Below are 72089 nucleotides of genomic sequence, written 5' to 3'. Positions count from 1 at the left end.
ACCATCTCCATCCGGATCGCCCTGCACCTCATCCTCTGGGTCGTCCCCGAGGCCGGCGTCGGCGCGCTGCTGGAGCCGCGCGTCAAGGGGGGGGGGTACTGTCACGACTTCAGCCGAAGTCGGTTCCTCTCTTTGTTCGGGCGACGCTCGGCGGTGGGCGTCCCCGGTCTACTAGCCATCGCCGATCCACATTTCACTTTCCATTTGTTGTCTTTGTTTCTACACACCTGTTTTTCATTCCCCTAATTATTGTTCATGTATTTAACCCTCTGTTTCCCGCATGGTGTTGTGCGGGATTGTTTTATGTCATGTACGGTATGTTGGTGACTGGTTATTTCGATGGGTGCTGTTTTTTGACCGTGCGTAAAAGTTGATATTTGTGTGTTTGTGTTTGGGCAAGTGTAGTGTTTTACCTTGCACCATTCATTATTCTGAGTAAAGTTACGTTGCTCCCAATTCTCTGCTCTCCTGTGCCTGACTGCATACACCAGCTACACCCACCATTATGACAATACATGTCTCTGATAAGGAATCACATCACCTCTCGTCATTGCATTTCTGTCTCTATCATTCCTAATTTGTTTCCGAAACACGGTCCAGGTGTTAGTGTTGCTTCTGATAAAAACATACCTAAGAACATTTTTGCTATATTCTCAGAATATCAGAAATATATACAGTATATTTATGCCTGTACTTTCTCACTTTTGCCAATTTAAGTAAAGAATCAAGAGCTTAGGACTATAAGGTTCTATATTTTTGTAAAAATTTGCCTTGTTCTGATCAATGTTCTCTCTATATACAGTTGAAGTCAAAAGTTTACATTCCCCTTAGCCAAATACATTTAAACTCAGTTTTCACAATTCCTGACATTTAATCCTAGTAAAAATTCCCTGTCTTAGGTCAGTTAGGATCACCAATTTATTTTAAAAATGTGAAATGTCAGAATAATAGTAGAGAGAATTATTTATTTCAGGTTTTATTTCTTTCATCACATTCCCAGTGGGTCAGAAGTTTACATACACTCAATTAGTATTTGGTAGCATTGCCTTTAAATTGTTTAACTTGGGTCAAACGTTTCGGGTAGCCTTCCACAAGCTTCCCACAATAAGTTGGGTGAATTTTGGCCCATTCCTCCTGACAGAGCTGGTGTAACTGAGTCAGGTTTGTAGGGCTCATTGCTCGCACATGCTTTTTGAGTTCTGCCCACAAATGCTCTATTGGATTGAGGTCAGGGCTTTGTGATGGCCACTCCAATACTTTGACTTGGTTGTCCTTAAGCCATTTTGCTACAACTTTGGAAGTATGCTTGGGGTCATTGTCCATTTGGAAGACCCATTTGCGACCAAGCTTTAACTTCCTGACTGATGTCTTGAGATGTTGCTTCAATATATCCACATAATTTTCCTACCTGATGATGCCATCTATTTTGTGAAGTGCACCAGTTCCTCCTGCAGCAAAGCACCCCCACAACATGATGCTGCCACCCTCGTGCTTCACGGTTGGGATGGTGTTCTTCAGCTTGCGAGCGTCCCCCTTTTTCCTCCAAACATAACGATGGTCATCATGGCCAAACAGTTATATTTTGATTTCATCAGACCAGAGAACATTTCTCCAAAAAGTACGATCTTTGTCTTCATGTGCAGTTGCAAACCGTAGTCTGGCTTTTTTTATGGCGGTTTTGGAGCAGTTGCAACTTCCTTGCTGAGCGGCCTTTCAGGTTATGTCGATATAGGACTCGTTTTACTGTGGATATAGATACTTTTGTACCTTTTTCCTCCAGCATCTTCACAAGGTCCTTTGCTGTTGTTCTGGGATTGATTTGCACTTTTCGCACAAAAGTACGTTCATCTCTAGGAGACAGAATGTGTCTTCTTCCTGAGCGGTATGACGGCTGTGTGGTCCCATGGTGTTTGTACTTGCGTACTATTGTTTGTACAGATGAACGTGGTACCTTCAGGCATTTGAAAATTGCTCCCAAGGATGAACCAGACTTGTGGAGGTCTCCAATTTTTTCTGAGGTCTTGGCTGATTTCTTTTGATTTTCACATGATGTCAAGCAAAGAGGCACTGAGTTTGAAGGTTTGAAATACATCCACAAGTACACCTGAAATTGACTCAAATGATGTCAATTAGTCTATCAGAAGCTTCTAAAGCCATGACATAATTTTCGGGAATTTTCCAAGCTGTTTAAAGGCACAGTGAACTTAGTGTATGTCAACTTCTGACCCACTGGAATTATGTTATTTTTTCGAGGTTCTCCTCACTCTTTTGTTTTGGGTTTCTACCCTGTGTTTTGTTACATGTTTGTTTGGTCTTCATCCTGTGCCTTTACATGACACGCCATAATTTTTGCTTAATAAAAAAAACGATTACACATTCCTGTGTCTGTCTCCCGAATCATATATACCAGCATGACAGAATAATCAACCATTAAGGGAGACAGTGGGAATGGCATGTCCGACGACACTGCTACTGGTCCGTCCAATGCCGCCGCAACTTCGGCAGCTACATCGGGTCCTGATCGACCCGCATTGCGTTCCTGTGATCGTCCTCGAGGCCGGTGTCGTTGCACGTGGGGGGGGGGGTACTGTCACAGATCCCTCCGGAACTTTCATTACTCACACCTGGCCCTTATTCCCACTGATTGTATTTGTATATATGTGCCCTTTGGTTTCCATTGGGCGGTCGATTATTGTTACTCTGTCCGTAGGGTGCGTGTGAGTACCTGTGCTGTGTGTTTTGGCTTTCGTGCCATTGTGGATTGCGCAGATGCTTACGGGTCTCGTCCCGTGGGTTAATCATTGTGCGCGTGTTATTTATTCGAGGTACTCCTCACTCTTTTGTTTTGGGTTTCTACCCTGTGTTTTGTATAGTGTTTGTTTGGTCTTCGTCCCCGTGCCTCTACACGGCACGCCGTAATTTGTGCTTAATAAAAACCCTATTACGCATTCCTCCGTCTGTCTCCCGAATCATATATAACAGCGTGACAGGGATGCTATGTTAGCTAGCTGGCTATGACTTTCCAACACAACACTGGAACTCTTCCAAGTCAAGGTAAGCTTTTGGTATTACTCATTTATTGCCACCGGAGCCTGCTGGCGTAACTGCTTACTGGCTGTCCACTGTAATGTTACTGCATGATTGTAGCAGGTTTACTAACACGTTAGGTCTATTAGCTATGCTGACTATGATGTTACTTTAGCTAATATGGTGACAACAATGTAGGCTGTGTGTAGTGGTTTGGCAAGGAAAGGTTTTTTTGCCAGGTCACATACAGCTGATGTGTTGTGCATTGAAGTTCACAAGCGAAGGGAAGAGGAGGAGAGCACATAGATGCGAGAAGGAATACAACCTGGCTGAAACTGAACTGTGTTTACGTGTGATCAGGGGAGTATTCATTCTGCTGATTCTGTTGAAAAAAAATTCTTAAATGGAAACTAACGGAACAAAACCGGGATAAACATACCTGCATTTGTCCAATAGAAACTCTTGTTTGCAACTGTTGGACTAATGATTACAACCTATATCAGCTAGATGCAGGCAAGAGTGTGCAAGGCGGTATTGAATGTCACTCTCTGTCCATCTGTCACTGTCTGTCACCTCAAATTTGTCTCTTGACCTGTGTGCGCCTACGTTGTAAACTTTCATTCATAGGCTAGGTTGTAGCATCCTCATGATTGGGATAAGGAACATTTGAGTATCCTGTAGTAGCCTAAACCTATCACTGTTACATTTAACTGGGTGAATGGAATATGAATGACAGTCATCCAATATGCTGTAATATAAATAAGGCCATGCTCATGAAAAAAAAAGTCCTCCCTCATCTTAAACGGCACTGACCGCAACTGGTGTGTGTGTATCCCTATCCTTGCCAACAGAAAAAGAGCTATGAATGCATCAGTGGTTCACCAATCAGGGCCTAGATTGGCTCGGCAACAGTAACAAGTCATGATGTGTAATGACCTTTTTGGGGATGCATAAGTGTTCTTGCATCATTCCCATGAAACGTGTCTAGAACATTAATATCTTCAGTTCTGAGAACATGGTAACCACTTTCTTGGGAACATTCATATGAAATCACTAGTTAATGACCTAATGAGACTCTTAAGGGAACGTTCTTTAAAGTTGTGGTAACTTTTGTTGTTAGCTGGGTGCTGCCATAACAAAAGAGGGCTTATTCAAACCTGTTTTCACACTGGGAAGGCTGGCATGTTAACGCACATGTTGGCACATTTGGGCATAAGGGCTTCAGTCTGGCAGGTGCATTAGGTGAAGAGACATGGTTGGCACCTGGAGCCCAAGGGAACTAAGGGTGAGAAGTCAATTCAAAACTCTATGGGGTTTGCAATTACAACTTCCCATATTTCTAAAAAAAAGTTGTGTTTAGTGTGCTGTTAGTGAGTAGTACATGAACCTATTCAAAGATGTTTATGTGGAACTTCCTCTGGAAACCCTTGTGTATGCCAAGCTTGAATAACAGAGGCAACCAGTCCTCCAAATCAGCACTACTGAATTTGGTTTTGACTGGGCATTAGTACAGTAATCACCCATAGATCAATGTGGATCAGGAGACTATCTGCTGATTACAGCTCCATGGATTTCTTCCGTAATCAACTAGCAGAGATCATGTTCTGTGGTTAGGGGCGGGGGAATGGAACCCTGTTTAAACCCAGGAGAACTTTAGAGTCATTACAGTGGGGCCAGATGCAATCCATCACAGATTTGAACAAAACAACGTTATTCTGGGCTTGTAACAACTCATACAGCTCAGCTAATTTGATTTGCATTTGCTGTGAGGCTGCCTGTGTGTGGTTGGCTTTGGAAACTCCTCCGAGCTCCAATACTGAGGATGTTATCCTCCCACCTGAGAGACAGGGCTTCAGCTGTGGTAGAGAGAGAGGAGGACACAGGGAATAATTAGAGAGGAACTCCCACACACCACTTCTTCCTCCTCAGTGATCAGGCTAATGTTTCAGCCACACTGTCCCTCATCAAAGTGAATTGTGTAAAACAAAGCACTGTAGTTTCACCAACCTGTGATTTTACAGCTGGTGTAGAAGTATTGTTTGCGGCCAGACATAGTCTCAGGGCTGGTGGTGGGGGCAGACCGCAAGCGTCAGATAAAGGCTAGCACCAGCTTGAGAAAATAAATAGTCAGCCATTTTCCTCAGGCTTGCACACCTCTGCAAATGGTGATGGGATATCCTTGGACGTTTATTGCAGTGATAAGAATACCCTATCCGTCTGCGTTAATTAATGTTTTCTTAACGAGCAGATCACACTGTCAAAGCATCTCCTATATGTGCTCAATCTGTTCTGTTGACATCACTGTAGCCTGTAGTATGCATTCATCTTGCATTCAGTGCATTCATCTTAAAATAGCCAGGAGGGACAACCACATATCACAGTCATAGTAAATACATTAGCTATCAGCAAAGTCAGAGCAATTAAAAGGAAAAAGTGTAAAGTGTAGGTGTTAATTCACCAAGGGGGGGGGGGGGAGAGATGTGGTGCTGTGGGATTATTTAAGATACTCTTTGAAGAAGTAGGATTTCAGATGTTTTCTGAAGATGGGCAGTTATAGCCTCAGGGGAAAGCTGGGGTGACATAGGAGAATTTGGGAAGGTTGAACACCAGGCAGCGTTCGGAATAAGTTGCAGGCGAGTTGCAGTAGTCCAGACGGGAGATGACAAGTGCCTGGATTAGTACCTGCACTGCTTCCTGTGTGATGTAGGGTCGTACTCTACGGATGTTGTAAAGTATGAACCTGCTTTGATGTTTGCAGAGAACGACAGGGTGTTGTCCGGGGTCACACTAAGGTTCTTTGCACTCTGGGATGAGGACACTGTGGAGTTGTCAAGTGTGATGGAGAGGTCTTGGAGCGGGCAAGCTTTCCCCGTGAGGAAGAGCATCTCCGTCTTGTCGAGGTTGAGCTTGAGATGGTGAGCTGACATCCAAGCTGAGATATCTGCCAGGCATGCAGAGATGCGTGTCACCACCTGGGTGTCAGAACAGGGAAGGAGAAAAGTAGTTGAGTGTCATCCGCATAGCAATGATAGGAGAGACCATGTGAGGATATGATGGAGCTGAGTGACTTGGTGTATAGTAGGAAGAGGAGAGTGTCTAGAACCGAGCCCTGGGGGACACCAGTAGTGAAAGTATGTGGTGCAGACACAGATCCTCTCCATGTCAACTGGTAGGAGCGTCCTGCCAGGTAGGTGGCAACCCAAGAGTGTGCAGTCTGAGACACCCAGCCTTGAGACGGTGGAGAGGAGGATCTGATGGTTCACGGTGTCAAAGGCAGCGGATAGATCTAGGAGGATAAGAACAGAGGAGAGAGTCAGCCTCCGTAACACAGAGAAGTGCAATCTCAGTTGAGTGACCCGTCTTGAAGCCTGACTGGTTAGGGTCAAAAAGGTCGTTCTGAGATAGATAACGAGAAATTTAGTCAGACAGCACGCTCAAGTGTTTTGGAGAGAAAAGAAAGAAGGGATACCTGTGTGTAGTTTTTGACATCAGAGGGGACAAACTCGGGTCATTTTGAAGTCAGAGGGGAGGTAACCAGGGGTCAGGGATGAGTTGATGAGGGAAGTGAGGAATAGGAGAAGGTCTCCAGAGATGGTCTGGAGAATCAAATCAAATCAAATTCTATTTGTCACATGCACCGAACACAACAGGTGAGAGGACCTTACCGTGAAATGCCTAATTCAAATCAAATCAAATTGTATTGGTCTCATACACATGGTTAGCAGATGTTAATGCGAGTGTAGCGAAATGCTTGTGCTTCTAGTTCCGATAGTGCAGTAATATCTGACAAGTAATCTTACAATTCCACAACAACTACCTTATACACACAATGTAAAGGGAGGAAATAAGAATATGTACATATAACTATATGGACGAGCCCTCTTAGAAGCCCTGAACCAACAATGCAGTTTTCAGAAAATAGAGTGAAGAAAATATTTACTAAATAAAGTAAAAAGGGGGCGGTGTTGCAATCTACTGCAGAGATAGCCTGCAGAGTTCTGGCTTACTATCCAGGTCTGTCCCAAACAATTCAAGCTTCTACTTTTAAAAATCCACCTTTCCAGAAACAAGTCTCTCACCGTTGACACTTGCTATAGACCACCCTTTGCCCCCAGCTGTGCCCTGGACACCATATGTGAACTGATTGCCCCCCATCTATCTTCAGAGCTCGTGCTGCTAGGTGACCTAATCTGGGACATGCTTAACACCCCGGCCATCCTACAATCTAAGCTTGATGCCCTCAATCTCAAACAAATGTAAAAAAAATGTAGAACCAGGAACAGAGATAGTCCTTGGTTCTCCCCAGACCTGACTGCCCTTGACCAGCACAAAAACATCCTGTGGCGTACTGCATTAGCATCGAATAGCCCCCGTGATATGCAACTTTTCAGGGAAGTTAGGAACCAATACACACAGGTGGTTAGGAAAGCGAAGGCTAGCTTTTTCAAGCAGAAATTTGCATCCTGTAGCACAAACTCAAAAAAGTTCTGGGACACTGTAAAGTCCAAGGAGAATAAGAGCACCTCCTCCAAGCTGCCCACTGCACTGAGGAAACACTGTCACCACCGATAAATCCACAATAATTGAGAATTTCAATAAGCATTTTTCTACGGCTGGCCATGCTTTCCACCTGGCTACCCCTGCCCCGGTCAACAGCCCTGCACCCCCACAGCAACTTGCCCAAGCCTCCCCAATTTCTCCTTCACCTAAATCCATATAGCTGATGTTCTGAAAGAGCTGCAAAATCTGGACCCCTACAAATCAGCAGGGCTCGACAATCTGGTCCATGTCTTTCTAAAATAATCTGCTGAAATTGTTGCAACCCTTATTACTAGCCTGTTCAACCTCTCTTTCGTATCGTCTGAGATCCCCAAAGATTGGAAAGCTGCCGTGTTCATCCCCCTCTTCAAGGGGGGAGACACTCTAGACCCAAACTGCTACAGACCTATATGTGTCCTACCCTGCCTTTCTAATGTCTTCGAAAGCCAAGTGAACAAACAGATCACCGACCATTTCGAAACCCACCGTACCTTTTCCACTATGCAATCTGCTTTCCGAGCTGGTCATGGGTGCACCTCAGCCATGCTCAAGGTCCTAAACGATATCATAACCTCCATCGATAAGAGACAATACTGTACAGCTGTCTTCATCGACCTGGCCAAGGCTTTCGACTCTGTCAATCACCAAATTCTTATTGGCAGAGTCAACAGCCTTGGTTTCTCAAATGATTGCCTTGCCTGGTTCACCAACTACTTCTCTGATAGAGTTCAGTGTGTCAAATCGGAGGGCCTGTTGTCTGGACCTCTGGCAGTCTCTATGGGGGTGCCACAGGGTTCAATTCTCGGGCTGACTCTTTTCTCTGTATACATCAATGATGTCACTCTTGCTGCTGGTGATTCTCTGATACACCTCTACGCAGACGACACCATTCTGTATACTTCTGGCCCTTCTTTGGACACTGTGTTAACTAACCTCCAGACGAGCTTAAATGCCATACAACTCTCCTTCCATGACCTCCAACTGCTCTTAAATGCAAGTAAAACTAAATGCATGCTCTTCAACCGATCACTGCCTGCACCTGCCCGCCCATCCAGCATCACTACTCTGGACGGCTCCGACTTAGAATATGTGGATAACTACAAATACCTAGGTGTCTGGTTAGACAGTAAACTCTCCTTCCAGACTCACATTAAGCATCTCCAATCCAAAATTAAATCTAGAATCGGCTTCCTATTTCGCAACAAAGCCTACTTCACTCATGCTGCCAAACACACCCTCGTAAACTGACTATCCTACCAATCCTCGACTTCGGCGATGTCATTTATAAAATAGCCTCCAACACTCTACTCAACAAATTGGATGCAGTCTATCACAGTGCCATCCGTTTTGTCACCAAAGCCCCATATACTACCCACCACTGCGACCTGTACGCTCTCGTTGGCTGGCCCTCGCTTCATACTCGTCACCAAACCCACTGGCTCCAGGTCATCTACAAGTCTCTGCTAGGTAAAGCCCCGCCTTCTCTCAACTCACTGGTCACCATAGCAGAACCCACTCGTAGCACGCGCTCCAGCAGGTATATCTCACTGGTCACCCCCAAAGCCTATTCCTCCTTTGGCCGCCTTTCCTTCCTGTTCTCTGCTGCCAATGACTGGAACGAACTGCAAAAATCACTGAAGACTCATATCTCCCTCACAAGCTTTAAGCACCAGCTGTCAGAGCAGCTCACAGATCACTGCACCTGTACATAGCCCATCTGTAAACAGCCCATCCAACTACCTCATCCCCATACTGTATTTATTTATTTATTTTGCTCCTTTGCACCCCAGTATCTCTACTTGCACATTAATCTTCTGCACATCTACCATTCCAGTGTTTAATTGCTATTTATTTTATTATTTATTTACTGTTATTTTACCAGGTAAGTTGACTGCGAACACATTCTCATTTACAGCAACAACCTGGGGAATAGTTACAGGGGAGAGGATGGGGATGAATGAGCCAATCATAAGCTGGGGATGATATGAGGGACAGCTTGGGAATTTAGCCAGGACACCAGGGTTAACACCCCTACTCTTACAATAAGTGCCATGGGATCTTTAATGACCTCAGAGAGTCAGGACACCCGTTTAACATCCCATCTGAAAGACAGCACCCTACACAGGGCAGTGGGTTATTTTCTTTAGACCAGAGGAAAGAGTGCCTCCTACTGGCCCTCCAGCACCACTTCCAGCAGAATCTGGTCTCCCATCCAGGGACTGACCAGGACCAACCTTGCTTAGCTTCAGAAGCAAACCAGCAGTGGGATGCTATATTGTAATTACTTTACCACCATGGCCTATTTATTGCCTTAACTCCCTTATCTTATGTCATTTGCACTCACTGTAATATAGACTTTTCGTTTACCTTTTTTATATACTGTATTATTGACTGTATGATTTGTTTATTCCATGTGTAACTCTGTGTTGTTGTATGTAAGGGCTATTTTTTTAAATTTTATTTCACCTTTATTTAACCAGGTAGGCCAGTTGAGAACAAGTTCTCATTTACAACTGCGACCTGGCCAAGATAAAGATAAAGCAAAGCAGTTCCACAAAAACAACAACACAGAGTTACACATAAACAAACGTACAGTCAATAACACAATAGAAAAATCTATGTACAGTGTGTGCAAATGTAGAAGAGTAGGGAGGTAAGGCAATAAATAGGCCACAGAGGCGAAATAATTAGAATTTAGCATTAACACTGGAGTGATAGATGTGCAGATGATGATGTGCAAGTAGAGATACTGGGGTGCAAAAGAGCAAGAGGATAAAAACATTTTTTTTTCACCTTTCACCAGGTAGGCAAGTTGAGAAGAAGTTCTCATTTACAATTGTGACCTGGCCAAGATAAAGCAAAGCAGTTTGACACATACAACAACCCAGAGTTAGACATGGAGTAAAACAAACATACAGTCAATAATACAGTAGAAAAATAAGTCTATATGCAATGTGAGCAAATGAGGTGAGATAAGGGAGGTAAAGGCAAAAAAAGGCCATGGTGGCGAAGTACATACAATATAGCAAGTAAAACACTGGAATGGTAGATTTGCAGTGGAAGAAAGTGCAGTAGAAATAGAAATAATGGGGTGCAAAGGAGCAAAATAAATAAATAAATAAATACAGTAGGAGAAGAGGTAGTTGGGCTAAATTATAGATGGGCTATGTACAGGTGCAGTAATCTGTGAGCTGCTCTGACGGCTGGTGCTTAAAGCTAGTGAGGGAGATAAGTGTTTCCAGTTTCCAGAATAAGAATACGGGGATGAGGTATTTCGGTGTGCTATTTACAGATTGGCTGTGTACAGGTACAGTGATCGGTAAGCTGCTCTGACAGCTGATGCTTAAAGTTAGAGAGGGAGATATAAGACTCCAGCTTCACTGATTTTTGCAATTCGTCCCAGTCATTGGCAGTAGAGAACTGGAAGGAAAGGCGGCCAAAGGAGATGTTGGTTTTGGCGATGACCAGTGACATATACCTGCTGGAGCGTGTGCTACAGGTGGGTGTTGCTATGGTGATGAGTGAGCTGAGATAAGGCGGGGCTTTACCTAGCAAAGACTTATAGATGACCTGGAGCCAGTGGGTTTGGCAACAAATATGTAGTGAGAGCCAGCCAACGAGAGCATACAGGTCGCAGTGGTGGGTAGTATATGAGGCTTGGGTGACAAAACAGATGGCACTGTGATAGACTACATCCAGTTTGCTGAGTAGAGTGTTGGAGGCTATTTTGTAAATTACATCGCCTAAGTCAAGGATCGGTAGGATAGTCAGTATTGCGAGGGTATGCTTGGCAGCATGAGTGAAGGAGGCTTTGTTGCAAAATAGGAAGCCGATTCTAGATTTAATTTTGGATTGGAGATGCTTAATGTGAGTCTGGAAGGAGAGTTTACAGTCTAACCAGGCACCTAGGTATTTGTAGTTCACATATTCTAAGTCAGAACCGTCCAAAGTAGTGATGCTAGTCGGGTGGGCGGGTGCGGGCCACAATCAGTTGAAGAGCATGCATTTAGTTTTACTAGCATTTAAAAGCAGTTGGAGGCCACGGAAGGAGTGTTGTATGGCATTGAAGCTCGTTTGGAGGTTAGTTAACACAGTGTCCAAAGAAAGGCCAGATGTATACAGAATGGTGTCGTCTGCGTAGAGGTGTATCAGAGAATCACCAGCAGCAAGAGCGACATCTTTGATATATACAGAGAAAAGGAGTCGGCCCGAGAATTGAACCCTTTGACAACCCCATAGAGACTGCCAGAGGTCCGGACAACAGGCCCTCAGATTCGACACACTGAAATCTATTAGAGAAGTAGTTGGTTAACCAGGCGATGCAGTCATTTGAGAAACCAAGGCTGTTGAGTCTGCCGATAAGAATGCGGCGATTGACAGAGTCGAAAGTCTTGGCCAGGTCGATGAATACGGCTGCACAGTACTGTCTTTTATCAATGGCGGTTATGATATTGTTTAGGACCTAGAGCGTGGCTGAGGTGCACCCATGACCAGCTCGGAAACCAGATTGCATAGTGGAGAAGGTACAGTGGGATTCAAAATGGTCTGTGATCTGTTTGTTAACTTGGCTTTCGAAGATTTTAGAAAGGCAGGGCAGGATGGATATAAGTCTGTAACAGTTTGGGTCTAGAGTGTCTCCCCCTTTGCAAATATTTGTGTCAAAACATTTGACTGGTACTGTATGGGGTGGCAGGGTAGCCTAGTGGTTAGAGCGTTGGACTAGTTAGCACATTGTGCTAGAAAGGATGATGTGGAGCCACTTCCATCAACATTTCGACCTAAAAGGCAGCCAGGACCTGAGCTGGACATGACTGGAAAGTATAGCCCCCTTCATCTTTGTGAGTAAACTTTAATATTTTATTATGATAGCATTTTGGATGTTTTCTATAGTTATATACTTGAAAATTGATCAATTGACCAATTCGGCCACTTGGGTACATATGGGCAAACTAGTGAGGGACACTTGGGAGACTTCATATTAAATATTATGTAGCTCTCTCATTCTTGAATGTATCAGTCTGAAACTTTGCACACACACATACACTGTTGCCCTGTTGTGGACAGCTTCCTATCTCAATGTATGGCCATTCTTTGCATTTCAAAGATAATAAAAATAGTTTTTTGTTTGTTTTATCTTTTACCAGATCTATTGTGTTATATTCTCCTACATTAATTTCACATCTCCACACATTTCAAAGTGTTTCCTTTCAAATACTATCAAGAAAATGTATATCCTTGCTTCATGTCCTGAGCTACAGGCATGTCATTTTAGGCAGAAACTGAGATGAAGGGTCCTATCCAGAAGTGGTTTTAACAAGCAGCATGGACTGTATGTTGTCGACTGCAGATGCAGTTGGGCCCTCGCGACATCAGATGGTTGCAATAATTAGCCTGGCCACTTCATCCTCATTATACTAGCAGTACCAAAACACCTTGCTCTCACTATCCTCAGCCATTGTGTCCCCAAGCAGTTAGAAGCCATTTTGCCATCCCCATGGAAAAACAAAAAGAGGGTAGGTAAAACAGTTTACCCACAAATCTGCCTTGGTGTGCTCGCTAGTTCATTCAACTTGTTGAGGCAGGAAAATAAAGACCATCTGCTCTTTTCAGACAAAAACCCCACCTCAAAATCCTCCCTAGCCCAAGTCACATTCACCACATTCATAACCATTGGCAAGTAGATTGCTTTTCCAAATACCCCCTCTCTCCCTCCATCACAGGAGCTCTTTATCCGAATGGGAGCCAAGGTTGGTAAAGCGACTTCTAGGGGGGATTGTATGTGTAACTGTAAGAGCCAGGGAATCTCTCAAGGGCTCATCTACTACTCACACAGATTGAATGGCATCAGCAGAGAGAGTTGGACAGCACATGGTCACAGCCATCAGTGTCACTGGACCAGTCATGACAGGCAAAAGGATGGACAGCTGCTCTTCTCCCCCATCGCCAGGCCTGGAGTGGGCAGTAACATTTACGCAGCTAATGGGAAGCCCGGGCTTGGAATGTATTGTTCAGCTTCAGAAATGGCCTTCAGTGGAATACACACTTTTAGTTGATGAACTGGGCTGATATGGGGTACTGTACATACAGTTGAAGTCAGAAGTTTACATACACCTTAGCCAAATACACTTAAATTCAGTTTTCCACAATTCCTGACATTTAATCCTAGTAAAAATTCCGTGTCTTGGGTCAGTTAGGATCACCACTTTATTTTAAGAACGTGAAATGTCAGAATAATAGTAGAGAGAATGATTTATTTCAGGTTTTATTTCTTTCATCACATTCCCAGTGGGTCAGAAGTTTACATACACTCAATTAGTATTTGGTAGCATTGCCTTTAAATTGTTTAACTTGGGTCAAACGTTTCGGGTAGCCTTCCACAAGCTTCCCACAATAAGTTGGGTGAATTTTGGCCCATTCCTCCTGACAGAGCTGGTGTAACTGAGTCAGGTTTGTAGGCCTCCTTGCTCGCACATACTTTTTCAGTTCTGCCCACAAATTTTCTATGGGATTGAGGTCAGGGTTTGTGATGGCCACTCCAATACCTTGACTTTGTTGTCCTTAAGCCATTTTGCCACAACTTTGGAATTATGCTTGGGGTCATTGTCCATTTTGGAAGACCCATTTGTGACCAAGCTTTAACTTCCTGACTGATGTCTTGAGATGTTGCTTCAATATATCCACGTAATTTTCCTACCTCATGATGCCATCTATTTTGTGAAGTGCACCAGTCCCTCCTGCAGCAAATCACCCCCACAACATGATGCTGCCACCCCCGTGCTTCACAGTTGGGATGGTGTTCTTCGGCTTGCAAGCGTCCCCCTTTTTCCTCCAAACATAACGATGGTCATTATGGCCAAACTGTTCTATTTTTGTTTCATCAGACCAGAGGACATTTCTCCAAAAAGTACAATCTTTGTCCCCATTTGCAGATGCAAACCGTAGTCTGGCTTTTTTTATGCGGTTTTGGAGCAGTGGCTTCTACTTTGCTGAGCGGCCTTTCAGGTTATGTCGATATAGGACTCGTTTTACTGTGGATATAGATACTTTTGTACCCGTTTCCTCCAGCATCTTCACAAGGACCTTTGCTGTTCTGGGATTGATTTGCACTTTTTGCACCAAAGTACATTCATCTCTAGGAGACAGAAGGCGTCTCCTTCCTGAGCGGTATGATGGCTGTGTGGTCCCATGGTGTTTATACTTGCGTACTATTACTTGTACATATGAACGCAGTACCTTCAGGCATTTGGAAATTGCTCTCAAGGATGAACCAGACTTGTGGAGGTCTACAATTTTTTTTTCTGAGGTCTTGGCTGATTTCTTTTGATTTTCTCATGATGCCATGACATCATTTAATGGAATTTTCCAAGCTGTTTAAAGGCATAGTCAACTTAATGTATGTAAACTTCTGACCCACTGGAATTGTGATACAGTGAATTATAAGTGAAATAATCTGTCTGTAAACAATTGTTGGAAAAATGACTTGTGTCATGCACAAAGTAGATGTCCTAACTGACTTGCCAAAACTATAGTTTGTTAACAAGAAATTTGTGGAGTGGTTGAAAAACAAGTTTTAATAACTCCAACCTAAGTGTATGTAAACTTCCGACTTCAACTGTAGCTTTCAGCTGATGAACTACCACTCTAACTGTGCCAGTGCTTGTTATGGACAGTTGGACACTGATACTTGTTTGTTTGAGGTTTCATCCTGGTTCTTCCGACACCACAGTAGCTGTCCCTCTGTCTTACTGGTGTTATGGGTGGATCTGAAGACATCCACGGGTGCGGTGCCCGTGCAGTATGTGGTGTACTATGAATGTCTGCTCTGGTACTGGGCAGCCACATACAGCGTCCGCAGGCCTGTTTGAAGGCACACCAGGTGGGGCCAAACAAACACACATTAATCTGTGCTTTTTATGAATATTCAGACACAGCTGTCTGTGACGGGGAGATAGCAGCTGGTGCGTTTATACCCTGCTGATATCTCAGTGCCATCCCTGGACAGGAGCTCCTGCATCTGGGCCAACAGTATAGCGAGCCAGCCTGCCTGTCTGCCAGGCCCACCCAAACCCCACGGCTGACACCTTTGACACGCAGAGGGTCAAAGACTCAATCAGACACCTCTAGGGGCCAGTCAGCGGACACAGGAAGACACTTGTGTCACTACTGTACACAGTAACTTTGTTGCGTGTTTGTGCATCCCAATGACGAGGAAAACATTATTTTACAGCAACTACAGAAGCGCAACAAACTATCCCTAATCAATTACATTTGTTAAGTGTCAACTAACACCAATAAGGCTCTATCAAAATGATTGATTAGTGTTTTCCGCTGAACCATTAGACCATATTAGGCTACTCTGTACAAATACTTTCATCCTGCCAATCTTTAATCCTAAAAGGATCATCTTCCATTCTTTCATTTCTCTCTAATGAAACAGTAGGTACAGAGGTTGTAATGCTAGTGTTAAAACAGATGGCATTTCTTTCTGTATCAGACTTGATTTCCCATTTAGCGCTTTTGTTAAGAATTCCTAACAAACGAGAGCCTCTAAAATGTATTTGAATTAAACGTAATTGAATTGAATCATAAGGACATGTATGTTCATTAAGTTCAGCTGTATGTGGTGTGACTGATAGAGCATAACTTATTGTCATGTTTTAGCACCAGACTGTCCTGGAACAAATTCATGCGGTGTGAAGAATAATATATGGTGACATTTTTCATTACAGCTGAATGTCAGCTAGGCTTAAAGTGGCATTTACAATGTCCCACATGAGATCAATCAAATTTGCCCTTTTAATTGCCAAACTTAATCCACCACTAATCCAATAATATTCCCATAACAAGTAGAGAGAATGGTGAGTAGGTTTGGAGACAAAGCCTGATGGAGGGACTGGAGGAGTTTGAGTTTGGTGTGCCTGGCGTTGGCACCTCCCAGATAGTCTGCAGGTTGGCCCTGACAACATGGCATCATCCTGCCAAGCAGGCTGTCAGTGTGCCAGGACCAGAGCACAGCTGCAGGGCCAAACCAGCAGGCACTAATTCAGCCAGCCACAGGGAGCCTTCTTCCACCCCAAGCCTTCCCTGAGGCTATAATCAACCCTCCCCCACAATCTCCCACCTTTTTTTATCAAAAACATTTGTGACAGATGATGGTGCCAATATACAGATGACTAATTACCAGAAATTCTGGTGAATAAACACATTTTCTTCTGTTGACCAGCACCGCCCTTACCTCAAAGCCGCTAAGCCTCCCAGAGCCAGCAAGGCAAGAAACCTCACTGAGTAATGTGCCTTTGCATCTTCATTGATGTTTAGAAGATTTCTGCACGGGCACATTCTATTGTGTGCTGTCAGTGTCTGCTGTACAATTGGAGATACAGTAGATCTCTTATCTGTGGAACATCAAGTAGAGGATCCATTCATTATCATGAATCTCTTTAACACATGAGCATGTTCATATTTGTGAATAATTAATGTCCTATTTGTTTTGTCATTATCCCCCTGGTTAAGAACAAGGCTTTGAACCAAAGGGACTGCAATGAGGCCAGTTAGTCAGCAGTTGGTAAACTCAAGTCCAAAATGCATCGGAAACGTTCAGCTGGCATTCTGATTGTTCTAGATCTTCTCTGTTGACGTCCCACTGTGTCCTTGGCCTCTACCCTGGGCTCAGGTTGGGATGGGAAGGCTCCCACTTGTCCTCCAGTGCTGGGCGTAGAGTTTCCTGGTGCCATGCCATGGGGTCCATCATCAAGGTCAAGTGAAACGCTCCAGCCCTACATAGCAGACAGGCTAACAGACATGGTTGGTTCCTCTCACGCCCCCTAACGCAAGAGCCACCTCTCCCCATGTACATACAGGTAACTGCCAAAATAAAGGAAACACCAACATAAAGTGATAAAGACATTTTATACCACACTGGGCCACCACAAGCCATCAGAACAGCTTCCGTGTGTCTTGGTATAGAATCTACAAGTGCCTGGAACTCTATTGGAGGGATGCAAGCAACACCATTCTTCCACAAGAAATTCCATAATTTGTTGTTTTGTTGATGGTGGTGGAGAACGCTGTCTCAAGTACCACTCCAGAATCTCCCATAAGTGTTCAATTGGGTTGGGGGGTAACTATATGGAATTTTAAGAAGGTCATAATCAGTCAATTAATGAAATGTATTTATAAAGTCCTTCTTACATCAGCTGATGTCACAAAGTGCTGTACAGAAACCCAGCCTAAAACCCCAAACAGCAAGCAATGCAGGTGTGGAAGCACGGTGGCTAGGAAAAACTCCCTAGAAATGCCGGAACCTAGGAAGAAACCTAGAGAAGAACCAGGCTATGAGGGGTGGCCAGTCCTCTTTTGGCTGTGCCGGGTGGAGATTATAACAGAACATGGCTATTGTCATACCAAGGATCATTTAGCTATTTCATTTAGAATTTTAAGACCCCTTGAAGTATCAAAAAAATATATAAAAACATATTGATGAAACATTTTTTTCGGTCTTACCGCTATTAGCTCATACAAACACATTGAACAACAGATAGTCCCAAAAACAAATCAAATGGAAGTTTATTCTGAAGTGTCTCTCCTATATCTGAGAGATATATGAAATAACATATATTTAAACCCATATTTTTGGCATTAAACAGTCTCTATATATGCCATGGGTGGCCAATTCCAGTCCTCAAGGGCCTGATTGGTGTCACAGTTTTGCCCCAGTCCCAGCTAATACACCTGACTCCAATAATCACCTCGTCATGATCTTCAGTTTAGAATGAAATTTGATTAATCAGCTGTGTTTGCTAGGGATGGAGAAAAAGTGTGACACCAGGCCCCCAGGACTGGAGTTGCCCAGCCCTGATATATACAGTACGTGTCAAAAGTTTGGATACACTTACTCATTCAAGGGTTTTTCTTTATTTTAACTATGTTCTACATTGTATAATAATAGTGAAGACATCAAAACTATGAAATAACACATATCGAATCATGTAGTAACCAAAAATATATTTTATATTTTATATTCTTCAAAGGCACACCTGTAAATTGAAATACATTCCAGGTGACTACCTCACGAAGATGGTTGAGAGAAGGCCAATTGTGCAAAGCTGTCATCAAGGCAAAGGGTGGCTACTTTGAAGAATCGCAAATATAAAATATTTTGATTCGTTTAACACTTGTATGGTTACTACATGATTTTATACGTGTCTTATCATAGACTGATGTCTTCACTATTATTCTACGACGTAGAAAATAGTACAAATAAAGAAAAACCCTAGAATGAGTGGGTAGGTCCAAACTTTTGACTGGCACTGTACTTCCATTCATTTTTTCAACTGGTCCTGGTGGACAGTTGTGCCAGTTGGTGTCTTGTGAGGCCTGTGGGCGTCCTAGAGCAAATGTTTGTGAGTCTCACCTTTGCACAGAGGGGTCATTTTAGTGTGTAGCCCAAACGGTTCGGACGCTACAGACAGAAGTTGGCAGATCAGCTGTACCGACTTCAGACGAGTCTCCTGACACTTCTGGAGGTCGAGGAACACGACGGAGAACACCATCATGTTTGTAGGCCAAAGCGTTAAGACGCTATATACGGTTTTGTGAGAAGACATTTATAGTGATGTTTCATGGACTGACAAACTCCACTAGATCTGTTATCTTTCACCGGAGATGCGGAAGTGCGACATAGGCGGATATGGTGGATTGAGACACATCCAATGCAACAAAACATATCTCTAGCTTAAACTGACTGATTTTTATTGGGATTTTTGTATTATACTAATTAGATTTTCGTGGGGGCGCAGACATCAACCTTAGGGGGTTAAAGGCCTGGGTGCGAAACAGTCCATTTGATGCCAGTTGTACAGATTGGCACAGGGGTATTTGAGTACTATTCCGCAGGCCTGCCCTCTGCCCGGCTACACACGGCTCATCTGCTCACTCAATCTGTTCCCACTGTCGATGATTCAGTCTGCTCTGGCTGAAGGTCACAATATGGCACGGGCTTCTGGTGGAGAGAGAGAGAGAGTCCGCCAAAGGCCCCAGACAGCTTAGTCTCCAGCCTGCTGCCTCCCTGTGTACACAGGAGAGGAGAGGGAGAGATCACTGCAGATATAATACATTCAAGGCCCTAGGCATGATGTACAATCAGCATTTAGTATAGGGCCTATAAACTCAAAGGCCCTTACATCTGAAGGCTGATCATTAGGTTTGGTCACAGCTCTCCTCATGTCCTGGTGGAGCCTGACTAGTGACCACAGGGATACCTCAGCATATCTTCAGTAGAGCATACTGAAATATTAATGCAGTGTTTTGTTTTCATTTTTGCCCTACCTGAGTGGCCATCTGAGAAGCTTGGCTGTTCTCACATTAACTATTCATTCCTCTGTTGAATATGACCAGTGCTGCACAATGGGAGCTAATCGTGTAACTCTAGAGAGAGAAAAGGGGAGCGAAAGAGAGGGACTATATATGTAAGATGAATGAAAGGGATCTTATGATAACAGAGTAGTGTATTATACAAGCAGATGGAAGGTGTGAAATACTGTAGAAGCTGATGATTGATGATGCGTTTATCCCTGTGGACAAGGATAATAAAGTACAGATTATTAGTTCTATTGTTTTCACGTTTGACCAGAAGTGGCAGCTAATGCTCATCCCCACCTACCTGCCTCAGTGCTCAGGTAAGACTGACTAATCAAAACTCCCCAACACTACAGGGAAATTAAATCACCCACCTCTGACTGACTCTGCTACACAGGCAAAACCACAGACACCCAGGGGAGAACGGATGACTGCCAACAGCAAAGCTCTCGCTGACACCTTATGCCAGTCATCACACCTAACAGCAGAGAAGTGTTCACTTGTGGAGCCACAACCACCCAGCCCTGATGATCAAGACCTGTCGGGAGGGGGGGGGGGGGGGGGGGCAGATGTGAAGAGTGCACACACACAGGGGGAGACATGATTAAGTCAATGACCCGAACACTGCTCTCTGCTCCTCTCTCCTTTCTGCTCAATCAGCTTAATGACCGGCAAGCTGTGGGCAAGATAAGCACTTGCCCAGGCGAGCGCTCAACTCAAGTGTGAATATTAATGATGATTTTGGCCAAGATGTGCTGGAGCAAACCAACAAACTGAATGATAGTTCTAGAAAAAGGAGTAGAAAAGGAGAGGGTGGGACAATTCATCCCCCCCTCTATGGTTAATAATTCATGAAGTCCTATTAATTATGAACCAATCTGTAACCTAACAATAGTCAAGAGGGATGGTGGTTGCCTAGGAACATTGACCCATTTTAAATACGACACCTCATTGTTTCTGGTATTGAGACCCCCCCCAGGACAGTGGTAATATAGTAGAAAGTAGTGGGTTACAACAGTTGTTTAGGGTCCTGTGACAAAGGGGATACAAGCCCCGTCAATTAATAATGCTGTTGTGTATGTCGTGTCACGATGCCTCTGTGATCAGAGGCATCCATTCAATGAACCTGCCTGAGTCGGTGAATACAATAGGGAATGTCTGTAGTGGATGTGTTCTTAGGGAAATATGGTATACCAATAATAGTCCCACAAGTATAGATAGAATGGTGAGATGGAGGAGCAGACAATGTTCCTGTTGAACATATACTGCTCAAAAGAATAAAGGGAACACTTAAACAACACATCCAAGATCTGAATGAAATAAATAATCTTATTAAATACTTTTTTCTTTACATAGTTGAATGTGCTGACAACAAAATCACACAAAAATAATCAATGGAAATCCAATTTATCAACCCATGGAGGTCTGGATTTGGAGTCACACTCAAAATGAAAGTGGAAAACCACACTACAGGCTGATCCAACTTTGATGTAATGTCCTTAAAACAAGTCAAAATGAGGCTAAGTAGTGTGTGTGGCCTCCATGTGCCTGTATGACCTCCCTACAATGCCTGGGCATGCTCCTGATGAGGTGGCGGATGGTCTCCTGAGGGATCTCCTCCCAGACCTGGACTAAAGCATCCGCCAACTCCTGGACAGTCTGTGGTGCAACGTGGCGTTGGTGGATGGAGCGAGACATGATGTCCCAGATGTGCTCAATTGGATTCAGGTCTGGGGAACGGGCGGGCCAGTCCATAGCATCAATGCCTTCCTCTTGCAGGAACTGCTGACACACTCCAGCCACATGAGGTCTAGCATTGTCTTGCATTAGGAGGAACCCAGGGCCAACCGCACCAGCATATGGTCTCACAAGGGGTCTGAGGATCTCATCTCGGTACCTAATGGCAGTCAGGCTACCTCTGGCGAGCACATGGAGGGCTGTGCGGCCCCCCAAAGAAATGCCACCCCACACCATGACTGACCCACCGCCAAACCGGTCATGCTGGAGGATGTTGCAGGCAGCAGAACGTTCTCCACGGCGTCTCCAGACTCTGTCACGTCTGTCACGTGCTCAGTGTGAATCTGCTTTCATCTGTGAAGAGCACAGGGCGCCAGTGGCGAATTTGCCAATCTTGGTGTTCTCTGGCAAATGCCAAACGTCCTGCACGGTGTTGGGCTGTAAGCACAACCCCCACCTGTGGACGTCGGGCCCTCATACCACCCTCATGGAGTCTGTTTCTGACCATTTGAGCAGACACATGCACATTTGTGGCCTGCTGGAGGTCATTTTGCAGGGCTTTGGCAGTGCTCCTCCTGCTCCTCCTTGCACAAAGGCGGAGGTAGCGGTCCTGCTGCTGGGTTGTTGCCCTCCTACGGCCTCCTCCACGTCTCCTGATGTACTGGCCTGTCTCCTGGTAGCGCCTCCATGCTCTGGACACTACGCTGACAGACACAGCAAATCTTGCCACAGCTCGCATTGATGTGCCATCCTGGATGAGCTGCACTACCTGAGCCACTTGTGTGGGTTGTAGACTCCATCTCATGCTACCACTAGAGTGAAAACACCGCCAGCATTCAAAAGTGACCAAAACATCAGCCAGGAAGCATAGGAACTGAGAAGTGGTCTGTGGTCCCCACCTGCCGAACCACTCCTTTATTGGGGGTGTCTTGCTAATTGCCTATAATTTCCACCTGTTGTCTATTCCATTTGCACAACAGCATGTGAAATTTATTGTCAATCAGTGTTGCTTCCTAAGTGGACAGTTTGATTTCACAGAAGTGTGATTGACTTGGAGTTACATTGTGTTGTTTAAGTGTTCCCTTTATTTTTTTGAGCAATGTATAATCAATTCCCATGTAATTAAGATGAGCGGTTTTGAAAGTTGGGTATTAAGTTTATAGTACGGATAAAGCATCCAGTGACTGAATGAAGGAGTTTGTATTAATTGTATTGTTTATTTAACTGTGGAAGGAAATGTAGACACCATGAGCAAACAGTAGACCTCCACGTTCCTCCGGAGAAGAGCCACAACATGGAAACAACAGTTTCTAGTAACCAATGAACACAGCTGGAATTTCTGAAGTTTGTGTTTATGTCTGTGTCTTACCTCTCCGACACTAAAAATAACCACGCACATCCTGCTGCGATGTTCAAGGTGTAGTCGACTGTCCTTCTGGTAGGAAGCCATGACTATCGTGTAACTAGCGCCCTGTTCCTTCCTCTCAGGCCTGAGAAACAGGAAGTGGAGCTCATAATGCATTATTGTGACAGACAGGAAATGCAGTGTCCTCTAAAATAAAGGGTCCCTCTCTACCCGTCAATGACCGGTCCCAGCTGTCTACAGCCCTGTGATAGACCTCCCTCTTCCTGCACCCCTTTCTTCACGTCAGCAAAACAGAGACTGGGGAGATATAGCCTACTGAACAACTAGAACCAGTGTTTAGTCAGACCCTGAAAATCGACATCCCCTTCATCATATATTATAGAAAATGATGGATAAACAATGGGAACGTTGACTGTTTTATGACCAAAGGCAATGACAGACTGGTCCTGTGCAGTTTCAGGAACTGGAAGAGTATGGCAGACAATGGACTGGGCCATGTGATTTCTGCTAACCATACACAGTACACTTCATATGTACTGACTGACACAGCCCAACAGTGAATACAGCCTCGTGAAAACCTTAATGCAGGAGGGCGCTCTTACAGCCACTGGTCAATGTTTCAAGACTAAATTGATTGGAATTCTATTTTCAGTCACATTACTGGAAACAAGATGACTGTTTCAATTTGAAATCTAAAAGAAGCTCTAAAGGCCTAGGAGATGAAGTATAATAATAAACCATGAATAATCCATGATCTCACCATATGTCTGCTGCAGAGGGACAAGAGAGCCATGAAAAAACAAGTTTTGATCAGTCATGGAATCTGCTGAAAACAAACTGGCTCACTATTTAAAAAAGTAAATGGAGAACAAGTTATGAAGGAAAAATACTGCCGCTTTGGTGCAGGTACAGCCAAGTAGCGCAAAACTATTGCGAATCAGAACTATACGATATATCGTCAAAAATAATATCCCAATATGTAACTGTATCAATCCGCCTGCCATTAACTATCGATCCAGTCCCTAGCAGAAGCTGAGGAGCCAGTTGCTAAGAGAGATGGGTCTTTCTGCTCTGCTCCCTCCTAGTTAATTAAGACTACTTTATCCGTTTCATGCCTTCAATGAGGGTACCTGGCATGAGCCCAAGCTGCTATACGTAGATAACCATGGCAATAAGACGTGATTAATGTGGGCCCCATTTGTACCGCACGCCCTGCTGCGGTTTAAACACATTGTTTTTGTCTTAATATCCTGTTTATCCCAAACTGCACCTCTGAAAATTAATTCAAAGTGGCTCTGTGGAACACGTGTGTAATATCTGCATTGCAGGATCCTAATTCAGGAAGCCCGTAGATTAATAAGACATGGCTTTGTTTTCCTGTGTAAAACATGGCAGGTGTTGGGTACTTATGATCGTCAGCATCTGAACTTCTTGAGTGATTAGTGCTGCAGACAGGCAATATCAATTTCATGTCAACATCCTGCATTCATGCTGTGCCAGCTCTAATGGTTTTGCAGTCATCTGTAATCAAAGCAACCTTCCAGAAACAATGTTTTTCTTTCATTAACAGCATATCCATCAATGCTTTCCTGCGTTCCACCTCAATTAACAGCAACCATGAAGCCAAATTTAGTAAATTGATCATCCTAAGCTATATTGGGTACTTTGTTCTGTGCTAGCGGTTGTTTTACACAACTGACTATTGGACTTTGAGAAGAAACATTGAAATTAATGAATCATAAAAGGTTTTTCATGTCCACAATATTTGGACTTGATGTGTTTCATTTGGCTGAACTATAATTCTGCTGGTGCTGCACAGATCATCATCCAGGTGTGGGCTGGTATGAATTGATACACTATGTTCTGTATTGTTGTCAAAGGAATGAGTTGGACATGATCAGACTGTAGCCTGGCAGAATATTCCCTGTACGCCGAGGACCTCATTACCAAGTGAATTGACTGCACTTAACAGATTCAGAATGTACCATTACTCACGCAAATCAGGCCAGAAAGAGAGAAAGACAGAATCACAACAAATCATAGTATTGAACTGGTGTTAATTTAACTTTGTAAAGGAACAAGTGCTGAACAGCAATTTAAGCAGATTTAAAAATAGAACCTTAAATAAACAAATGTATAGGTTAACAGGTTAACCAGATACCATGGACACAATTTTCTAAATATCACTCATCCAATTATGATTTGATATTGTACATTTGAAATAGAAAAGCAGTTAAAACAATATAGTTTCACCCCCAAACATTGGTGCAATTTATATTGCAAACAGAATTGACAATTTACCGCCACCTAGTGGTCTTTGTAGAATAGAAATGTACAAAAGTAGTTTTGATCCAACCAATCCCAATCATATGTGGCTCTTTCTAAATGAACTGAAGGAGAGACTGAGAGGAGAGGTGAGACCTTGGGGTTTCTGGATGAGGCCTCTCCCTGCACCAGGGATGTTTTCAGATGGCTGTACTGGGCTGGGTCTTGGGCCTGGGGGGACAGGCACCTCTACCCTCCCCACTGGGGCCTGGGTCTTCAGGGCTCCGGGGCTCTCCTTGGGGACCTGGGCTGCTGGTATCAAGAGAGCCAGGCCTCTTCCCAGGGAGGGGAACACAGGGAGGATGGGTGGCGTTGGGTCTTTCAACAGGGACCTCCCTCTGCCTGCCATTGTGTCCATCACTATCTCCAAGAGTCCTGGTTCTCCTGGTGGAGCCACTGGGCTGACGACTCCAGACGGCTGTTTCCTGTAGCTCTGCTGGGCCTCTTGTGTCAGGGCACTGGTCATAGCATGGAGGTCAGAGGCCCCCAGGGTATTGCTGGGACGGGGTGTCTCTGCTGGGCCCTGCCCTGGTGCTGGGACTACAGGCGCCACTGCTGAAGGGACAGGAGGGTCTGGTTGTCTTTGGGTGGCTGTGTCCTGGCCCTGCCCATTCTGTGATGGGGGTAGTGGTCTGGGGTTGGAGCGCTCCAGCAGGCCCTGCTCAGTGACAGGGTAGCGGTCGACGGCCCACTTCTGGCGCTTCCGACGCATGTGCTCCAACTCCCGCAGCTCACTGGGCAACTCCAGAACACTGCTCTGTAGACACACACACACACACACACACACACACACACACACAGCTGCCCATGAGCTTCTATATCATCTCAACACAACACAGAGACATTTATATCTCAGATAATTACTCCCATGGAGATCTATTCATTTTTATGTCACTAAATATTCTCTCAACATTGTCAAACGTACAGTAATGAGTAAGTGGCTCTGGATGTTTGAGGATGTAAATACTTTATCTGGGTGGTTGTGTTGGGTCGTGTGTGTGAAGCTCAGTGGCTCACCGAGCCGATGTTCTGCATGTGGACAGGTTCCTCTCGGCTGCCGCTGAGGTAGGAGTCCACCAGGCCTGTGTAGTCAGCCATGAGGGCATCCAGCAGCACCAGTCTCAGAGGCTGCAGGTGGATCACCGACAGGGCCATGACCTTCAGCAGGGACAAAGGGCAGGGACGCACGTACCACACCTCTTTGTCCTCCTACAGGTTTAGTACAGACACACCGATACAGGTTTAGTACAGACACACCTTCTAAACCTTTAACACACACAAATACAAGTCTTCCAACAGCTCTCTGTTCCACTGAGACAAAGACACACACCACATCCATAATGCTGTGCTATGTTCCCTTCTTTAGGGTTCTGTACCTTGGTGAGCAGAGACTTGATGTTGAGAGAGGAGAGTTGTGACGAGGACATCTTCAAATGTAGGCTCACCACCTTCGGTAGGGTACTGACCCTGTCTGGCAGGAAGCCACCGGTCTCTGTGTAGAAGCACAGGATATCTGCCACCTATGAAGAAATAACATGACTACATTGTTGTGATAAGGCAGGTAGAACAACACCTGGTATGATGCCTACAGGTAAGTAAGAATCCATTCATAGAACAACATTTAGGCTGCACACTCACATTTTAGTCATTTAGCAGACGCTCTTATCCAGAGCGACTTACAGTAGAGAATGCATACATTTCATAAAAAATTTTCCCCCCCGTACTGGTCCCCCGTGGGAATCGAACCCACAACCCTGGCGTTGCAAACACGTTGCAAACACCATGCTCTACCAACTGAGCCACACCCTCCCCTCTACAGTATAGTACCTGCGTGTCAAAGACGTTGGTGAGATTTACTCCAAACTGAGCCATCAGACATCCGGCGAGGCTCCGGCAGTCATGAGTGACCTGAACAACATAAATATATACAGACAGAAATTGCATGAGGTGGAAGTGAAATTAGATAATATGTCAAACTCTCCCATCTAAATTACTCACCTTTAATATGTGGTTATTTTCCAGGATCATGGACAGGCCGTTCTTGAAGGCCCGGGCTCCAAGCAACAGGATGTCAAAGAGGTACACCTTGTTCTTAGTGGCAATCTACAAAGAAGATTGGAAATTTGAACAACTGAACTATGTCCAACGATGAAAAGTAATAGATTGTGTGAACTAGAACAGGCATATGTAAAAGCCTAGGAAGGATCTGTGTTTCCTCACCTGCAGCCAACAGAGTCTCTCGTGCTGGAACGTCCCGACCCCATCAGCTCCTATCCCGATCACCTGCTGCTTCCGGATGTGCATCATCTAGGTGGAGAGCGTGACCAAGCAAGGTGCTAGAGTTCAATCCGTACACCCACAGGACAGGACACAGAACTCCTTAGGCTCACACTAGATTCATTTCCCTCAGAAATGTCATCCACGTCTGTATGCCAATAGGCTATGTAACGTGAAGCTTACACCCAGGGGCTAGGTGATATGAAACAGTGATTGTGAGGGTTAGGTACTCACAGCAGGACCAAACTTCTCATGGAACTCATCAATGACCACAAAGTTGACATGGCTCTCATCATCGTCATCTGAGGATGGCGGATATCTATTTGTAGTACTACATAGATCATATAAACCAACTAATGAAAAAAGCTAATGATGCAAATCTATGGCTTCTATTAGCTAAACGTGTACAATATAATATTTAACCTGAGGTCAACTCCCTCAGTATGAGACTCTTCCTGTAAGGCTGGAACTCTGCCACTGTCAGGTGACCTTCAGGTCTGTGGTCACTGGTGTTATCTCTGAGCCACAGAGCAGACAGTCTTTTGGTATTATGGCATGCAATACTAATGACACATTCATTTATCCGTGAGCAAAGTCAACTATTGTAAAATATGGCAGATGCATACAAAGAATGATTCCATGGTTAGATAATCTTTCATCCACTCACTAATGATGTAAATATCAGACATACCGGTCAGTCTTTGTTACATTTGGGAATTCCACTGAAAGATAGAAGGGTAACTAATAGTTATTCATAGCAGAAGACCAGAGACCATTAGATTCATCTTGTAAAGCTAGCTAGTAATAATGACAGAAATAAAAGTGCACGATTCAGGCTACCTACCATTCAGAATTTCATGTCCAAAGAATAGTTTCACTCCAGGGAATTTCCTTCCATTCTTGACATCCACAACTGAAAAAGATTAAACCCATACATTGCAGACTACTAGCTTCATGCAACAGTCAAATACAAGCTAGCTACACTACTGTTCAAAAGTTGAGTCATTTAAAAATTCCCCCCCCCCAAAAAAATTGTCCGTTAAAATAACATCAAATTGATCAGAAATACAGTGTAGACATTGTTAATGTTGTAAATGACTATTGCAGCTGGAAATGGCTGAATTTTTATGGAATATCTACATACAGTTTAAGTCAGAAGTTTAAATACATGTTTTTCACAGTTGGAGTCATTAAAACTCGTTTTTCAACCACTCCAACAATTTTCTTGTTAACAAACTATAGTTTTGGCAAGTCGGTTAGGACATCTACTTTGTGCATGACACAAGTCATTTTTCCAACAATTGTTTACAGACAGATTTATTTCACTGTATCATAATTCCAGTTGGTCAGAAGTTTACATACTTTAAGTTGACTGTGCCTTTAAACAGCTTGGAAAATTCCAGAAAATTATGTCATGGCTTTAGAAGCTTCTGATAGGCTAATTGACATCATTTGAGTCAATTGGAGGTGTACCTGTGGATGCATTTCAAGGCCTACCTTCAAACTCAGAGCCTCTGCTTAACATCATTGGAAAATCAAGTCAGCCAAGACCTGACGAGTCCTATATCGAAATAACCTGAAAGGCCGCTCAGCAAGGAAGAAGCCACTGCTCCAAAACCACCATAAAAAAGCCAGACTACGGTTTGCAACTGCACATGGGAACAAAGATGGCGCTTTTGGAGAAATGTCCTCTGGTCTGATGAAACAAAAATAGAACTGTTTGGCCATAATGACCATCGTTATGTTTGGAGGAAAAAGGGAGAGGCTTGCAAGCCGAAGAACACCATCCCAACCGTGAAGCACGGGGTGGCAGCATCATGTTGTGGGGGTGCTTTGCTGTAGGAGGGACTGGTGCACTTCACAAAATAGATAGCATCATGAGGTAGGAAAATTATGTGGATATATTGAAGCAACATCTCAAAACATCAGTCAGGAAGTTAAAGCTTGGTCGCAAATGGGTCTTCCAAATTGGACAATGACCCCAAGCATAATTCCAAAGTTGTGGCAAAATGGCTTAAAGACAACAAAGTCAAGGTATTGGAGTGGCCATCAAAGCCCTGACCTCAATCCTATAGAAATTGTGGGCAGAACTGAAAAAGTATGTGCGAGCAAGGAGGCCTACAAACCTGACTCAGTTACACCAGCTCTGTCAGGAGGAATGGGTCAAAATTCACCCAACTTATTGTGGGAAGCTTGTGGAAGGCTACCCGAAACATTTGACCAAAGTTAAACAATTTAAAGGCAATGCTACCAAATACTAATTGAGTTTATGTAAACTTCTGACCCACTGGGAATGTGATGAAATAAAACCTGAAATAAATCATTCACTCTATTATTTCTGACATTTCACATTCTTAAAATAAAGTGGTGATCCTAACTGACCTAAGACAGGGAATTTATACTAGGATTAAATGTCAGGAATTGTGAAATACATTTAAACTCAGTTTTTGGCTAAGGTGTATGTAAACTTCTGACTTAACTGTAGGCGTAGAGGCCCATTATCAGCAGCCATCACTCCGGTGTTCCAATGGCACGATGTGTTAGCTAATCCAAGTTTATCATCTTAAAAGGCTAATTCATCATTAGAAAACCCTTTTGCAATTATATTAGCACAGCTGTAAACTGTTGTTTTGATTAAAGAAGCAATAAAACTGGCCTTCTTTAGACTCGTTGAGCATCTGGAGAATCAGCATTTGTGGGATCGATTACAGGCTCAAAATGGCCAGAAACAAAGATCTTTCTTCTGAAACTCGTCAGTCTATTGTTGTTCTGAGAAACTAAGGCTATTCCATGTGAGAAATTGCCAAGAAACTGAAGATCCCGTACAACGCTGTGTACTACTCCCTTCACGGAACACAAACTGGCTCTAACCAGAATAGAAAGAGGAGTGGGAGGCCCCGGTGCACAACTGAGCAAGAGGACAAGTACATTAGTGTGTCTAGTTTGAGAAACAGACGCCTCACAAGTCCTCAACTGGCAGCTTCATTAAATGTCCCGTGTGGCTCAGTTGGTAGAGAATGGTGTTTGCAACGCCAGGGTTGTGGGTTCGATTCCCACGGGGGACCAGTACGGAGAATTTTTTTAATGAAATGTATGCATTCACTACTGTAAGTCGCTCTGGATAAGAGCGTCTGCTAAATGACTAAAAACGTTTAAAAAAAAAAAGTTAAATAGTACCTGCAAAACACCAATCTCAACGTCAACAGTGAAGAGCGACTCTGGGATGCTGGCCTTCTAGGCAGAGTTGCAAAGAAAATGCCATCAGACTGGCCAATAGAAAGATTAAGATGAGCAAAAGAACAGACACTGGACAGAAGAACTCTGTCTAGAAGGCCAGCATCCCGGACTCGCCTCTTCACTGTTGACGTTGAGACTGGTGTTTTGCGGGTACTATTTAATGAAGCTGCCAGTTGAGGACTTGTGAGGCATTCAAATTATTTCACAATACTGATGATGGATCAGCGTCTTTAGAGATATTACCATCTATGGCTGCAAATATTAAGGCGGCTTATTCTAATGCCAAACATTTTTTAAATGCTCTAAAATCACCGATTTGGCACATTATTGCACACATCAGGTTACACATGCTCCCTCTAATTTTCCATCTTTCTCCCCTCCCAGAGAACCTGAGCCCTAGGACCATGCCTCAGGAATACCTGGCCTGACGATTCCTGTCTGTCCCCGTCCCCAGTCCACCTGATCGTGCTGCTGATCCAGTTCCTGCCGTTCTGCCTGCGGCTATGGAACCCTGACCTGTTCACCGGACGTGCTAACTTGTCCCGGACCTAATGTTTCAACCCTCTCTTCCTCTACCTCACCTGCTGTCTCGACCTCAATGCTTGGCTACGAAAAGCTACATTTTACTTCTGAGGTGCTGACCTGATGCATCCTCTATAACTCGGTACCCCCTGTATATAGCCTCGTTATTGACATCTTATTGTGTCCCCCCCCTTTCGTTTATTTACTTAACATTCTTTAACATTTCACACTAAGGTCTACACCTGTTGTATTAGGCACATTTGACAAAAAATTTGATTTGAACAAAATTTGATTCGATCGACAGATTGATCGTCAAGCCATTCCTAGTCTTTCACCAAACATTTATGTAAAAAAATAAATAAAGCCTTGCGTTCCCCTTTTGTTTTTATTTGTGTCGCACTGTTGGTGGTAGGTGCACTTGATTCAGCAGCCCTAGCGCCAGGTAGGCAGTGTTCCCATTTTATGTATCTGAAGGTAAAACTATGCCTACCCGGCAGGCCCAGAGAGCAAATCAAGTGCACCTATTGGCCTACTGCTGGCTTATTAAATAACTGCAGACAGTGATCTGACCTTCCTCAAGCCATAGACTGTAAAAAGAAACCTTGAACGCACAGCAAAGTTGATAATGTGAGATTAACACTTATAACCATGACTAGTGAGAGACTCAATGAATACAGCAAAGAGCTGCTGTTTTTATGAGTTCATGTTGTTATTAAGCACTGTCAATACTTTGTTCAACCGTTTTATAAGCAATAAAAAGCACATTCACCCTACTTCCACTCATGCTACAACCAGCACTGCAATGAAGGAGTATAACAAAGTGTTTCGATAAGCGTTATTATTTGCATCTTGTCTTTTAGCATCAAGGAATATTTTACTTTCTCTGGTCATAGGAGTAACATGAATTGGTGCATGAGGCAGAAATAATGCAGTACGACAAGTTTCGCCATCAGCTGGAAGACTGCGTCCCCTTTTCTCAGTGGAGGGAGGGAGAGGGACTATCCATCCCTCCCATCAGATGCAGGAAGTCAGTCCAGTAAAAAAAAACGAATATATTATATATAATTATGCTCACTCAGCCATGCCTTGCAAGTAATACAACAAATGATATATTACCAGTGTGATCATATACCTAACATTTTGAAAAAGGTCTGAAAATAACAACATTGGGCAATTACGGCATAGCCAATATGCAGTGATAATGTATTGGACCTAAAGCCTACTTTCTACAGAACCGTTTTTAAATTACTTAATGTTGGATAGGCTTACGATTTTTTTAAGTCATGTAAAAAAAATATTCTGAGCAGTGGATCTCGTTTTGCATTTTGACTCAGAAAATGATCGACTCCAAAAAGGTTGGTGACCACTGCTCTATAACCACTGTTATTATTACTTGACCCTGCTGGTCATCTATGAACATCTTGAAGAACGGCCTGGTTCTCCACCAGGCACAGCCAGAAGAGGACTGGTCACCCTTCAGAGCCTGGTCCCTCTAGGTTCATGCCTTTCTAGGGAGTTTTTCCTAGCCATTGTGCTTCTACATCTTTGGGGTTTTAGGCTGGGTTCTGTATAAGCACTTTGTGACATCTGCTGATGTAAAACATGGCTTTATAAATACATTTGATTGGAGATGCTTTTGGGAAACCGGGTCCAGGTCAGTAACTAGCACATGCGCACATCTTTCTGGAAAAACCGCCTCTGCTGGCTAACAAACGTTAGCTACCATAGCAAACTAGCTGAGCTGATTGTGATCAGATACCGTGGAGATTCTTTGCAAAAAAATATGACCTTGTGAAACTGATAAATAGTTCAATCAAGATAATGTACGTCAGTGCATTCATTTTATATCTTACCGTCCTCTAAAATCACAGTTTTATTGGCGTTTATCCGCTGAACAATTCCAAGGAAAGTCGCAGTCTTGAGGGTCAATTTGATACGCTTTCTCTTGAAGCTATCCATGAATTGAAAGTCGTCCATGGTTATCTTTCTAGACAACAATTCCTATGTTTGTTGTTCAATGTATCAAGCAAAGTTAAAGCTAATGTCAGCGAATCAATCTCTGTCGATACTTTCTTTTTTACCAACATGTGCCTTAACCAAGGCAGGTGCGAGGAATCAACAACGTGAACGTGATTGATTGACGGCCAGGGGTGGAGCGTGTGAGGGGTCAGGCCATACGGTCACATAAAGATAGGTAGAGAACGCAACATTGTACATGTCCTATGTGGCGTCTGCGAGAGCAGATGAAGTTACCACAGCCACAAAGTTATGACCCCGCCTATTTTTATTTATTTAACTAGGCAAGTCAGTTAAGAACAAATTCTTATTTTACAATGACGGCCTACCCGTATTTTTACAATGTATTTTCTTAATATATGATTTAAACCTAACCTTAGCCACACGGCTAACCTTATGCCTAACCTTAAATTAAGACCAAAAAGCGATTTTTTTCTTCATTTTATAACCATAACGTCACATTACGATATAGCCAATTTTGAATTTGTGGCTGTGGTAACAAGTGGAAACCGTGAGCAAATGGGCAGCGCCATCTCCATTCGGAGGTAGTCTATTTTCTTCCGCTACTACTTGAGTTGGTAAACAAACTGAAAGGTTCCAAACTGCCACCTATAGTGTGTTGTTTGAACAGGTATGATGCCAAGGCTGGCGATTTACTGCCACTTTCAGTTATGGAACGTTTTCTCATGAGTATAATTAATTGGCTGATCCCTCCTGATGACCTGGATGGAATTATGTGATCCTTCCTTAACCCATAGGAAGTCCCAACTAGTTGACTACTTAAAAATGGTGAAGACCTCAATGGAGCTGTTCATGCTAAAACAGGCTTTTGGGCCCTAGAGTGCTCTATCTCTGTCATCAGGCATCATCAGGAAACCTTCTTCTTTGGTTTAATCGGGGCCACAAACAAACAATTAAGGTGCATGCCATCACCTATTGTGTCAGCTCGACCTTGCAGGATACTTGACAATAAATACTTCTTTCAATATTGATTGTTGTCAATAACCATGCTCCCATCCACAGTTTTTATGTGAGTAAAGTCATATCGTATGTAAAAATATAAAAAAATCACCACAGCTGTGATGGAAACAGGAAGTTTTGGTGTAATTTTATAAATGCTGACAGATAATTTGTTTGTTCGACATGGTGGGATCTTTTTGTGTAGGAAGTGGTGGGAAAAGTACTCAATTGTCAGACTTGAGTAAAAGTAAAGATACCTTCATAGAAAATGGCTCAAGTAAAAGTGAAAGTCACCCAGTAAAATACTACTTGAGTAAAAGTATAGCATGATTTTGGTTTTAAATATACTTAAGTATCAAAAGTAAATGGATTTTCTAAAATATACTTAAGTATCAAAAGTAAAAGTATAAATCATTTCAAATATATTAAGCAAATATATTAAGCAAACCAGACTGCAAAATTTGTTATTCTTTATTGACGGATAGCCAGAGGCACACTCCAGCACATAATTTACAAACTAAGGAATTTGTGTTTAGTGAATCCGCCAAATCAGAGGCAGTAGGGATGACCAGGGATGTTCTCTTGATAAGTGCGTGAATTGGACAATTTTTCTTTAAAAATTCAAGGAATACTTTTGAGTTTCAGGGAAAATGTATGAAGTAAAAAGTACTTTTTAATTTTTTTTGAACTGCCAATCATATACAATAGCACAACTGTTCTGTATGTAGTCTTCAATGGTGTAGTCTTCCAAATCAAATAAAATGTTATTGGTAACATACACATGTTTTGCAGATGTTATTGCGGGTGTAACTAAATGCTTGTGTTTCTAGCTCCAACAGTGCAGTAATATCTAACAAGTAATAGCTAATAATTTCACAACAATACACACAAATCTAAGTAAGGAATGGAATTAAGAATATATAAATATTATGGACGAGCAATGTCAGAGCGGCATAGAGTAAGATACAGGAGAATAGAATACAGCATATACATATGAGATGAGTAATGCAATTCAATGGCATTCAATGACGTGCTGAGAAGTAACTGTCCCGGTCAGTGCTACTGAATTGGGGCAAATGTCCACATCACCAACAAACTATCATGGTCCAAGCACACCAAGACAGTTGTGAAGAGGGCATGACAAAACCTATTCCCCCTCAGGAGACTGAAAAGATTTGGCATGGGTCCTCAGATCCTCAAAAGGTTCTATAGCTGCACCATTGAGAGCATCTTAACTGGTTGCATCACTACCTGTTATGGCAACTGCTCGGCCTCCAACCGCAAGGCACTACAGAGGGTAGTGCGAACGGCCCAGCACATCACTGGGGCCAAGCTTCCTGCCATCCAGGACCTCTATACCAGGCGGTGTCAGAGGAAGGCCCTAAAAATTGTCTAAGACTCCAGTCACCCACTGTTCTCTCTTCTATCGCATGGCAAGCAGTACCGGAGCACCAAGTCAAGGTCCAAGAGGCTTCTTAACAGCTTCTACCCCCAAGCCATAAGACTCCTGAACACCTAATCAAATGGCTACCCAGACTATTTGCATTGCCCCCCCCCCCTCTTTTACAGCGCTGCTACTCTCTGTTGTTATCATCTATGCATAGTCACTTTAATAACTCTACCTACATGTACATAATACCTCAACTAACCGGTGACCCCGCACATTGACTCTATACCGGTACCCCCCCTGTACAGTATATAGTCTCGCTATTGTTATTTTACAGCTGTTCTTTAATTACTTGTTACTTTTATTTCTTATTCTTATCAGTATTTGTTTTTAAACTGCATGTACATAATACCTCAACTAACCGGTGACCCCGCACATTGACTCTATACCGGTACCCCCCCTGTACAGTATATAGTCTCGCTATTGTTATTTTACAGCTGTTCTTTAATTACTTGTTACTTTTATTTCTTATTCTTATCAGTATTTGTTTTTAAACTGCATTGTTGCTTAGGGGCTCGTAAGTAAGCATTTCACTGTAAGGTCTGTTGTATACAGCACATGTGACTAATAAAATTTGATTTTAACCTTATAGTTCCAAGCTCTCGACATATCATAATAACCAAATATAGCCTATTAATAGCTGCATATAGAGAGAAAGCATGCCAACCTATAGGCCCTGCACAATGGCGGATTTAGGTATAGGTGACATGGGCAGCCGCCCAGGGCGGCATCTTGCCAGGGGCACCCACACAAGAAAATGTGGAATGGTGACACTTGCGCGATCAGGTTATCTATCGCTCATTTGCACGTCACGTCAAGGATATCATGTCACCGTGTAGGACTGTGGGTCAATTAACCTTGTCGGAGTGGGTGCCCTGATTCTAGTTTGTGAGCTAGGCAGGCTACTGCCTGGGAAGGTCTCCCACTCAGAAGTACGAGATGGGGAGGGGGGCGGGGGTATGTTATCCTCAGGTCTCCCCACTGGAAGCCTGAGGAAGGGGGAGCGGCGGAATCTATCAAATAGCGCACCATTAACTTTGTACAGTACTAATGCAATTAGTAAAATCAAGCCAAGTTAACAAACAGATAACCGACCATTTCGAATCCCACCGTACATTTCCCGCTATGCAATCTGCTTTCCGAGCTGGTCATGGGTGCACCTCAGCCATGCTCAAGGTCTTAAACGATATCATAACCTCCATCGATAAGAGACAATACTGTGCAGCTGTATTCATGGACCTGGCCAAGGCTTTCGACTCTGTCAATCACCACATTCTTAACGGCAGACTCAACAGCCTTGTAAATGTATACTGCTCAAAAAAATAAAGGGAACACTTAAACAACACATCCTAGATCTGAATGAAAGAAATAATCTTATTAAATACTTTTTTCTTTACTTAGTTGAATGTGCTGACTACAAAATCACACAAAAATAATCAATGGAAATCCAATTTATTAACCCATGGAGGTCTGGAATTGGAGTCACACTCAAAATTAAAGTGGAAAACGCCTGGGCATGCTCCTGATGAGGTGGCGGATGGTCTCCTGAGGGATCTCCTCCCAGACCTGGACTAAAGCATCCACCAACTCCTGGACAGTCTGTGGTGCAACGTGGAGTTGGTGGATGGAGCGAGACATGATGTCCCAGATGTGCTCAATTGGATTCAGGTCTGGGGAATGGGCGGGCCAGTCCATAGCATCAATGCCTTCCTCTTGCAGGAACTGCTGACACACTCCAGCCACATGAGGTCTAGCATCGTCTTGCATTAGGAGGAACCCAGGGCCAACCGCACCAGCATATGGTCTCACAAGGGGTCTGAGGATCTCATCTCGGTACCTAATGGCAGTCAGGCTACCTCTGGCGATCACATGGAGGGCTGTGCGGCCCCCCCCAAAAAATGCCACCCCACACCATGACTGACCCACCGCCAAACCGGTCATGCTGGAGGATGTTGCAGGCAGCAGAACGTTCTCCACGGCGTCTCCAGACTCTGTCACGTCTGTCACGTGCTCAGTGTGAAACTGCTTTCATCTGTGAAGAGCACAGGGCGCCAGTGGCGAATTTGCCAATCTTGGTGTTCTCTGGCAAATGCCAAACGCCCTGCACGGTGTTGGGCTGTAAGCACAACCCCCACCTGTGGACGTCGGGCCCTCATACCACCCTCATGGAGTCTGTTTCTGACCGTTTGAGCAGACACATGCACATTTGTGGCCTGCTGGAGGTCATTTTGTAGGGCTCTGGCAGTGCTCCTTCTGCTCCTCCTTGCACAAAGGCGGAGGTAGCGGTCCTGCTGCTGGGTTGTTGCCCTCCTACGGCCTCCTCCACGTCTCCTGATGTACTGGCCTGTCTCCTGGTAGCGCCTCCATGCTCTGGACACTACGCTGACAGACACAGCAAACCTTCTTGCCACAGCTCGCATTGATGTGCCATCCTGGATGAGCTGCACTACCTGAGCCACTTGTGTGGGTTGTAGACTCCATCTCATGCTACCACTAGAGTGAAAGCACCGCCAGCATTCAAAAGTGACCAAAACATCAGCCAGAAAGCATAGGAACTGAGAAGTGGTCTGTGGTCCCCACCTGCAGAACCACTCCTTTATTGGGGGTGACTTGCTAATTGCCTATCATTTCCACCTGTTGTCTATTCCATTTGCACAACAGCATGTTAAATTTATTGTCAATCAGTGTTGCTTCCTAAGTGGACAGTTTGATTTCACAGAAGTGTGATTGACTTGGAGTTACATTCAGTTGTTTAAGTGTTCCCTTTATTTTTTTGAGCAGTGTACATTTCTCAAATGACGGCCTCGCTTGGTTCACCAACTACTTCTCAGACAGATTCAGTATGTCAAATCGGAGGGCCTGTTGTCCGGACCTCTGGCAGTCTCTATGGGGGTGCCACAGGGTTCAATTCTCGGGCCGACTCTTCTCTGTATACATCAATGATGTCGCTCTTGCTGCTGGTGATTCTCTGATCCACCTCTATGCAGACGATACCATTCTGTATACTTCTGGCCCTTCTTTGGACACTGTGTTAACTAACTTCCAGACGAGCTTCAACGTCATACAACTCTCCTTCTGTGGCCTCCAACTGCTCTTAAATGCAAGTAAAACTAAATGCATGCTCTTCAACCGATCGCTACCAGCACCTGCCCGCCCATCCAGCATCACTACTCTGGACGGTTCTGACTTAGAATATGTGGACATCTACAAATACCTAGGTGTCTGGTTAGACTGTAAACTCTCCTTCCAGATTCACATTAAGCATCTCCAATCCAAAATGAAATCTAGAATTGTTTTCCTATTTCGCAACAAAGCATCTTTCACTCATGCTGCCAAACATACCCTCGTACAACTGACTATCCTACCGATCTTTGACTTCGGCGATGTCATTTACAAAATAGCCTCCAACACTCTACTCAGCAAATTGGATGCAGTCTTTCACAGTGCCATCCGTTTTGTCTCCAAAGCCCCATATACTACCCACCCTTGCGACCTGTATTCTCTCGTTGGCTGGCCCTCGCTTCATATTTGTCGCCAAACCCACTGGCTCCAGGTCATATATAAGTATTTGCTAGGTAAAGCCCCGCCTTCTCAGCTCACCATAGCAGCACCCACCCGTAGCACGCGCTCCAGCAGGTATATTTCACTGGTCACCCCCAAAGCCTATTCCTCCTTTGGCCGCCTTTCCTTCCAGTTCTCTGCTGCCAATGACTGGAACGAATTGCAAAAATCACTGAAGCTGGACACTCATATCTCCATCACTAACTTTAAGCACCAGCTGTCAGAGCAGCTCACAGATCACTGCACCTGTACATAGCCCATCTGTAAATAGCCCATCCAACTACCTCATCCCCATGCTGTTATTTTTTGTTTGTTGCTCCTTTGCACCCCGGTATCTCTACTTGCACATTAATCTTCTGCACATCTATCACTCCAGTGTTTCATTGCTGAATTGTAATTATTTTGCCACTATGGCCTATTTATTGCCTTACCTCCCTAATCTTACCTCATTTGCACACACTGTATATAGACTTTTTTTCTATTGTGTTATTGACTGTATGTTTGTTTATTCCATGTGTAACTCCATGTTGTTGTTTGTGTCACACTGCTTTGCTTTATCCTGGCCAGGTCGCAGTTATAAATGAGAACTTGTTCTCAACTAGCCTACCTGGTTAAATGAAAGGTGAAATTAAAAATAAAAAAAAATTACAGAGTGACAATATACCATTTTCTGTCCAACTAGCTTACATAACATTGGATATAATTTCACACAGTTTAATCATGATAATGTGTGTAGCCTGCAGCAAAACGATTACAACCTAACTAGCACATTATTGATTTGGTTAACTTTCATTGAGGTGACATCATAAAGGTTTTCTGTGATTGTATTGACTAGGTCCTGAGCTCAGTAAGGGGAATTTCCAATGCTGTAGGCTAACTTAAAAGATGTCTATATTATGCTTATATTTTGTATCTTTTGTGATATATTGAGTCTTTTGGAGTGTCTTATGCCTAGAATTAGCCAAGGAGGTTATATGGTTAATTTGGTTCCTATTCTGAAAGTTTGATAAATTGTGCATAATGACAGGTATATTTAATTGTGCAATAAATGTATTTAGGGTTTCAGACTCATATACTGTATTTTAATGCAAATTCAGGGGCACTTCTGAAATATTTTGGAGCACCTCTGGCACTGGCCAGGATGAGGAGCCATCTCCCTCCTCGGCCACACAAGCCTCTTCAGAATTTATCTCGGAGCCTGGTCGGGCCAGTGAGATTTTCTTTTTTTTACGTTGGACCCTGTCAGCCTACAAATAGGACCCATAGTTTAACCTGACCAGCTCATGCGATCAGGAAAAACTCCAGGCTCCAGAAAAGACACCACATTTTACCACACCACATTTGAACGTCTGGTGTCACCTCTGGTGTCACCTCTGGTGTCACAACATGGCATGCACAACTAGAAGACTGTACATTTAGAAGTGAGACTGAACAGTACAGTGTATGCAAAATTGTTGCAGACAGACATACAAGTTCCTCAAAATTTGAGGAACTTCAGTTATTCTTGGGATGGCAGGTAACCTAGTGTTTAGAGTGTTGGGCCAGTAACCAAAAGGTTGCTGGATCGAAACCCTGAGCTGACGAGATAAAAATCTGTCGTTCTGCCCCTGAACAAGGCAGTTAACCCACTGTTCCCCGGTAGGCCGTCATTGTAAATAAGAATTTGTTCTGAACTGACTTGCCTAGTTAAATAAAGATGTTTTTTTTTAATCTAGTAAGAGTTATCTGCTAAGCTTTCACAGCCTTATAAAATGAAATGATATTAATGTCAGGTATTCCTCCTATTTTCCTAAATGGATTGAGTCTTGAATAGTATATTGTGGTTGTTCCATTTAATCATTGTTTTCAGAGTAATGGTTTTGTAAGTTTTAGACAGTGGACAGCTGAAAAAAGTGCACTGCGAAATTGTGGTTTGCATAGAGTTGCTTTGGGTTATTTTCATAATGGTTTTTCTATTTCATAAAGCCTTGTCCACAGAAGGAAGTTACTGTGTTGCAACAGTAGTACAGATTCCCTAACAATGTATCACAAACTAAAAAACATGCTCCGGAACTTTGGCGACTAGTAAGTCTTTTTTTAAACTCCCGCTTTGGGCTGGATGTGACGATGTGTAGTTCATACACACATAATCTATGAGCAGAATTACTGTTCTATCTCAATTAGCCACGAAATCTCTAGTTTGAAAGCGACTGTTTTCTGGAAGCTGAGCGGCGCCATTTTCCCTACATTTTTTCCCACGTGGGCCAGCCCCCCTAGCAATTCGAGCTTCAGCCCCTCACCGTTTGAGTGACAGCTAGCAAGATGCACACACATAGTCAAAAAAATAGAGAGCAATGATGGGTTGCACATATGTGACGTAGGGCACCACGTGGGCACCACTTTTGGCTCGTGAGCGCTACTTTCAGAACTACTGGTTAAAAAGTATACGAAAGTACCAGAGAATCGCTTTAAAGCACAGTCAAATCGAATCTACTTCAAACATCACAAAGCATTATGGGGTGTGGGGTTAGACTGCACAGAGGGAACTATTGTAGCTGTAAAGAGTTATTCACTTTCATAACCATTCAGTGTGATGACTTCACCTCACATAAAATAAAACAGTTAACTCAGAAGATAGGAAAGTATCACATTCTCATGGGTGTTTTGTGTGTTTATTGAATCTTGATCTAGAGAAGACATCAGATGTTGAGAACATGCACTTAGGTTTGATTAAGTTTCTGCTATGTAAATGTTTGTCTGTCCTGGTAAATAATTAAGTAAATGTTGACTTCAACCACATGGGGGCAGTCTTAAGGCATTTTGGGCCTTAGTTCAATCACTCAATTAGATACCGTAGCCCCAAACAGTTAATAAAATCCATGGTTAAAAGTCAGAGAGCATATGGTTGAATGATGTTCTGTCATTAACAAATAAGTGATTTCAAGGAAGTGCAAGCAGCAGTGTTAGCAATTATACTAGATATCAACCCTTAGTCCTTCTTGCCTCAGGCAGAAAGTGAAGTACAGTATTTCCATCCTTATCACTCAGTTAAGGGTAGAAGGGGGGAAGAAGTATCTGAGTGAGGGGAGTAGGACAGGGGAGTGCAGACAGATAACAGGAGTTTATCAGTCTATAACGACACAATACTATGACTAGTGCTTGTGTCAACATCAGGACCTGATGATGTCATGTTTGACAGCTTCTCCACCACCTACTCAATCAATGTCTCCATGAAGATAAAAATAAACGTATTGGGTAACTATATATTAACACAAGCATAGATCCTAACTAACCTCTTAGCAGTTCGTTTTTGTTTTGCTTATCTTTATCAGGGATGCCAATAATTATGAATGGACCTGACTGTATGTATTTAAATGTATAGTTCACCCAAATTACACATTAGTTTCCTTACCCTGTAAGTAGTCTATTGACAATATTTGACAGCAATCCATGCTTTGGTTTAGTTTACCTGGCACTGTTTTCAAATGCTAACGTTATAAAATGTAGGTACAAATCCCATCCAAGTCCTGGTACCGATATTGCCAAAATCATCCTAAAACGTTAGCATTTGGAAACAGTACCTGGGAAATAAAACCAAACCATGGATCGCTGTCATCCCACTGGGCAAAAACGGGTTAAATCAACATTGTTTTCCAATGTCATTTCAACAAAACAAAAAAAGTGATGTTGAATCAATGTGGAAACCTGATTTGGATTTGCAAAAAGTCGACATTTTCTGTTGATTTCATGTTGAATTCCCATTAGTTGACAACTCAACCAAATGTAAATCTGTGCCCAGTGGGATACCTTGTCCATAGACTGCTTACAGTGTAAGGAAACCAACGTGTAATTTGGGTTAACTGTCCCTTTAAGTCAGAGAGTGAGTGACATGTTGTCTACTCCATGGGAACATTTCTAACATACAGTTTATCTATCTCCCTGTCTGGACATGTGTGATTAGTCCCAACACAGCAGGCTTACAGAAACATCCTCATAGGGGGGCGATGTCTAGTAGACCCCACCTTTCCTTGCTGCAGGCACGGCAATGCAGCAATATATGAAGTTGTGGTGGCTAATTCCAGGGAGCCTGAAACTACTAGTCATAGGATGATGGACATAAAGGTTAGGGATACTGTGAATAAACCTGCCAACTCTAATAAACTGACACAAACCTATTGCTGTGAATAAACCTGCCAACTCTAATAAACTGACACAAACCTATTGCTGTGAATAAACATGCCAACTCTAATAAACTGACACAAACCTATTGCTGTGAATAAACATGCCAACTCTAATAAACTGACACAAACCTATTGCTGGAATCCATGTAGTTATTGCACACTTAACTTAATTGTGATAAAAGTGGTTTAATAAAAAAAAAATCTAAATAATCAATGTAAGAACAGATATTGCACACAGCCTATTGCGCACGTAACTTAATTGTGATGAAAGTGATAAGATTTTAAATAATCAATGTAAAAACAGATATCTCATATCCAATTGGACATAGGCTTACTGTAAAAACAATTTAATCATGACTCATGCTTTAATGACGACAAATCACTAAACAATGGCAATAGGTTCATAAAGAAATGGGTTAGGCTGCCTACTCATTCTACTAATTTGAGCTCTTGCGCATAAATTACTGAGGAGTGAGTCGCATCACCAAAACAACTTTTGTTCAATTGCGTTTACGCCCACACAGACACAGCACGATGCATCTTAATTTGTGCCATCCTCATTGACAAGTCAAAACAATGGTGAGCTCCCCACCGGCGCGCGGCGGCACACTGAACGAAGCACGCAATGAAAATGCTCTCATCGAAACGGACACAGATGGATAGCCTCGTTCAACCACTTGTTGCCCAGTATCTCGCTATGGGATGCCAATCCAAAGAAAATGGGCAAAATGAAAATGTGGGATCAAATGGAAAGGAAAAAGAACATCCGTAAGTTATTTTATAACGAACTCCTGTATTTGTGAATGAACTGAATATGTTTATGAAGCGCATTACGCAGACAGTTGAAATAGCCTACAGCAAATATCGTTTTGTCAATTTGAAACATACGCAATTATAAAACCTTTATTGACACCGAATAAACATTATGATCTTGTTGATTTAGAATGTAAATCAAACTTTTGGTGGTTCTTAGTCATCAATAACTTTATGAGTGCAACAATTCCGTCCCTTGCGATTTATAAAAGCATCGACCAGGACGCACAACTGTTTCACTCTCAAAACATATTCTCTAAAGCCTGTCTTCTCTCTTTAGAATTTCGTTCCATAGTTAGCCTATAGATTGGAAAGTGTATAGCACAAATGGCATGCATGGCATCCTCACTGTTTATCAGCCAACTGTTTATTTAGTGGTTCCTTTAATAGAAGTCGGCAATCAACAATGATTTCCCCAAAAGGAAGGAAATGAGAACAATGAAAAATAGCAAAGCTACCTTAACTATAAGATACCAGGTATGAAACACTTGAGTATAGTATAATGACCTGAAAAGTGTTGTGTTATATTTGCCTGTGTGATTTCTTTAGGATTAACATGTAGCATTTTCATTGTGTTGTCTACTTCAATATTGTATGCACTGCATGCTATAAATGACCACACAGCTGTGCTCTCTACACCTCCCTCCACCTCACACCCTCTCTCCTCCACTGCCCCTCCAGACGGCCCTCTCTCTCTAAGCTCTGTCCGCCTGTGCCTGCTCGGCCTCAGCGGTTCAACAGGCCCAATCTGGCCCAGATGACCCAGGGCAAGGTCATGATGTCTCTGGGACACTATACCAAGGGGGCCAGCTGGGAAGAGCTGATCCAGGCCTGTATCCAGTCCTTCGGTGAGTCACTGTGTTCTGGGCTGCTCTTGTGTTTCTGCCAGTAATACTATTGGTAGCTGAATGATAATACTGAGTTTATATGATTTCACAATACTGAATATGCGCAGCATGTTTTCCTTTTTTGTATGAAAAAAGTTGTTTTTTTTCATGAAAATGAGAAGCATGTCATATTTGAGTTTGTTGTTGAGCTATACAAAATGGTTGTGCAGGTCAAGATCATTGTCATTAGTTATGTTGTCAGTTTATAGCATCCGCTTCATTTCCCTTTTTAAGTGATGTTGAACTTCAGTTTTTCTTTAAATCAGTAGGGTGAATGTTTCCTGGAAGCACCTGTTTCTCTCGGCCTCTAGCTGTTTGATGTTATTAAGAGACCCTGTCTCCATGAAACTGTTACCATTTACAAGGTCTCTCTAATTAGCCTATAGGGCTAGGATGAAACAAACAGACCGCATTTAAAGACTTTTCTCTTCTATGAACTAGCCTCTATTTGTTGTCTAACAATATGGTTGTCAGTCTTTGCATTTGAGATGAGACAGGGATTTGTTTTTATTTAAGTTTATTTGGCAGGCACAATGCACAACAAAACATACGTCTCAGAGCACTGAGATATGATGCGTCGCACCAGATTTAGTTATTAGAATATTACGATCACTTTCACGAAAATGTTAAGTATATATTTTCACCTACACACAGGGTGCCCTGGGCAAGTGACTATTCCATTTCTCGAAGACTATATTTAAGTGATAATGCCCGATAAACCTGTGTTTTGAGGATATATTGGCACTGGTGTTGTTAGGCCCGAGACGAAGTCGAGATATCCTCAAAACACCAGCTTCAAAGGGCATTATCACTTTTATACAACGGGTTACCAACATATTCAAATAATGATTGACATATTTTCATTAGACACGACCCAGTCGTTCAGTCTTTTTGTTCTGTATCTATGGACGCGACCCAGTCGTTCGTTCTAAATGTTCCATTGCCATACTGGCTGGCAACGTTCTTATCCCTTGCTTGCTAGCTAGCCAACTACGGCTAACTTACAGTCACGTCAAAAAGTGCAGCCAGAATGAGTAGCTGCCTTTGCATTTGTTTAAGCTGTTTTCTAGTGACATTTATTTGGATACATCCATAACAATGAGCTAATGAGGCGTGATTTCGCCTGGAATAGAAAATGTGCTCACTTGTCAGGACACTTGTTCAGAGGAGCTAGCCAACAACACAGCTACAGTAATACAATCACTTCAAACTGAAGCTGGAAAGACTGAAAATTAGCTGTGTTTTGTTTGACCTTTTTTCAATTGACCTTTTTTTGTATACAGGTTTTTGAAAAAACAGGTTTTTGGAATTTTTTGCAAATGTATAAAAAAAACAAAAAACAGAAATATGACATTTACATAAGTGTTCAGACCCTTCACTCAGTACTTTGGTGAAGCATCTTTGGCAGTGATTACAGCATCGAGTCTTCTTGGGTATGAATCTACAAACTTGGCACACCTGTATTTGGGAAGTTTCTCCCATTCTTCTCTGCAGATCCTCTCAAGCTATGTCATATTCGATGGGGAGCGTTGCTGTACAGCTATTTTCAGGTATCTCCAGAGATGTTAGATCGGGTTCAAGTCCGGGCTCTGGCTGGGCCACTGAAGGACATTCAGAAACCACTCCTGAGTTGTCTTGGCTGTGTGCTTAGTGTCGTTGTCCTGTTGGAAGGTGAACATTTACCCCAGTCTGAGGTCCTGAGTGCTCTGGAGCAGGTTTTCATCAAGGATCTCTGTGCTCTGTACAGCAGGATATTGAATTTCAATTTTGAAACAATGTTGCAAATGTCGAAGAGACAGACAGGAAGATTTTTACAAATCTCCGCTGTTGAAAACAAAATGTTAGTCTAAAAGAAAAGTGAGATAATGTCTAGATGCATTTTATAGTGGAGATCAAGTTTATAAGTTGCCTCGCTGGGCTAATGAGACAGTGGATTGCACAGTCAGATGGAACAGAGTACATAGGCATTTTAACGTCATAGATTTAGCCGTTGGTAACTTATGGAATAGACACCGGCTGGATTGCGGTTTTACCCAATCGGCATTCAGGGTTAGACCCACCCATTGTATAACATTGTATGTGGATCTACTGCAACTATGCCTGCTCTGAATATGGTACAGTATAACAAAATCATTCACCAACTGAAGTATTGATTCTGTCACGTCCTGACCAGTGAAAGGGGTCATTTTGCCGTAGTAGAATGGTCAGGGCGTGGCGGGGGGTTGTTTTGGGGTTGGTTTGTTTCTAGGGGAATTTGTTCTAGTTTTCTGTTTCATTTTCCATGTGTGGCCGAGTATGGTTTCCAATCAGAGGCAGGTGTTTTTCGTTGTCTCTGATTGGAAGCCATACTTAGGCAGCCTGTTTTCCTTTGGGTTTTGTGGGTGATTGTTTTCTGTTTAGTATGTTAGGATACCTGACAGAACTGTTTGGCTGTCATTTGTTTTTTCTTTGTGAAGTGCTTTTTTTCATCCAAAAATAAAAGATGAGCACTCAACACGCCGCGCCTTGGTCTGTTCACTACGACGCCTGTTACAGATTCAGTAGACATGGAATGTGATTTAAGGATATCACATTAGTAATACATTGACTTTGTCCATTTACATGTATTTATATATTCTGTATATTGGCTGCAATATGGACGCTGTCAAAAACCCTATCAAGATACCCTGTTAAATGAGAATAATGTGCCCTACTAAGTTGTCTGGAGTGCTCTCAAAGTTATGGTGATTATCTATTGGAAGAGGCAAGAATTCTGATTGCTGTTGCTTGGAGACACAAATGGAGTGAAGAGCGAGTGATGAGGAGGTGGTACAGTGGACTGAATACAGAGAGTGACATCCCTTACTTACAGTTATCTGTCAAGGAAAAGAATGGCAGAATAATAGCTGGCTTTTCATTTAGGATTTATACAAAATATATCAGCCATGTTAATCAAGTGGGTGCTTTTCTAAAGCTCCTTTTACAATGTCTTTTAGGAGAATTCATCCATATGGTTTACTAACAATATGTGTTGAATGACTGAAATTGTCATTGAATTTCCAAATCAGACTTCACAGGTCATTGAAAGAAATTCCAATCCTTTCAAGGAAATCTAGTCTACAGTAAGGAGATAAACATGCAAGTGTTTTGAATCCAAGTTAATAAGAGGGTACAAAATGGAGGTACCTACTGTAGTACAGAGAGGTCAAACAGGGCGGAGCGTTCCCCAGCAGCTGCTGTCTCACATCAGAGGCTGACCCCCCAGGTCCTGGGGCTCCTGGGGCTCCGGCACCTTTTCAAATGTGAGAGCACACGTAAGAGTCATTTGAAAGATTGGGCTAGCAGCAGCCAGGCAAAGGTCAGCTACCCAAAAGGCCATTCTCAGATGCTGACCACTCTTTGAAATGCAGAGCACCAAGGGGTGGGGATCAATAATGTTTGACATCATCATTCACCCCCAAGTCCACGCCCCACAGTTCCACTTACCCACAGTGCCCAAAGTCTCTACACTATCGTAATGTTAATGGACAGCAATAAGCATTGCAGAGATTTGAAGGCCTCAATCGTGGAACCCATTTTGAATTAAATACATTTTCCATGTAAATCATGTATGATGCAGGCACACAACCTGGGAATCTCACAAAGAGATATCCACTGCAGAGTCAGAGTATCCACTGCAGGCTCGGATGTACTGTAGACACTAATGTGAAAAACCTCTGTGCCTATGGTGGTCAACATATGTTTAAACACTTATGGAGCATCATGGCTGTTTGTGGATATTAAATCAATTTCCTGTACTCTATTGTTCTACATGTACTGTAGGCCTACAGCATGTTGAGCCAACATAAGGCACATGCAGTAGAGAGTGTGCAACTAATAATGACATGGAAATCTCTGGGGCCTCTTAGACTGTTCCTTACCGACTCTTTCATGTGTACATTAGAGATAAGCATTGGGCTGACTGAGGAAAAACAAAATGATCATCCATCCCATTAGCCCAACCTCTGTCAAAACAAGGAAAGACTCCTTTCACCATGGCTATGCTGATGAATGCCTACGATAATAAAAACCCTCAAAGGCAACGCTCCCTGAATTTTGCTGTGTTTGTCATCACATCCCTTGTCCTATCCCAGTGCAGCCTGCTGCTGCTTTCCTAACTTTTCACTGTGAGTAAGACAGAGGGGATTTCCTCAGCAATTAGCCCCGTCTGGGTTGGTAGGGAGGTGTTGTAAAATGATGACGTAATTGTTTACCTGGTAGTGAATCAAAAGCCCTTCTTTTTATTTTAGATGATTTTAGAGCATAACTTGCTTATATGATTGCAGCAATTAAAAAAACATTAAGTTTGTATAAGTAGAGGAAGGATAGAGTTGAGTTGTTTTGCATCACAGTCCTTAAACTTAGTGACAGTATAAAGCTTCAAACCTATGACAACAGTTTCCCCTCAGAACAGTCTAATCATGTATATGATTTTCTAGATATTTATTTTCACTCATGACAGTTTTTCATACAGTAAGATTATGTTTGTGTATCATTGCTGGGAAGGTGACTTTTCATTGACATTGATCATTGGGGCGTTGTAGCCCTTGTTGGGACCGGTAAATAGAACACTGCCGTACCAGTGGTGCAGGATATGAGAGAAGGATTAGCTGCCTGCTGAAGTTGGCCCAGTGAGATAGTCCTTTCTAATCTTTGTTATCTATGTCGTCATCGTGTCTGAGGTATTTCAAGTCGATATGGGATATGTGGGGACCCATGGAAACTGGTATCCTTGTGTGGCATTAAGACAATGCCAGCTGCTGATGTTCAAAAGTTAAACACCATTTTAATGGATCAGTCAAGGTGCTGTCTTAGCTATGATTTCCAGAAAATCACTGGCAGATTGTTTACCTGCAATGGAAGAGATCAGAAGCATAGCAAAGAGGTTGTCATTTGCTATCCAATAGACAAACATGCTTATAAACAACATGTTACAGAGGACCAAGAGAAAAGCTAATGTAGTTAGAAATGGAATCTGCAATTGCTACTGTGTGGATACAGCTACCAATGTATTCCTTGAGATGTTTTCCATAACGTCATATCCTTTTATCTCCAGTGCCTCTAGGGACAAAGCTGTTTGAGTAGATGACAGAGATGGTGGCTGAAGGTTCCTGTGATGTCAAAAGTGTTGGCAGAGATATAGGGAGGCGGTCACAAAGACAGGAAGTGAGATACGACAGAGAAAAGTAGACCACAGAAAATTCACAATACCACCACAGGAAAAGCAGAGACGGTGTATACACTTAGAGATTTGCAATTGACACAAAACTGGCATGTTATTGTGTTCATGGTTGCATAGCACACATTTTAAAAAATAAAAAAGGTATGCTCTTTTGAGGTTGATTTGTATCATAATTTGACTGCAGACTTGTGGCTGAATGGAATCAGCAAGTTTTAATGTTTAAATCCCATTGTTTTGTTGACATTCTGTAGCATGACATGACTGCTAGATTTGGTTATCAGAGAGCTACGGTAGCATTGGACATTGATATGCAGAAATTATTTTCTGGTCCATATGAAATCTCAACCATCTATAGTAGATTATTGGCATTGTGATCGGCAACAGCATGTCTGTTGACGTGCTCCATGTGTTGTGCTCTCTTTCAGACACGGAGGGCTGTGTATGTGGGAGCAGCCACCTGATGAACATCACCCTGACCATGCACCGACTCCTCATTTCCTCCAGTGACCTCCTGGAGAAACTCATCTCCCTATATCCTTTACCAAGCAGACCCAATGCTCTACGGCTTTTCCACTACAGCAAAGACTATTATCGAGTTGGCACCAGGACCTGACCAATCTGTTGTGCCAAACATGGGATCTTTACCGCCTGTGCAGCGCTGTTTTGTGATCTGGTTGTCAGTAGCAACGGCCAATTAAGATCCAACTTGGCTGACAAGGTGCCATGCCATCGACTCCTCTCTCCTACCAGCAATGTGACCATCAATATGTGTGCACCTCAATTCTCTATTGCTGTACTATAGAGCCTCTAAATGTCTTTGTTAGCTCCAGTATACATCACCATGTTCTGTTTCCAATCCAGTGTCTTCCAGGTACCTTAGTCTTTCTATTACCATCTTAGCTACACAAAAAGCACAATTCATCCCAATTTAATTCCCCCTCTTCAGGTCTGGTGTAAAAAGGTCACTGTAGCTGCCTATTTTCTGTTCTGAATGAGCAGTCTGCAATCTAGGGCTCCATTCAACAAAGAGCTCTGACGTCACAAAGCCCAGAGGAGCGGCAGTACTGGCACAGTGAGGAGGGTACTAAGGCTAGGGGCTTCAGGTGTTAATTACCTCTTCCCAGACTGAAGCCCTCTTCAGTTCTTTTTAAACACAGCCTCTCAGCTGCCCAAGGAGGCTCGCTCACCAAAACCCACGTCACACCTCAAGATGCACTGTGCGTCCTGCCCTCTATTTTCAACCCCTAAGCTCGTTCTGAGCTGAAGACCCAGAAGCATCAAATATGGTTAAGAGTGGCTTAGGAACAAGTGAAAGCACTGGAGCCATTAATGCCATTTATCGTAAAAACAATCTGGCTTTGCGATAGTGTGGGTGGCTCTTCATCTCCCATGACGCAACTAGCCTTTTTATGTGCATCACTTCAAGCTGATTTCTGCCAACAGAGTGCAGTGAGGCTCATAGTGTCAGGCTATTTTATTTTACCCCTGTTTTATATAATAAGAAGAATGGAGATGTTTTTTGAGTTAGGTACTCTGTACCTACCGAGCATATGGCACAGCAGCTTAGGTAATAAACTGTTCTCACACTCACAGCCATTGAGATGTAAAAAGTAACATTATGTCAGCTGTGTTTTTACCTGGTTGAGAGAACATGTTTTTACTCACTAAAAAAGGGTCCTCTGCCAGCACATCTTCTACAGGAATAGTGATTGTCTGTTGTGCATGTTTTAACAGACACTTTTATCCAAAGCAACCAAGGAATCCAACCCATAGCCCTGTAAACAACATGCTTCAACCAACTGAGCCATTGGAACCACACAACACCAGAATGATTCACTTGCTGATGCTCCTAACCAGTTCTCTTTTTTGTGGTCGCCTCCTCCCACACCACCAAATGTCACATCTGTTCGCCTTTTAGTTTTCCTATTGATGAGTTTCCTGCGCTAAATACATTAAACACCAGTTAGTAATTGTTTACTTAGATGAATAGACATTTGAATAGACGCTTTGTCCTGCACAGTGATCCAGATCCTTTATTCACTGATAAATCCCACATTCAGTTCCTGGTCTCTTCCCTGACTCTAAACAATGTGCACATTTTACTATACCAGTGAATCATAATGTGTCCTTAACTTGAGGTGTTACATTTAAAAGCACCCTGGAGAGTAAGCAGTCCACAGAGTGTAAGAGGATCTGTTACTTCATTAGGTAAGTGTGTGTTCCCTCTGCAGTTGTCCTCATCATGCCACTACCACTGGGGTCTACTAAGGCCTCCACACAATAACTCACGGTTCAATCATTCTTATGAAAGGACATTAAAAGAGCTTATCCACATAACACCTAAATAATACAATATTCTATAACTGGGTTGATGGTTTAGGCCATGCTATTAGTGCATTTGCAAGAGCCTATAGTGTTGATTTCATGTTAGACAATAAACAACTAGGGTTTAGTGTTTGAAGTATACGCCCAGTCGGTATTAGATAGAATGTCGCGGCCCCGCCCGCCTTGGGGGAAAACAACCCGTAGTTACCTAGGTTCCCTGCAAAAACTGGACTTTTTTCAAATGCAATTTCCTTGTTGTCTGCTTGTTTTAGTCAATTCTAAAACTACATTTAAGAAAAGTACTTTTCAACATTTCCTGCTACCGTGCATTCTCACTACTTAGAAAAACGCAATATTGTAGGGCTTCCCTCATGCCCCTTTTTATGCGGCGCTGGCAACCATGTGAGTGAGTTGCTACCGACCAGAACGTTAAGCTAGTCAAGACCAACAACACAAACAAACAGACTATATAGCTACAAGTAGTGAGTGGAGTTACAAACAAACTATACTGAACAAGTTAAATGTCTTACCTGTTATGAAATGTTTTCCACACACATAGCTACAATTACCCTACTTGGACACCAGGTCCCCACAATTTCCCACTCTCCCACACCGCATAGCCTGAAGCCACATGGCTCTTCTCATATGCTCTATTTCGCTATGAGGGAGCATTGCAAACCGTAGGTCAAGATTTTTGACCTGGTTACATGTACATTGTACAACACAGCAGCTTTTCAGCATATTTTGTTATTTATGTATGACACAAAATCTACAACAAAGTTGGCTCTTTTACAATGGTGGTCAATGAGAAAGAATGTTTGTTTTCCACAATTTGTGGGCGTGGTTGAAGGGAATTCCTTCTTATGATGTGAATATTGACTCGGGGTATAGTATTTCATTGTGGTAAACAGTCTTATTGTCCATATCTTTCAGGTATTGGATCCAGGAGTTCTGGACGATGTTCCGGTTACACAGCAGCCTGTCAGACTCCATGGAGCAGTTCCAGGATCTGATCAGAGATCAGGGCCAGGAAAGGCTGTGCCCTCTCTTGCAGACTAAATGGATGTAAGTATTCCCGTAATATTACTGAACAGAATTCATGTCTCTCTTGAGGAAAGCATCTAGACTTACCTGAAAATGGCTTTACATGGTAATGGTTTCAAATGATGTCTGTGTAACACCGGTGTATTTCCGGTCTATGTTGTTCACCATGTTGTGTCCCAGAAATGATAGGCACTGGTCTCAGAAGCCCAGTCAGAGGATCAAGGCTAACAGCAGTAAGAAGAGGAAAGTGTCTCTGCTGTTTGATCACCTGGAGCCCATAGAGCTGGCTGAGCACCTCACCTACCTGGAGTTCAAGTCCTTCTGTAGAATATCAGTGAGTAGAGCCCGCCTGTATGTGATCGCTATAAACACTATGACATTCTGAAGATTGTCATAGCACATGCACTCTACTGTAGGTATTTCAAGGCATTCAAATGTGTTCTGCAAAACCTCTGTCCTTTTAGCAAAATGAGTCAGCATATGCTTTATTCTTTTTTTCCAGTTTGCAGACTACCAGAACTATATCCGCAGCTGCTGCATGAAGGACAACCCCATGATGGAACGTTCCATTACGTTGTGCAATGGTATCTCCCAGTGGGTGCAGCTCATGGTTCTGAGTCGGCCTACAGCTCAGCTGAGAGCAGAGGTCTTCACCAAGTTCATCCATGTGGCTCAGGTATGGCCCTAACTATTCCTCCTCCAGAACCATTATCAACTAACTCTACAGTATGTCTTGACAATAACAAAATGTCCACATACAAGGTGTTTAGCCCCCATGTTTTGTACCCTCATGAATTGTGTTTGTTCCATGTCTATATCTGGTACCTTTTCCTTGTATTAAACTAATGCATGTCTACCATATCGTACAGTGAAACCTTCAGTACCTACTACTGTACTGCAGCAGCACCATCATTTGTTGTTACATAATGCATATTAAAAGAGGGCTACTAATGACTCTCAAGAGCTCCATGATGGGCTTTTAGTGCATCAAAGATGCTGGCTAACAGTGAACGTGTGCTCTGAATATTAACAAAGTACAGGCCTTCAGCACTAATGGATTTATCAGTGCTAAGTGCTAATACTGAGGATCTATCAGATGCTATGGGTTCCCTCCAAAAATGGAAAGGAACTGGGATTAGATGCGTTTCCTATAGAATTCTACTAGTTATTATCTGAGCTGTTGATGCCTATTTTCTCACTATGATCAAGTCCTGTCTGGCGAAAACGCTTCCTCATACTTTACGTCTTGCAACTATTACTTTACTGAAAAAGATAGATCACACGTTGTGCTCCTCCCATAGACCAGTGTCCCTTTTAAATGTTAATTATCAATTGATTGCTAAAATATTAACTCTCCGCCTAGAGTCTGTACCCAATCTCATCCACACAGACCAAACTGGTTTTGTGCAGGGTCGTCTGTCCTGTGATAATTGACGTCTATATTTTATAACTACATTCCAGTTATTGAAAAGGGTTACTAATAACTTGAAAAGAATGGACTTCCTTCCTATTTATCTTACGGCCAGCGTTAATGTCATCCAAATGTCAATATTACCAAAATGTCTTTATTTGTTTCAGAATCTTCCAATTTCACCCCCTCTGCATTTATTCAAAAACATGCAAAGCCTATTTTCCTCATTTATTTGGAATAACGAATCACCCAGAATTTGTCTGCAGGTCCTGTATCTTCCATATAAGGCGGGTGGTCTGAATTTACCAAACCTAAAAATGTACTATTGGGCAGCCCAACTCACCCAAGTTAAGCAATGGTTTTCTCCCGCATTAAGTTCTTGGGCAAGGGTAGAATCCTATGACATTTTATCATATGAGCTGAAATACCTTAACTATTTTGGCCTGCAAAAGAAGGTTACAAATAACCCAGTCATTTTTAATAGTATACAATAATACACGTATGGAAAGCAACTCAAATTACTGGGTAACAATGCATCCCTCTCCCCTTTTGCTCCCATATGGAGACATCCCTGCTTTTAATTATGAGACATTTAGAGCCTGGCACAACAAGGGTTTAAGGGAAATGTACCACCTCTTCCAGGATGGTACTACTACGAGAGACATTCTGTATTCCATCTGACCATTTGTTTCAATGTTTTCAAGTCTGACGTATGGTTCAATCAAGACAAGGTTCTCTTGTGGAATCCAAAGCATCTAAACGTGATGTCTTACTGAATAATAGTAAAACAAATTGTCAACTGTATTTCTGAAGTTTGTGATGTTAGATCCTATGCAAGTAGACACAGATGTTACTAGATTAGGAACTATGACAACTACCGTCAGAGGAAGGTCCTACAGATTGTCTAAGACTCCAGCCACCCTAGTCATAGACTGTTCTCTGGTACCGCATGGCAGACGATACCGGAGCGCCATGTCGAGGTCCAAAAGGCTTCTTAACAGCTTCTACCCCCAAGCCATAAGACTCCTGAACAGCTAATCAAAGGGCTACCCAGACCCCTCTTCTACGCTGCTGCTACTCTCTGTTTATAATCTATGCATAGTCACTTTAACTCTACCTACATGTACATATTACCTCGACTAACCGGTGCCCCCTCACATTGACTCTGTACCGGTGCCCCCCTGTATATAGCCTCGCTTGTTATTTTACTGCTGCTGTTTAATTATTTGTAACTTTTATTTTCTATTTTTCACTTATCTATTTTTTTCTTAACTTCTTAAAGCGTTGTTGGTTAAGGGATTGTAAGTAAGCAGTTCACTGTAAGGTCTACACTAGTTGTATTCGGCGCATGTGACAAATACGATTTGATTTGAAATAAATGGGAACAAGATTGACAGTTTGAAATAAGCAGAGAGATAATAATATGTTTGAAAGCACACAAATTCTCTATTTCACAGAATTAACTATACACCAGAAAAACTTCACAAAATGAATGCTGAACTGTCTTTTCATTGTTGGCAATGTAAGAGGCAAAAGGGTACTTTTTAATAACATGTTTTGGACTTGCAATCTTATTTCAATGTTTTAGGAATCAGTAAACACAATTTCAGAAAGTTTTTACAGATGTCTATCTCTCTCACGCCTGGCTTGTGTCTGTTTGGGACTAGTGAACTTGACCCCAAAAAAATATTGACCCGTCTGTCCTTGCGCCAATGTTTTTATAACATTACGCTGGAAATCAGATAGTCCCCCTACTTCAACACACTGGCTAAATGAAATATCTGGCTACATCCCTTTGAACAATATCTTCTATAATATCAAAGGCAGACCACATCATTTACAAAACATCTGGCATTCCCACATCCAGTTCATGGCAATAAGAGCAAATAAATAATGAGTGACATGTTTATTATTATAATTTATTGCTTGTTGATGTTTTTTGTTGTTGTCTGATTGTATGCATTTCTGTACCTTTTTTGGTACTGTATATGCAAGTACACGTGTGTATTATTTAATTAATTGTATTATGTGTTGAAATTGTATTTACACATGCTAAAATACACACACACACACACACACACACACACACACACACAGAGTGGGGAGAACAAGTATTTGATACACTGACGATTTTGCAGGTTTTCCTACTTACAAAGCATGTAGAGGTCTGTAATTTTTATCATAGGTACACTTCAACTGTGAGACGGAATCTAAAACAAAATCCAGAAAATCACATTGTATGATTTTTAACTAATTCATTTGCATTTTATTGCATGACATAAGTATTTGATACATCAGAAAAGCAGAACTTAATATTTGGTACAGGAACCTTTGTTTGCAATTACAGAGATCATACGTTTCCTGTAGTTCTTGACCAGGTTTGCACACACACTGCAGCAGGGATTTTGGCCCACTCCTCCATACAGACCTTCTCCAGATCCTTCAGGTTTCGGGGCTGTCGCTGGGCAATACGGACTTTCAGCTCCCTCCAAAGATTTTCTATTGGGTTCAGGTCTGGAGACTGGCTAGGCCCCTCCAGGACCTTGAGATGCTTCTTACGGAGCCACTCCTTAGTTGCCCTGGCTGTGTGTTTCGTGTCGTTGTCATGCTGGAAGACCCAGCCACGACCCATCTTCAATGCTCTTACTGAGGGAAGGAGGTTGTTGGCCAAGATCTCGCGATACATGGCCCCATCCATCCTCCCCTCAATATGGTGCAGTCATCCTGTCCCCTTTGCAGAAAAGCATCCCCAAAGAATGATGTTTCCACCTCCATGCTTCACGGTTGGGATGGTGTCTTGGGGGTTGTACTCATCCTTCTTCTTCCACCAAACACGGCGAGTGGAGTTTAGACCAAAAAGCTCTATTTTTGTCTCATCAGACCACATGACCTTCTCCCATTCCTCCTCTGGATCATCCAGATGGTCATTGGCACACTTCAGATGGGCCTGGACATGCGCTGGCTTGAGCAGGGGGACCTTGCGTGCGCTGCAGGATTTTAATCCATGACGGCGTAGTGTGTTACTAATGGTTTTCTTTGAGACTGTGGTCCCAGCTCTCTTCAGGTCATTGACCAGGTCCTGCCGTGTAGTTCTGGGCTGATCCCTCACCTTCCTCATGATCATTGATGCCCCACGAGGTGAGATCTTGCATGGAGCCCCAGACCGAGGGTGATTGACCGTCATCTTGAACTTCTTCCATTTTGTAATAATTGCGCCAACAGTTGTTGCCTTCTCACCAAGCTGCTTGCCTATTGTCCTGTAGCCCATCCCAGCCTTGTGCAGGTCTACAATTTTATCCCTGATGTCCTTACACAGCTCTCTGGTCTTGGCCATTGTGGAGAGGTTGGAGTCTGTTTGATTGAGTGTGTGGACAGGTGCAGTTAATACAGGTAATGAGTGGAGAACAGGAGGGCTTCTTAAAGAAAAACTAACAGGTCTGTGAGAGACGGAATTCTTACTGGTTGGTAGGTGATCAAATACTTATGTCATGCAATAAAATGCAAATTAATTACTTAAAAATCATACAATGTGATTTTCTGGATTTTTGTTTTAGATTCCGTCTCACAGTTGAAGTGTACCTATGATAAAAATTACAGACCTCTACATGCTTTGTAAGTAGGAAAACCTGCAAAATCGGCAGTGTATCAAATACTTGTTCTCCCCACTGAATATACACACACACACACACACACACACACACACACGAAGTCGGAGGTTTGCATACACCTTAGCCAAATACATTTAAACTCAGTTTTTCACAATTCTTGACATTTAATCCTAGTAAAAATTCCCTGTTTTAGGTCAGTTATGATCACCACTTTATTTTAAGAATGTGAAATGTCAGAATAATAGTAGAGAGAATGATTTTTTAGCTTTTATTTCTTTCATCACATTACCAGTGGTTTACATACACTCAATTAGCATTTGGTAGCATTGCCTTTAAATTATTTAACTTGGGTCAAACGTTTTGGGTAGCCTTCCACAAACTTCCCACAATAAGTTGGGTGAATTTTGGCCCATTCCTCCTGACAGAGCTGGTGTAACGGAGTCAGGTTTGTAGGCCTCCTTGCTCACACACGCTTTTTCAATTCTACCCACACATTTTCTATAGGCTTGAGGACAAAGCTTTGTGATGGCCACTCCAATACCTTAACTTTGTTGTCCTTAAGCCATTTTGCAACAACTTTGGAAGTATGCTTGGGGTCATTGTCCATTTGGAAGACCCATTTGCAACCAAGCTTTAACTTCCTGACTGATGTCTTGAGATGTTGCTTCAATATATCCACAGAATTTTCCTACCTCATGATGCCATCTATTTTGTGAAGTGCACCAGTCTCTCCTGCAGCAAAGCACCCCCACAACATGATGCTGCCACCCCTGTGCTTCACAGTTGGGATGGTGTTCTTCGGCTTGCAAGCTCCCCCCTTTTTCTTCCAAACATAATGATGGTCATTATGGCCAAACAGTTATATTTTTGTTTCTTCAGACCAGAGAACATTTCTCCAAAAAGTGCGATCTTTGTCCCCATTTGCAGTTGCAAACCGTAGTCGGGCTTTTTTATGGCGGTTTTGGAGCGGCCTTTCAGGTTATGTCGATATAGGACTCGTTTTACTGTGGATATAGATACTGTTGTACCTGTTTCCTCCAGCATCGTCACAAGGTCCTTTGCTGTTGTTCTGGGATTGATTTGCACTTTTCGCACCAAAGTACGTTCATCTCTAGGAGACAGAACGTGTCTCCTTCCTGAGCGGTATGGCGGCTGCTTGGGCGCATGGTTTTTATACTTGCATACTATTATTTGTACAGATGAACGTGGTACCTTCAGACGTTTGGAAATTGCTCCCGAGGATGAACCACACTTGTGGAGGTCTACAATTGTTTTCTGAGGTCTTGGCTGATTTATTTTGATTTTCCCATGATGTCAAGCAAAGAGGCACTGAGTTTGATGGTAGGCCTTGAAATACATCCACAGGTACACCTCCAATTGACTCAAATGGTGTCAATTAGCCTATCAGAAGCTTCTAAAGCCATGACATAATTTTCTGGAATTTTCCAAGCTTTTCAAAGGTACAGTCAACTTTGTGTATGTAAACTTCTGACCCACTGGAATTCTGATACAGTGAAATAATTTGTCTGTAAACAATTGTTGGAAGAATGACTTGTGTCATGCAAAGTAGATGTCCTAACCGACTTGCCAAAACTATAGTTGTCAGAGTGTGCGCAACTGGTCGAAGGAAGTCAGGTGCAGGAGAGCAGAGATGAGTGAACAGGCACACTTTATTCAGGCAGAGGAAAATAGCCGGACGCAACTGCGCCACAACACTCCGGCCCAAGGAACAAAGCGATAGCGCACAAATTACACAAATAGGTACAAATAACAAAACCACGGGTTACAACAATACCCGGCGCAAAACCAGCCTGAATCTTCACATACGTAACGAACAAACAATACCACACACAGACATGGGGGGAACAGAGGATAATATACATGTAGCGTAATGAAGGGATGTAAACCAGGTGTGCGGGAAAACAAGACAAAACAAATGGAAAATGAAAGGTGGAGCGGCGATGGCTAGAAGACCGATGACGTCGACCGCCGAATGCCGCCCGAACAAGGAGAGGGACCGACTTCGGCGGGAGTCGTGACAAGTTTGTTAATTAACAAGAAATTTGTGGAGTGGTTGAAAACGCTTTTTAATGACTCCAACCTAAGTGTATGTAAACTTCCGACTTCAACTGTGTGTGTGTGTGTGTGTGTGTGTGTATGTATGTATATATATATATATATATATATATATACACATACATACATACATACTGCTCAAAAAAATTAAGGGAACACTTAAACAACACAATGTAACTCCAAGTCAATCACACTTCTGTGAAATCAAACTGTCCACTTAGGAAGCAACACTGATTGACAATAAATTTCACATGCTGTTGTGCAAAAGGAATAGACAACAGGTGGAAATTATAGGCAATTAGCAAGACACCCCCAATAAAGGAGTGGTTCTGCAGGTGGGGACCACAGACCACTTCTCAGTTCCTATGCTTCCTGGCTGATGTTTTGGTCACTTTTGAATGCTGGCGGTGCTTCCACTCTAGTGGTAGCATGAGACGGAGTCTACAACCCATACAAGTGGTTCAGGTAGTGCAGCTCATCCAGGATGGCACATCAATGCGAGCTGTGGCAAGAAGGTTTGCCGTGTCTGTCAGCGTAGTGTCCAGAGCATGGAGGCGCTACCAGGAGACAGGCCAGTACATCAGGAGACGTGGAGGAGGCCGTAGGAGGGCAACAACCCAGCAGCAGGACCGCTACCTCCGCCTTTGTGCAAGGAGGAGCAGGAGGAGCACTGCCAGAGCCCTGCAAAATGACCTCCAGCAGGCCACAAATGTGCATGTGTCTGCTCAAACAGTCAGAAACAGACTCCATGAGGGTGGTATGAGGGCCCGACGTCCACAGGTGGGGGTTGTGCTTACAGCCCAACCCCATGCAGGACGTTTGGCATTTGCCAGAGAACACCAAGATTGGCAAATTCGCCACTGGTGCCCTGTGCTCTTCACAGATGAAAGCAGGTTCACACTGAGCACGTGACAGACGTGACAGAGTCTGGAGACGCCGTGGAGAACGTTCTGCTGCCTGCAACATCCTCCAGCATGACCGGTTTGGCGGTGGGTCAGTCATGGTGTGGGGTGGCATTTCTTTGGGGGGCCGCACAGCCCTCCATGTGCTCGCCAGAGGTAGCCTGACTGCCACTAGGTACCGAGATGAGATCCTCAGACCCCTTGTGAGACCATATGCTGGTGCGGTTGGCCCTGGGTTCCTCCTAATGCAAGACAATGCTAGACCTCATGTGGCTGGAGTGTATCAGCAGTTCCTGCAAGAGGAAGGCATTGATGCTATGGACTGGCCCGCCCATTCCCCAGACCTGAATCCAATTGAGCACATCTGGGACATCATGTCTCGCTCCATCCACCAACGCCACGTTGCACCACAGACTGTCCAGGAGTTGGCGGATGCTTTAGTCCAGGTCTGGGAGGAGATCCCTCAGGAGACCATCCGCCACCTCATCAGGAGCATGCCCAGGCATTGTAGGGAGGTCATACAGGCACGTGGAGGCCACACACACTACTGAGCCTCATTTTGACTTGTTTTAAGGACATTACATCAAAGTTGGATCAGCCTGTAGTGTGGTTTTCCACTTTAATTTTGAGTGTGACTCCAAATCCAGACCTCCATGGGTTGATAAATTGGATTTCCATTGATTATTTTTGTGTGATTTTGTTGTCAGCACATTCAGCTATGTAAAGAAAAAAGTATACATACACACACACACACACACACACACACACACACACACACACATACAAGTTTTCCATGGGAAAAATAACTAGTGGCTCTACTTGATCAAGTCTGGTTTATTATGCCTCTTCATCACTTCATTCACATGCAAAGCTGTGTTCTGAAGAGTAATGAGGAGCTGAGAGAGTTGGATGGAGAGGCAGAAGTCTGGAGAATCTCTCTGGGTTACATTAATGCACTAGTTAGCTGCCGCTCCTCTAACTCCTCTCAATGCATTCCACGCCAATGGGTTCCAGTGTCCCATAGCAGGGCCATAGGAATAATTAGGGAACTGAGAAAAGTTGGTGAAACATTTACTGGGGCGGCAGGTAGCCAAGTTGTTAGAGCATTGGGCCAATAAATGAAAGGTTGCTAGATTGAATCCCCGAGCTGACAATGTAAAAAAGATCTGTTGTTCTGCCCCTGAACAGGCAGTTAAACCCACTGTTCCTAGGCTGTCATTGTAAATAAGAATTTGTTCTTAACTGACTAGTTAAATAAAGGTTAAAAGAAAAGTAGGTTTGTACAACTGTATTATCTAAGATTGTAAGCAACAGTATTATGAGTGCCTAATGCAACCAACATTGGAGTGCTGCTTGTGGAGAGTGCTGTGGGTTGACACTGATTAAGGTTCAATTAGAATGTTCATATTTGTGTTTCCCAGAGCCTCCATCTTATGCACAACTTCAACACACTAATGGCTGTGGTGGGGGGCCTGTGCCACAGCTCCATCTCCAGACTTAAAGAGACCAGTTTGCATGTGTCCCACGAGGTCACCAAGGTACATTTATCTATAACATTATCATAACATGATCTATATTGATCAGTATGTTGACAAACAGTATGTCTAAAATACAATACAAGGTAATAGTCGACAATATATTTTCCACTATCTCTTCTCTCCACAGGTGCTGAATGAGATGACAGACCTCCTGTCCTCCTGTAGGAACTATGACAACTACCGCCAGGCGTACAGCAGGTGTGCAGGCTTTAAGATCCCCATCCTGGGGGTCCACCTCAAGGACCTGATCTCAGTCAACGAGGCTATGTCAGACTACGTAGAGGACAACAAGGTGAATGTTCAGAAGCTCCAGGCTCTGTATAACCACATCAACGAGCTGATCCAGCTACAGCAGATCACCCCACAGCTCGACGCCAACAAAGACCTGGTCCACCTTCTCACGGTTAGTACACACCTAAGTACACAGTAATTCAAACTACTGTGTCTGTTGGTAAATGAACCTGGTCTCTGACCCTGTTGTCCTCTACTGCTCAGCTGTCCCTAGACCTCTACTACACAGATGATGAGATATATGAGCTCTCTTACACCAGGGAGCCCAAGAACAGCAAAGCACCCGTGAGTAAAAAGGGGGCATGAAAAACACTGGGGGAAATAAAACTGTTTGCGTAATGATTGAAGTAGAAAATACTCCTAGCCATAGCAAGTTCACTGTGTTGTGGCTAGGGGTGTTTTCAATTTCAAAACATGTTTAATAATACTGACAAAAACCCAGTTAGCTCCAGTGAATCATGTCTGATGTTGCATATCCCATTAACAAACCTATTGAAAGAGAATGAGCACTGGAGCTCTTTTTTTAATTGGCCCATTTAACATCAGCAAAGTCTATTCTACATCTGCTGACAATGTTGTGATCATCTGTTTTGTTTTCCATCAGCCAGCCACCCCGTCTAGACCTCCAGTGGTTGTGGAGTGGGCATCAGGAGTGGCCCCAAAACCTGACCCCAAAACCATCAGCAAACACGTGCAAAGAATGGTGGATGTGAGTTGACAATACCAAGGGAAGGAATATGGACATAAACATTGTATTCTGTTTCATAAAAGCAGTAAATCATGTTTTAAATATTGTTATATCATGACTTATTTCCATTAATGTATACTACATACATTATTTCTCAGAAATGTGTAGTTTTAATACTCTACCAGATCAAACTGAACAGAACTCTTTCCAGTTGATCTATTGTGCATCTCGTTACGATGTCTTGTGTCTCTTGTCCTCAACAGTCCGTGTTTAAAAACTACGACCATGATGAGAATGGCTACATCTCTCAAGGAGACTTTGAGAAAATCGCTGCTAGCTTTCCATTCTCCTTCTGTGTCATGGACAAAGAGAAGTATGTATATGGTTCCGTTGTGGCTGCATGGGCTCTCCTTTGGCACATTTGACAGTTCACACTAACAGCATGGGCTCATTTTTAACTGCAGAGAAAGGAAACTAAAGTGGAATCTGGGCCTGTAGCTACAGGAAACAGAAATATCAACAGAACTATCAGCTAGCCATATGTCTCAGCCATGTCTCCTCATAGTCAACTCTCACTGTGGTCAACTGAGGTTAAATCACAAACTTCTTAACCAGTTAGCTGGTGGAGTGAAACTGTTGAAGTGAAATAAGGAAACCAAAACGTGCTAGTTTTGGTTCCTCTTATTTCAATGTGACATATAGAAGTATGAAATGAGGCCCAATATACACTACATACAGTACATTGCAAACATACCATTACTTATGAGACAGTTTGTTTACATGAGATATGCTTTGTGTTGTCCTGCTCCAGGGAAGGCCTCATCAGTAGAGAGGAGATCACAGCCTATTTCATGCGCGCTAGTGTCATCTGCTCCAAGCTGGGTCTTGGCTTTGTCCACAACTTTCAGGAGACCACCTACATGAAGCCCACCTTCTGTGACAATTGCTCCGGATTCGTAAGTCAAGACAGTACATTACAGCACTATGTCCTGATCTGTCTTTAGCTTAGCTGTAGGTCTCATTAGTACGGGCAGGAGTTTTTCCTGAACTTGTCGCCTGATCAGGAAAAACTCTGGGGCTTAGTTATAGCATACTCATCAACAATAGCAATGCTGTTACGGCTTTAAATTACTATTTAAACATGCACATTCCTCATTCTTAAATATGCATTACTTGTGTTATCTCCAAACAACCTTTTCAAATTCCTCTTTTCCATAACAGTTGTGGGGCGTCATAAAACAAGGCTACAGATGCAGAGGTGATTATTTATTTTTTTATTGTTGCTGCGTCTAGACTGGAATATTCCACAATGTTTGCATAAATGTTATTCTGCACGTAGCTTACAGTTCAGTACTTTGTTGATAGGATACAATGGGGAGACTGTGAGGAGCAGGTAATGTGTAGCTATCTTGAGAAGAAGGTGCATTGTGTGGTTTCTATCATGCAGACTGCTAGCTGAATCCTGCAGCACATGAAAGTCACAACCACAAAACAACTTTTTACTCTCTTCCCCTTGAAACAGTCAGAAACACACTGTTTGCATGGCAACATGCACGCAAAGGTCTGAAAACTGTTCTGTTCCACAGGCAACTGAGGGGAACGGAAGTTACATTATCTAGTAGGGTGCTATTGACAACAAAACAAAAACATGCATTCTCTGTGTAACCCAACATGACCATACAAGAATCCATTTTAAACCACCTCCTTTCCACCTCTGCCTGCTCTAACACGTCGTCTGCATTCTCTTGGCCTGTTCACAGACTGTGGGATGAACTGCCATAGGCTGTGTAAGGACCAGGTGGCGTTTGAGTGTAAGAAGAATGCCAAACTCAGCAGCACCTCTGAAGGTCCACTAACACCAGGCTCCACACCCGGCACTACAGGTGGGCCGGAAGGTGAGGAGGGACATACACACATACACACACGCATGGTAAATATGCTTGGGCCGTGATTGCACTCTCTGAGGGTGTCTCCGGTGGAGTTGGGATATGCGAACACCACATTTCCAATTTACACTGTATTAATGTGTGAAATAGCACAAATAAGCTAAATATATTTTTTATCACACATACTAAATTGTTTACCAAAATAGTGATAGTATAAATAGTAACCAACCAGAGTTGTGATTGCTAGTTGTGCTAGAAATCTAATGCAGCAGAAGGTCGCCATCTGCTGGTCTAGAAGTAATATATCCCTCTAGGCCTAGAAGTAATATATCCCTCTAGGTCTAGAAGTAATATATCCCTCTAGGCCTAGAAGTAATATATCCCTCTAGGTCTAGAAGTAATATATCCCTCTACTTGTGCTTACTACCAGTATGCAAAGTAAAACCTGTCTCGGATAGTCCTAAACTATACCATTCCATGTGGTAACCATTATTGACTGGAGTCACATATATTGCAAATACACAGGAAATATAAAGTCCCAAATCATTATTTGAAAGGTATGTCTTTGCAGGTGAGAGAGCAGGTTTAATCTAGTTTATGGAAAAGTAGCACAGCGTCTGGGTAGTTTCCCTATGTAGGTAGACTGTCATACTGCTCTCTAAAGTCAAGGACCTGCCTCACTGTAACACTGGATGTGCTTTCTGTGGTCAGACAAACACTCAGTTGACTTTTCCTTAACCTTATGAGATTCAGACTGTTTGCAAACATATCACTTCAAAACCAGAGAACTGATTGAAATGGGTTGAACAAGTCAGTCAACTCTGATCATCTTTATGGTGTTGTTTGTGCTAGGCTCAGAAGAGGGGCCTTTCCCATACCCCTCAGAGGAATGTAGGGACTGGAGCCCTGACTCTGCACCCCCCTCCCATCTGAGGCTCCCCCCTAAGCTGTCCATGCCTGTGGGGGTCCACTGTAGCACCCAGACAGAGGGCCCCCCCGCCCCTGCCTCCCCTCCAGAGCCCAGTCGGCTACAGCCAGTACAGCCCTCTCTCCTGGCCCCTGTACCCTCCTCTCTCTTGGCCCCCGTATCCCCCTCCCTCACCCCATGCCCCAGTCCGGTGCCCCAACGCAAACAACGGGCCTATGCCAAGTGGGAGAACAGAACCTCTACAGTGCTAAAGTCCAGGGAGCCGGACGAAGACATAAAACCCAACTATGATGCTCTGGAAACGGTGAGATTCAGACACCACTACCTCTGGGTTACTGATATGTGTTCATTTGTGTACATTGAAATGTACTACATTCTAACTTGAGTTTTGAACGCAAGGTTAAACATTCCTAGAAATAAACAATGATGGTGAATGATGTTGTTCTCAGGAGAATCAGAAGCTTCAGAAGAACAACGAGACGCTGCGTAAGAAGCTGAGGGAGACGCAGCGAGAGGTAGAGATCCTGCAGACACTTCTGAAGAGGCACGCCCTGCACTCTGTGGTGGAGGACTCCTCCTCCTCCTCCTAGCCAGGAACGCCCCTCAGCAGGTCAGACACACCCACTCTATGACATCACAGGTGATGCTCAGCCCTCTTTCTCCAGAGCCACTGACAGTACTGTTTGTCTTAAAGGACCACAGCGCCACACAATCAAGATACACAGAGGGACCTAAAGGTCCTAAAGGTCCCTGTGAGGAGACACTGTTACTCACATTGTTTTATGCCATGGGTACCTCACAGTACGGTACATACAGCCACTCTAATTACCAGTTGCAGCCAATTTGGGGTTATGAGGCATAGCCAATGAAAGTACCGTCCTAAATAGGACACAGCCAGTCAAAGCACAGTACCAGCCATTATGGAACATAGCCAATCAGTGTGACATTGGGTTTGGGACTCTGACAATTAGAATACCACACAGTATGGCAGAAAGGCCAGGACACTGGCCAAGTTCATTCAGGTGTACTGTGTAGTTATTATCCTGTCTTAAGTAATAACAAGGTTGCATATTGTAAATCCATGTGATTTCAATGTCACTGTCAATATTTATTGTTAAAACACTACAATACAGGTAGCTTTAGATAAATCATTGTTTTAGTCTTAATGTATGTAGGTGCAAGAAGACATTTTATAAAAAGACTACATTCAACCACAGTGTTCTTATGTATATTTCATCAGCTCAGTGCGGTCCATAGTAGCAATTAACATAATATTAGATGTTTCACCAATGACATACCATGTAAATAACCTAAGAATATGATATGTTGTGGTGCCATCGTACCAGTAGTTTCTCTCAAGATGTCCTCTCTCAGTATTGCTGTCATAATGATTGTTATAATAAAGACATTTTCTCTATTAATCATGTTCGGTGAGATTTGTAACTCGGTGGGTGTCAAATGTATCTTCATTTGTATGGAACCTTCACAGTATGGAACTGACAGTAGCTGTGAAATAAGTTCCACTAGGGGTCACTAAACCCTCTAGAATATCAGCATAGCCTACCACTCTGCCTGCTTTCATGATGATTTGATGGTTTTTGCTAAGTTTTATTTTGTTTTCGTCAACTTTGCTAAAATAGAAAGTACCACTCATAGTAACTATACTATTTGCTGAATAAATGCCAATCTCTATTCAACCTCATCAGAATAGCTGTGAACCAGTGCCATTACCTCCTCAGTTGGTGGTTAATGGGAAGTTTAACAGGAAAAGAAGAAAGTTCTTCCATAATGTTAGAGAGCGGGGTAGCCTGGGCAGGGGGTTCTGCTCTTAAAGGGACAGGCTCCCTCGCCTTCAGAGGTTTGGTACGAAAAATGTATGAAAATGTATGCACTCACTACTACAAGTCGCTCTAGATAAGAATGTCTGCTAAATGACAAGAATGTAAATGGAACAATAAGGCTCCACCATTACAGTCAACAGGTGAGATTGTGACCACCTATATGGCATTAATAATAATAAGTAAATAATAATAAGCGAAAGAAAGAACTTTTGCAAGAGGATAGAGCAGTGTACATTTGGTGCCTATCTTTTGTGTCCTCTGTAGGTCAATAGCCTGCTGCTCATAATTAGTGCTGTGTTCGCATTTATATTTGACCTGAGGTCTCTGTAGGTAATTAGAGGTGCAGTCTTCTGTGGTGAAGAGTAGAGACACACATATCTCAGACCAAATCTGGCTTAACCTTAACTGAGGACAGACAATACTGCAGTACGGCACGTATTGTGTCTCTTAAAGGTCCTACAGATGTCGGATCTTAATTTGACTCCTTTCGTCGCAGGAGGACTGAATATTTAGAATCGCCTACAGGGAGCAGCTGGAAGCGGTGTTTGTAGGCTATACAACGACTTAAAGCTACAATATGTCACTTTTTAGGCGACCCCCGAAATTCACATAGAAATATGAGTTATAGATCGATAATTCTCATTGAAAGCAAGTCTAAGAGGGGGTAGATCTTTTCTATGTGCGCTATTTCTGTACTTCCCATTCTTAAGTTTAGTTTGAGTCTTACTTTCGGTTTTGTACACCAGCTTCAAACAGCTGAAAATACAATATTTTTGGTTATGGAAAAGATTTAGATTTAGATAGCAAGTTTAGATAGCAAGTATAGTGTAGACAATCATTGTACTTGTTTTTCACATAAACTGAAATTAGGCGAATTATTAGAATTTTAGCAACCAGGAAATGGCGGAGTGGTTTCTGCATAGTGTACCTTTAAGTATGCTGGTCCATTGGGTGTCAGTTCGAGTAGACAATGGAGTACCACGGTATGAGTCATAATACCCATAAAACCTAGCGGTCAAACAGGGAAATGGTTCCAATCGTTTTTCCATCATTCATTTCCCATTGTGTTTTTTTTATTTTATTTTATTTTAGAAACACTTAAAGGGCTCTATTTTGTGTAGGCTTACCCTGGCGTGACGTTTGGATAACTGTGTAAATCTCTAAGACAAGGTGACTTTTATCAATATATTTGCCTGTATTTACCGCCCAAAAATGAAATGCTAATTAGCTGCTAATGTGGCTATCATAAAGAACTACAAATTTTGCAGTTGCAAAAACCATCAAGCGCTGGCTCTCATGAGGACTGCCACAGGAAAGGAGGACCAAGACTGCCAAATCAAGGCAAAGGTAAGAATCTCTGGATTAATGTTAGCTAAATGTAGTCATGAATGAATTTGCAAAATGTCTTTGATGAACAATTCTGTGACCTGTCTTGGGCAAGTTTTAAATTGACGCAGTACCTGCTAGCAAAGGTGTCAGCTACAGATGACGTGCAGGAGCTTGCAGGGATTTGTAGTCTTTGATGCTAATTAGCATTTTCGAATCCGAGACTAAATATAGACGTATTTATATAGATAAAAGTCACCTTGTCTAAGAGATTGTGGTTATATTACCGTCACGCCAGGGTAAGCCTACATGAAACACAGCCCTTATTTTAAGTGTTTCTAAAATCCCCTATGGGAAAAATGAATGGTGGAAAAACTATTGAAACCATTTCTGTTTGACCGCTAGGTTTTATGGGTATTATGACACCTCCACTTCGGGTCTCTATGTAGGCTACGGCACATCTCATGTGAATTCTTATAAATTGTAAGTACATTTACATATTTCTAGGGGGTAGATTTTTCGTTAGGATTTTTTTAAATCAATTGTTTTATTATATTTTCAAGGCAACAAAATAGGCTGAATAAATTAGCAGCTACCTCCGTGCTTGTGTAGTCCAGTGGATATAGCTGCTGACCCCATCACACATATGCCAGAGTTGTCATGGGTTTGAATCCAGCCCACTGCACTTTGAATTTTTGGAGGAACTCGTACTTTTGTAGTTACTCTCTGTGGGCTGTATTTGTACTCTTACTCAAGTAATTTCTGAAGGAAGGAACTTACTTTCTACTGCTTTACATTTGACAAAATCCCTTACAGTTACATAGATATTAGATACATACAGTACCAGTCAAAAGTTTGGGCACACCTACTCATTCAAGGGATTTTATTTATTTTTGCTGTTTTCTACATTGTAGAATAGTGAAGACATCAAAACTATAAAATAACACCTATGGAATCATGTAGTAACCAAAAAAGTATACTGTGTGGTATAAAATATATTTTATGAGATTCTTCAAAGTAGCCATCCTTTGCCTTGATGACAGCTTTACATAGTCTTGGCATTTTCTCAACCAGCTTCATGAGGTATTCACCTGGAATGCAATTCAATTAACAGGTGTGCCTTGTTAAAAGTTAATTTGTGGAATTTATTTCCTTCTTAACGCGTTTGAGCCAATCAATTGTGTTGTGACAAGGTAGCGGTGGTATACAGAAGGTAGCCCTATTTGGTAAAACACCAAGTCCATATTATGGCAAGAACAGTTCAAATAAGCAAAGAGAAACAGTCCATCATTACTTTAAGACATGAAGGTCAGTCAATGTGGAACATTGCAAGACCTTTGGAAGTTTCTTCAAGTGCAGACGCAAAAACCTTCAACCGCTGGCTCTCATGAGGACCGCCACAGGAAAGGAGGACCCAGCGTTAACTCTGCTGCAGAGGGTAAGTACACTAGAGTTAGCTGTGCCACAGATTGCAGCCCAAATAAATGCGTCAGCGTTCAAGTAACAGACACATCTCAACATCAACTGTTCAGAGGAGACTGCGTGAATTTTATTTAACTAGGTAAGTCAGTTAAGAACAAATTCTTATTTACAATGACTGCCTACTCTGGCCAAACTCGGACGACGCTGGGCCAATTGTGCACAGCCCTATGGGACTCCCAATCACAGCCAAACATGAATCAGCCCTTCATGGTCGAATTGCTGCAAAGAAACCACTACTAAAAGACACCAATAAGAAGAAGAGACTTGCTTTGGCCAAGAAACACGAGCAATGGATATTAGACCGGTGGAAAT

The 72089-nt window shown here is 42.9% G+C and overlaps 2 protein-coding genes and 1 long non-coding RNA gene across 5 annotated transcripts; 1 reads left to right on the top strand and 2 right to left on the bottom strand.

Moving 5' to 3' along the window:
• Window positions 1-19294: 19294 nt before the first annotated feature.
• Window positions 19295-23151, bottom strand: LOC115162724 (uncharacterized). Its single transcript, XR_003869627.1, has 2 exons — window positions 23030-23151; window positions 19295-19633 (listed from the first exon to the last, which is right to left on the bottom strand). It is a non-coding gene; the product is annotated as an uncharacterized LOC115162724 (long non-coding RNA).
• Window positions 23152-25063: 1912 nt separating this feature from the next.
• exd1 (exonuclease 3'-5' domain containing 1) lies at window positions 25064-33541 on the bottom strand. Of its 2 annotated transcripts, none has more exons than XM_029713564.1 (11): window positions 33241-33541; window positions 28473-28541; window positions 28320-28350; window positions 28052-28167; window positions 27863-27930; window positions 27572-27658; window positions 27350-27454; window positions 27179-27259; window positions 26728-26871; window positions 26369-26560; window positions 25064-26108 (listed from the first exon to the last, which is right to left on the bottom strand). In XM_029713564.1, exons 1-11 carry the CDS (start codon window positions 33362-33364, stop codon window positions 25392-25394), a joined length of 1734 nt encoding a protein of 577 aa, XP_029569424.1. In that variant the 5' UTR covers window positions 33365-33541; the 3' UTR covers window positions 25064-25391. The 2 variants fall into 2 exon arrangements, with proteins under 2 accessions (XP_029569424.1, XP_029569425.1); XM_029713565.1 differs by having other exon boundaries at window positions 28052-28146; window positions 33241-33540.
• A 10466-nt stretch (window positions 33542-44007) lies between these two features.
• On the top strand, window positions 44008-68549 carry LOC115162350 (RAS guanyl-releasing protein 1-like). 2 transcript variants are annotated; one of them, XM_029713561.1, is made up of 18 exons: window positions 44010-44299; window positions 45026-45192; window positions 50857-50962; window positions 52577-52639; window positions 53690-53821; window positions 53981-54134; window positions 54303-54476; window positions 63219-63335; window positions 63463-63738; window positions 63831-63911; window positions 64231-64335; window positions 64578-64687; window positions 65126-65270; window positions 65536-65572; window positions 66075-66209; window positions 67053-67432; window positions 67578-67738; window positions 67823-68549. In XM_029713561.1, exons 1-17 carry the CDS (start codon window positions 44157-44159, stop codon window positions 67716-67718), a joined length of 2466 nt encoding a protein of 821 aa, XP_029569421.1. In that variant the 5' UTR covers window positions 44010-44156; the 3' UTR covers window positions 67719-67738; window positions 67823-68549. The 2 variants fall into 2 exon arrangements, with proteins under 2 accessions (XP_029569422.1, XP_029569421.1); XM_029713562.1 differs by having other exon boundaries at window positions 44008-44299; window positions 66075-66197; window positions 67578-68549.
• The last annotated feature ends 3540 nt before the right edge of the window (window positions 68550-72089 follow it).

Source organism: Salmo trutta, chromosome 25 (genome assembly GCF_901001165.1).
Source record: "Salmo trutta chromosome 25, fSalTru1.1, whole genome shotgun sequence".
Lineage (NCBI taxonomy): Eukaryota > Metazoa > Chordata > Actinopteri > Salmoniformes > Salmonidae > Salmo > Salmo trutta.
The sequence above is the reverse complement of the archived record's forward strand: the minus strand, read 5'-3'. Positions and strand labels throughout refer to the sequence as shown.

Excerpts from the sequence above, each read along its gene's own strand:
- exd1 (XM_029713564.1), bottom strand. The coding sequence starts at position 33,364 with ATGGACGACTTTCAATTCATGGATAGCTTCAAGAGAAAGCGTATCAAA. Across the intron at positions 27,931-28,051 it reads ACTGAGGGAGTTGACCTCAG|ATGACGATGATGAGAGCCAT; the intron begins GTTAAATATTAT and ends CGCCATCCTCAG. Across the intron at positions 27,455-27,571 it reads AGAGACTCTGTTGGCTGCAG|ATTGCCACTAAGAACAAGGT; the intron begins GTGAGGAAACAC and ends TCTTCTTTGTAG.
- LOC115162350 (XM_029713561.1), top strand. The coding sequence starts at position 44,157 with ATGAAAATGCTCTCATCGAAACGGACACAGATGGATAGCCTCGTTCAA. Across the intron at positions 45,193-50,856 it reads GGCCTGTATCCAGTCCTTCG|ACACGGAGGGCTGTGTATGT; the intron begins GTGAGTCACTGT and ends GCTCTCTTTCAG. Across the intron at positions 66,210-67,052 it reads CACTACAGGTGGGCCGGAAG|GCTCAGAAGAGGGGCCTTTC; the intron begins GTGAGGAGGGAC and ends TGTTTGTGCTAG.